Here is a 71,583-nt window from a genome sequence, read left to right on the forward strand (position 1 = left end):
CATATGAAGATGGTCGGAGCTACGTGCGTACAATCGGCGACCACAACTGCACATGGCCTCTGCATTGTTCTTCTTTGTCGCACATTTCTAAATCCAGAATGAACCGATCGCATAGGCGCATAGGCTAGCTAGGCCTTGAGACTTGCTACTAGATGCTGACACTCCCCTCCCGCGTTGCCTATATCTACTGTACGCCGAGCCCTTCACTTCAACAGCTCCGCCACATCCAACCACGCAAACGGCCGGACTCGAGCTGGTCAAGGAGGCGGCGGCGCGGAACCCTAGTGATAATTCGTAGAACACGCAGATATGAGGAGATCCCAGTTAGGCGTTGCTCTGGAGAGGACCGAGGCTGGCCGCAGCGGCGGCGGCGGCGGTTTTCCCTGGGCGTTTGCTGCTTCGTTGTTCGGCTTCCTCTCCTTCAACTCCGGCGTCGCTCTGTACCAGTCTAAGGGCGACGCGGCGATGGTAGCCTTCATCGCCACCTCCTACGTCCACCTCGTCGTTCTCTTCGGCTGTCTCTGGCTGTATAAGAGAACGGCCGCCGGCTCGACGTGGAGGAACAGGCTGAAAGCGTCGGTGTGGACGCTCACCACGCTACTCACCTTCTCCTTCACCTACATCGCCATGGGCACGGCTCACCTCACGCTCCACGTCGCGCTGCTCGTCTGGGTCATCGCCGCCGCCACCGGGATCGCTGCCTTCTACACCTTCTTCGAGCAGGGAAGGTAACTAGTCGTAATGCCGCATTTGCTTCTCTTTCGTACATGCATGGATTGATCACTTCGAAGCAGTACTGGACTGCTCGCCGACGGAGCTCGGCGTCCAAACTCCAAACACCCCCGTGCGACCGGCCAGTTCCTTCTGGACGAAGCTACACTTATTAACCCAATTGTCTGTGGCAAACTAGCAATAATAGAAGATAAATAGATACCCTAAAGTAAAGTATGCACACTTTCTTCACAAAAGGCATCACATCTAGGGGCTAGTTCCCGTACTATCTAATACTTCCTCCATCGGGAAATACTTGTAAGAGAAATGGATGTAGGGACAGGTGTAACAGCTCCCGGGTGCCCCTACACCCTCATGAATAGTACATTCAGAAAAAAAATTGATTTTTTAATCTAAAACTTTCAGGGATCAAAGATGATCAATGATGTTGCAAAGTTTCAGTCTTAAATAACATTAGAGGAGCCCTCACCTAAAAAAACAAAATCACTGCTGAAAAGTGCACATAAACTTTGAACAGTGATTTTGTTTTTTTAGGTTTGCAAGATCATCGAAAGTTTGATCACGTTTGATATCCCAAAGTTTCTGATTTGTTTATTTGCTTTCACTTTGTTTTGGATTTACTGTTCATAAAGGGTGTAGGTGCATCCGGGTATTGAAAGTCTTATCTCAATGGATGTATCTAGACATATTTTAGTTCTAGATACATCTATTTTTATTAATTTCTCTAACAAATATTTTCGGACGAAGAGAGTATCTATGTTGTTAGTACTAATTACTGGTATCTCAGTACTGTGCTAAGGCGGTACTTCTTTTTGTCTGCTACCCTTTTCTTTCACAGGTTGAACAACCCACCGGACGTGCTGCCGCCTGTATAGCTGACAAGACCCGGATCAATACGTACGTATCTGGAGTATGCGATTGCAATGCATGGAGCCACTGGCGTACAGTAATTGTCTTGCTGATTAATCCCGACCAAGAAATTGGAGTCTGGACTCCAGAGTGGAGTTTACGACGTCTTCATACTCACCCTGATGTAAATTAATTTACCTTGAAACACAAGTCAGTCTGGCCATGTCGACACATCACACATAGATAGATGGTTGATCTCCGTAAGATCGGCCCTTTGTCTCTGTTTACGCGTGCACGAAGTAGAGTGCATTGCCCATTTGGACTGTATGTAATTATGTATTGAATAGTCGTCATGTAACGCAAAAAAGAAGAAGAGAAAGATACACTTTCCCTGTGAGATTCCCGTGCACCTACCTACAGTACTATACTTCTCTGCTGTTTGGGTGGTTTTCTTGTTGCATGCGGCCCTAATCATTCGATGAATCTACTCGGAACTTGACCGTCCGCTATGGCTAGCTTGCTACTCCAGTAGTACTTTGGACGGAGGTCTGATCATTCTCTTCGTCCACAGTAAAGGGGGGATAATCATTACATGGCAATGTGTGGGTCCTATCCTAAGCAAACACATCCGATAAAGGAAGAACTTTTAGTAGTACCCAGAGAGACACGGAAAGATACATTTTCGCTTTCAAGAGAGAGAGAGAGAGAGAGATCCTTTCAAAACAAAGTTAAAAGAGAAAAAGCAGAGAAAATTTTGTGATCTACAGTCTGATTTGGCAAATTGCACTCCTCAAACACCCGAGGACGCACGCGGGCGCGTCCACAGATAATGACCTGTCACGCCTCAAATATTTAAATCTACAACCAGATATCTCAAATTACAAACCGCAATTCCATATTATTACATGCAACGTAAATCGTTCTTTAAGCGGAGATCGTACGGCTTTGCTGTGCCCATGCAGCGGCCGGCTGTGCTCTCCAGAGAATTGGTCCAATCACCGGCAAGGTAGAGTAGGGCATGAGACACAAACTGGCTCACGGGACTCAGGTGCAACCATCTGCCATGCCCTACTCTTCCTCGTCAGAGCTCGAAACCCGGATGGTGCTGGTGGACCTCAGGTCGATGATGGATCCGTCCTGGGACGAGCCGGCAACATCCACCACGACGCGGTCGCGTCGCCCGGACTGGTGCACCATACAGGGCCCCGAAGAATGCGACTCCGCCTCGCTGACGTCCCCAGCCGCAAGGGCTGCCTCCGCCTCCTGCACCCGCTGCCTCACACAGCGGTCACGCCGCACCATATTTGCGTCGGACGACGCCCATGGTATGGCCATGGCCTCGGCACGCCAACGGAGAGGTTACGCGTCTGCCACCGTGTTCGGACGCCAGTACCGCATAGCCTCCCGCGAGCCAGCGATGGCACACCTAGCGCTGGGTCCATGCACCATTTGTGAGGACGCAATGGATTTCAGATGGAAGGAGTCCAAGCGCTGCCTCGCATAGGAGCTCCTCCCGGGAGCGGCGGAGCACAAGCCGGGCGACTATCTCCTCCTTGGGGCCGCGTGGGATGAGCTCGGGGGTCGACGGATCTGGAGGTGTAGGACTCGGATCCGCTGCCCGTCATGCCAGATTAGAAGGCCGGAGATCGCCGGATGGCAGCTTGGGCGGCGATGGGGAGTGGAGCGAAGTGGCTAGGGTTTGATCCGGCGATCAGATGAGGAGGAATGTATATGGTGTCGTGTGGGCCAAGCATGACATGGCGGACCCGCCTGGACGCATCCATGCATGCGCCTCTATATCCGCCATAGATTTGGCTGGATATAAGTGGTGCCAGTCAGCCGAGCTTTTGAGGCCCGTTTGAGACACTCATCTGAGTCGCATTTTCGTGATCGGTCAGTGACCGGGCCATCCGTCCGGACGTTTAAGACGAGTTTGGGGCGCCCGACTGTAGATGCTCTAACGTCATCTAGTATGTCGTCCTAGACTTCATGTCGAAGTTGCACACACACACACACACAAAAAGACACTAGTGAGCCAGGCATTGTTGCGCACCCTGCAGGGATTCAAACTTGCGGTTCTTTTTTGAACATCAGTACAGACGCGAACGCTCATATACACGCGCATACACTCATCCTGTGAACGCACACACACACACCTTATCCTTATGAGCATCTTCGAGAGACTGAACCGGCATATCATCTTGAGATTTATGAAGTCATCGTAGACGCCTCTTCATCGACAGGACTTGAACCCTAATGGGTTAAGGATACCAATGTCTCTTTAATAATCCAACCATAGATTGGTTCACATAAACTTACGGTTCTGTTATGTGCAAACAACCCAGGAAGCTTCGTACACGAGGCAAAGGCGCGACAAAATTAAAAGCTCACTCCTGTAGCATGCATGCACATGCGCTTCCGTTCGGCCCATCGATTTGATTATCATATCTCCTGCCAAATAATTTGTTTACTTTCCTCACTTAACATTCTTTAGTGCGTTGCGGCAAGAGAAGGTACGGACGGACTAATCATTCTGCTTACAAGCCTGACTGTCAGTTTCGGCGAAGAAACGCGGCCTTTTAGCGCTCACACCCTCAAGCAGAACAGAAGCACTTGACCAAAGTACCGTCCTTTTTCCGGCACATGCATGCAAACTACCCAAAGAGAGGCAGGGAGGCGAGCGGCTGGAGGAGGAAGAAGAAAGCATGGTGGGTTCGAAAAAGCTAGACACAAGACATTTCCATGAAGCGTACCAATAGTCCCGATCAGGAGGATACTATCAGTCGAAAATGAACCGCCAATGGCATATACTCCTCGACTTTGGCATACTCGGCACATTAGTCCAGGGCTTCTTTCCCAAGTTCTCACAGAGCAAGATTTGGGAGGCGCATGTGGAGCCAAAGTGCAAGTTCTTCTCCTGGTTGATCCTCCATGGGAGAATCCTTACCGCCGACATGCTCGCTACTAGGGGCGGACCATATGACCCTCGACGCCGACATGCCTCGTGGCATCGAAAACCGTGAACCACCTCTGCAAGGACTGTCCTTCTCTATCACAGTGCTGGTCTCGGAGAAGTGGGACACGTTCATCACTCCGTTACCTAAGGACACGCGAGGCCACTGTAGTTGACACTTCCTCTACACAATATGAAACATTTGGAAGGAACACAACCGGCGTGTTTTCAACAGGACCCGCCTAACCTATTTAGAGGTGACAGCACTCACCTGCGAAGAGATCAAGCAGAGGGACCTGGCCTATGGGCTCAGGTTGCAGTAGGTATTGGCTAAGCTGCTTCTTATTTTCATTCCGCTTGTGGGTTTCACAAGTTTCCTTAAAAAAATTGGCACCTCTGTCCATAAACATTCATTTTCATAGTGCTCCTGATGATTCCTCGTAAAAATAAGGTTAATGCACCCCTGTTTATACCTAGCCTACAGAAGGTCGCTCACTCCTGATTACCAGATTGTCAGCCCAGTGTGAATCAGGGTCTCACACACCCGTCAAACATGGGCCATGCATGAGAGTGCTGATTAGCACGCTGGCTTTAGTTACCTCCTGGTAACCTAAGGCAAAGATCGAGGACAAAGAGGGCACCCCTCTAGACCAGCAGCTATCTCATCTTTGTTGGCAAGCAGCTTCAGGATGGTAACACCTTGGCTGACTAAAAAATACATAAAGAGTCTACCCTTCATCTTGTCCTCCATCAATATGGTGGCAAGCAGATATTCGTCAAGACATCGTCAAGTTACAGATCTTTGTGAACACCCACTGAGAAGACCATCACCTTTGAGGAGTCTTTCTGACCCAATTGACAATGTCAAAGCCAAGATTACAAAGGAAGGAATCTACCTTCAAAAGAGCGGCTAAGTGCTGGTTGCCGGGAGCCCTTCCCGACAACTGACATACACAGTCGTGTGCGGCGCGCAGACCACGACCGTGAGTGGACAACTGCTACCTTGCTCCTATTGTCCTGGGAACGGCCTTCTCTAAGTCGCCGCCCCGGCAAAGCGGCAACCCTTCTAGGTGCAGGTGTACAGCAGTGCGCGGTAGCTACTTCTGCCACCACCTATTTGCGGCATGGAACAGCTACGCTTGACACGTCCTATAGCGGCGCGGAACATCGGGTCTCAAGGTGGAGACGCCACGTGGCAGTTAGATGGAGAGTGATACGTGACACCCCTACCGTGCTTCGGCTTTTTATTGACGTACATAGCTAGGATCATTGCGAGGTCCTCCTCTTCTTGAATATCAAATTCTTCGTCGGAAGAATTGTAAGATGAACTCATCTATAATATTGAATTTAAACTAGTTTATAAAACTACAAACATTATGCACCAAATTCATCTACAAAATATAAAGTTGAAGCAATACATACCTTGCAAGCGTTTTGTCAAACACCTTGTAGGCACCAAGCTGCAATGGGATGCCGGGCGTTGTTCGTCGGAGGAATGATGCGCTCGAGGGATGGCGGTGGAGCGCGGGGATAGGCGGGGGAAGCGCCGACAGGTCGCTGAAGCTAATGGGGAAGGTGCGGGCGGCGGCGCCAGCGCCTGGAGGTCTCAGATTTGACGGTTGGTGAACTCGCGCGCGAGTCGTCGCTGTCCAGCGCACGGGAGTGGGCGCATGAACTAAGCGGCGCGCGACGCCGTTTTCCTCCGCGCGCTGAACCCATTATATGCATGCGCGATTATTGCCGGCTGCTAGAGCGTCCGTGTCAGCTCTGCGCGTGCGAAAAAACAGTTTTTTCAGCGTGCAGCTAAGATAGCACGCCTGTTCAAGATGGTCAGGAGTAGATCTTGTGTGTTCAGCACCTGGGAAATAGAAAAGGATGTCTCTCACTCACGGCGTCGTGCTCGCACATCCACACAGATGGAATTCACAAACATTGGAGATCGAAGCCATGGCCTAGCCATAGAGAATGTCTGCCCCCGGACCGTGGTAGCCTCGTGGAAGGGAATATACGTGACATGACTAGTGCGCGTGGACATGCGCTTGAGAAATATGGGGTGGCTGCCTGCCTGCGTGGGTTTCATGCAGTCATCGGCTATAAAGAAATGTACACCCTATATAGAGCCCTCAAAAGGACAGGGGTGTAACGAAACAACGTTAATTTGAAAGTTAATCTAATGGAACGAACGCTCACACCATGATCAGCCCGTTCAGGTACTAAATATATAATGCTTCTGGAGGTCCTGTTCACTGGATGTCTGGAACCAACCACTCATGTTTGTTTAGCACTCTACTAGGTGAGTAGGTGTAACGAAACTAGCTAGCCGGTTCATTTCTGGTCTTCGGACCAGGCTATTCCAGGTTCCATCCCATCTTGGATCGTACTGCGCCGACGAATTGAAGACGAGAACGTTCGGCAATTTGCATGCAATTCGTTTAGGACATGACTAACTTCTAGACAACCGGAAGACAGTAATAGATCTGAACGATTGTTTTTTCCTTTTCCAACTAATCACTCACCTAATTCTACTTTTTATACTAGCTAATCGTGGTTACTCAAAAAAATTACTAGCTAATCGTGTTTACTACCGAGGAATTGTATGTAGGCGTGCTCACTTGGGTCCATGCATGCATACAAACTAGAAGACAAAAAAGATGATGCCAGCAAAAGATTCTTTCTATTTCAAACTTTAAAATGTTTTGTAGCTCAAACCATCGCTCCGATTCAAATTCCGTCTTCACATAAAAAATTCGTCTCGATGAGATCTTCGAAACTAGATCCCATGTTGGTATGTTTTGACGATATTTTTTTCAGGTCAAAAGTTATCACGTCTGGGCAACGTAAACTATCACGTCTACAATACGTAAATTATCATGATGTTTGCACTGAAGTTATCAAGGTATATTACAACTTTTGTTTGTCCGGGTCAAAATTTGTCATGGTATTTGCAATTAAATTATCGCGTTTGTAATACTATAGTCTAGCATCGGTGTCATCTATTATAAAACGGATTTTTACGGGTCGTGCTAGGCCATGCCCGTTTAGGCGTGCGTCGGGCCGTGCAGTACCAGAGACAGCTTGTTGGCCACGTATGATAAGATTTATTGTGCGTAAAGTACCAAGTTAATTACACAGAAATTATCGAGTGTATGATTTACAACTTTTTTGCCCTGCCCAAGGTTATTATGATGTTTGTACGTAAGTTATCAGGTATGCGGTCGAATATTATCATGTTATTTACACAAAATTATTTGGTTTACATTAAAAAAACCTTAGTCAAAAGTTATTGTGGTGCTTGTACGCGAGTTATCACCTCAATTGTGCGTATATTACCATGTTATTTACAGAAGTTATCGGGATATGTTTTTTAACAACTTTTTTTCGGGGTTACAAAAATTAGCGCGGTGTTTCTACGTTAGTTATCTACTCTGTGATGCGTATATTACCATGAGAAATTACCGGGAGTCTTTTTTTTTGTCCCACACCATATTAAAAAAATCTCCTGGTCAAAGTTACCGGGGTGTTGTCCATAAGTCATCATCTCTGAGATGTACATATTATCATTCTACTTGTGCAGAAATTACGGGGTATGCTTTCCAAGAAGTTTTATTTCGAAGTCGAAAAGTTACCACATTGACTAAATGTTAGTTATCAACTCTGGTGGTGTATGTTATCATGATATTTACACGTAAGTTACAAACAACCTTTTTCCTCGGGAAAAAATTTACCGCAATATTTGTACGTAAGTTATCACGTGTATGATGCGTAAATTACCATGCTATTTACATAGAATTCAGGAGTGTGTTTGCCAACAATTTTTTTCTCCTGTTCAAAAAAGTTATCGCGATGTTTGTACATAAGTTATCATATTTGCGGTGGATAAATTATCATGCTATTGACAAAGATGTTACCAGAGTTTGTTTTCAACAACTTTTTCCCATTGGTCAAAAGTTACCATGATGTTTGTAAGTAAGTTATATGGTCTGCAATGCGATGATCACATAGAAGTTAGCATGATGAGGCCATCGAGTGAGACAACACATCTCATCCTCTCTTTCACGATTCTGGCGCGAAAGAGGGTAAAAGATTCGAAATCCTGATTCACTCAACTTCGCTTAGATCTCATATGTGTTGGAGCGTTGAGCGGTCAATTTTTTTCTCTAAAATTTTTGATCGGTTTTGTTGTTTGTCAGTTTGGCATTTCAATAGTAGTTCAAACCAACAGATCAAATACAGGTTGTCTTGAACATAAACACCAGAAAGATGGTGGATTTATTGGTTGGCTAGCTACAGCTTAAACCAAACAACCAGAGTTCGAATCCTTCGGCATACATGTATTACGCATGCATAAAATTAGAAGGCGGAGACGTATTTAAAGGAGATCAGGATAATTAAGCCAATTCACTAATTAGCGCAAAGATGATCAATGCAATCCAACAATTGCGGGGGTGAGAAATGGAAGAAAAGGGAAGCCAATCTTCACGGCGCGGGCGCGACGCCAGGTTCGCTCGCGTAAAAAGCGCGTCGCGTCGTTAGACCGTCCGATTCAGAATGATCGTCATCCGAATAGTGCGGATCTGTTGTAAACCAACAGTCGGCAGGATTTTAACTTTGTCGATTCGTTTAATCACAGCACAAAGTCGTATGTTCAGTTGCAAAACGGCGTCCACATGCTACAGTATGGGTGTTTGAGACGTGAGAGGAAACAAGGACGAAGCTTCCTGCTCGACAGCGATCAAGGAGAGACAAAACTCTCTCGCTGGGGCCTAGCTGCCTGAAAAAAAGCGCGACCATCGTGCACCAGAGGGCCTTCCCTTACTTTTCATGCCGAAACCATAAACTAAGGGCATCCCTAACCTTGATCCATAAATTTGCTTCCGCATCCGTCTGCAAATAGGGATGTAAGAACCGGCCATCCAACGCTACTCGCATACATTTGAAACTGCATTTCAACAGATCAAACGAAATTCATCGAAACCCGGCAGAATTCATCAAAGGTCAGATATAAAACAACACAAATCATCCATACATAGATGCAAATAAGTCTAGTACAACAATAGTTTAAATTGAACGAGATTAACCGGATGTTCAATAAGTATTTCATGAACGGATCATGTCGTTTCACACATACTACTTGTTCAGCTTCATCCAACAATGTACGTACGTAAATGACTGTTACTCTATCCCGTGGTACATCACGGTAGCACGTACGGGCTACACATTGTGTAGAGCAACATTGAGTGAATGAATGATTCAATCGAAAAGTTGAGCAAGAAGAAGCAAAATTTACGATCTCCTCCGCTACCGCGCGCAATATCCGCTTTGCCTCTAGCATACTAATTGCGCCACAAAACTTGATGACGGTAGCCTCGATGGTGTACCATCGATACGATAATGACTTCATATTGCGTTGTTGAATGATGTGCATGTCATAGGAAGTAATGTGCTTTTGCGCGTGAAACGCTGCCAGAAGGGCCCCCTTCTGTGTCTGCCTACAGAATCCGCAGATACTGTCAATCATGCATTGCACAACAACTCACCCTACAAAATCCGCGAGTAAAGTCATGTTAGCTGGTGCGGGTATGATTCTCAGGGACCTTGCGGGCAACTTAATCTACTCATCTTGCAGGGAGCTTCTCATGCCGCGACGCATTGGAAGCAGAAATCAGTGCATGTATGGGGAGGGTCTCTCTCTTGCTATACAACGTACCGATCTGCCAATTCATATTGAGATGAATTCACTAATGGAGGTGATGTTGGTGAAATCAAGCATCAAAGGTCTCTTCGTATGACAACAATATCCAACGTTCCTCGTGATCAGAATCGGGTCAGCGATTACTTGGCAAAATTTGCAAGAATTGATGGCAGAACAGTAGTCTTGTTGGGATTTGGTACCCCCGAAGTAGTTGATTTATGTAGGACCGATTGTAATCTGGACGTTTCTTAACAAATGCAATTTTATTACCCACAAAAAAAGTTAGAACTCCTTTTGCTTCTCCTGGTGAACTTTTCACTTCGTGCACCTATTACCACCTCCTTCCTCACCTCTAGGCTTCTCATGCCACGACGCGTTGGAAGCAGAAATCTGTGCATGTACGGAGGGACTCTCTCTTGCTATCCAACGTATTGATCTGCCAATTCATATTGAGATGGATTCACTAATGGAGGTGAAGTTGGTGAAATCAAGCATCAAATGTCTCTTCGTATGACAACAATATCCCATGTTCCTCTCAGTCATAATCGGGTCAGCGATATCTTGGCAAAATTTGCAAAAATTGACGGCAGAACAGTAGTCTGGTTGGGATCTGGTACCCCCGAAGTAGTTGATTTATGTAGGACTGATTGTCATATGGACGTTCCTTAACAAATGCAAGTTTATTACCCCTCAAAAAAAGTTAGATCTCCTTTTGCTTCTCCTGGTGAACTTTTCACTTCGTGCACCTCTTAGCACCTCCTTCGTCACCTCTAAGCTTCTACCCATCCATCACAGAGTTCAGCAGACGCACTAGAGTTTCTTTGGCCCTAGACCCTACACCGAGAGTTTCTTTTGACACTAGATTTATGCTCGATCCATTCTGGGCTCAGTCCTGTGTGATAAAAAGAGGCCAGAAGCTCAGTCCTAGGTAATAAAAAGAGGCCAGAAGCTCAGTCCTAGGTAATAAAAAGAGGCCAGAACTCTAGACCTCGAGGTTTGACACGCTTTTACTGATGATTTAGTCCAAATTAACATGGCGGAGGTTGGCACCTACACTTCTACGGCAACCTGCTAGTTCTGTGCAGGTCAGACTGCTCACAAGTCGACTAGAACATGTTTACATTCTACTTCAACATGACTTTCCTTTTTATACACCAGAGGCAAGAATCGTAAAAACAATCATTTACAGGTCGGTCAAAAAAAATGCACAGTAATAATAATAACTTATAAATCAACCAAACATGTCATTTGCACATTAAAATTTTACAAGTGCAGCTGGTGTATATTTTCAGTGCAATGGACCAAATAATGTTTTAGAAACAAAATGGAAGTATCAAAACATATTTAGAAGTTAAAAACTTATGTAGCACATTGAAGTAGACACATTGAAATATTGATATTCAAAACACTATTTGGCGCTTAAGGTGCCAGTTTTAGTTGTTTTCATAGATAGCGCACACCCCAATGAACACCTTCCTTTCTAACAGGTCGGTGCATCTGAGGTATATCATGTTTACTATTTGCCAAAACAAGAAGCTACCAAACCATTTTTTCACTCTTCAAGAAGCTTCCAACTGGTTTTGTGAAGCTTCTAGAAGCCTCCAACCGGGTTTTACCTTCTCCTTTTTTCTGTATTAGATATTCCTATTTTTATTCCGGGTATCCTATATATATATCTGTACGCTCGCCAACAGGAAATAGTAAAAAAAAAAGGATAGCATACGTGAGGATCTTTTTCCTAACTAAAGATAGGAGCATTTAATTTCCAACAAATGCATTCATGGGTTGGCTTGATTTTAGCGGGAGGAGGCTAGCTTCCATGTACGTGATGGTGGAGGGGTAGAAGAGGGATTATATAAGATTACAGCAAATACACCTTACATCGTGGAAAATTTGTAAAAAAAATGCACCTTAGATAAAGGAATGGAGGGAGCACTTAAATAGTAGATCCCCACCATCTCTAATTCTCTTAACATGCAAGCATTTCATCTCATCAAGTGTGTCATGCCTAGGGATGGCACCCGCAGGGTTTGGGTACGGGTGGAGCCACCCCATACCCTTACCCGTCACATTTAAGCTTACCCACCACCCGTACCCATACCCGCCAATGGGTATAACTTTGTCCCATACCCGTCACCCGACAGGGTAAATGGGTACCCGCGGGTCAAAACACCCATGTTTGATAACATCAATTTGAGCAACATATAATCATAAACAACAACATATAATCATAATTTATAACAGTTTTGCTAAAACACATCTAGATGTGCCATAAGTATTGCACATCTAAGTCCTATATCATTAATCTTACGTTGAGATTTGTGTGGATATTTTCTTTTTCTTTTTTCTTTTCCTCTTTGTGCTTGATTCACTCACTTAGATGTGCAATAACTAGAGCATATCTAAATGTGCCCTAGACACACCCAATTTATAAAGGACAACACATCATAACATCAATGCATACTTATAAACAACACATCATAAACATCAACACATTCTATAAACATCAACATTTTCTTGTACACACCAAAACATCAACACATAGTCATAAATAGTAGCACATAGTCATACATTTAAAGTTCACAAACTCAAAACAAAGGGTAGAGATAATTTGTCCGTACTTATTAGATTTTATCAGGGTACATAGGTATGCATGTATGGGTTATATGATCCCATACTCGTACCCGCTCTACCCGATGGGATTGAGGTTTCCTCATTTATATACCCATGGGCAAGTTTTTGTCCCATACCCTTGCCCTAATAGGGTTTTTACCCGCAGGGTACATGGATAATGGGTACCCATTGCCATCCCTAGTCATGCCGGCATCCACTAACAATATTTTTCAGTTATGCGAACCACATAATGTCTTTATCACCGATAACTCTTTTTTTCCCAACATGCAAGCAATCCAACTCATCAAATGTGCCATGTAAATATCCACTAACTATATTTTACATCGATGTAAAAACCACATCAACATGTCCATTTTATTGTTGATAGACATATGTAGTACATTTTTTTCGAAATGAAGGCAAAAGAATTGCCTCATCGATTAATTAAGAAGAAGAGAATTGTCCGGTTAATGTACGGAAAACCGGGCTAAAACCGATACAATCAGACCATAATTGGGTTACTCACCAATCATGACCCCACGAGCACACATGCAACCCGCCAAACCCTCCTAACACACAATAACTCCTCATGCTTGTACACCACAATTTTGAACCCGACAAAAACATCCCAACAAAAGATAGTGAACCACGCCAAAACCACAATGACGACCCGAAACATGAGGATGAGCCGAGGGACCGGGAATCATCCATTAAGCAGTTGCGGGCATCTTACCTATGGCGCCACTCTTTTTGCCTTTGCACCTTAGTGACTTCTCCTTCACTATACCAGTCCGAGGGCAATCACTCACCTTGTATTTGCCCTTGAATGTCGTTCCCGTCAGGAGGCAAGCAATCGCCCTTCCAGTTCCAGGGCTAATAGCCTCCACGCTAGCGAGCAAGTCACAAAGCTCTTTTGCAAAGAGAGCATTGGAATTATCCGTCGGTGGGGGTGGAATGGGTGCAGAAGCCACATGTGAGCGCGCAGGCGAGTTCACCTCACTCGACTCACATGTCAAGGTTGAATCATGTCCCTCACACGTGGTTGCCTGCGTGTCCACCATCATATGCTCCATTGATAGAGGTGAATCAGAGCTCGCACATAACACTTGAAGCTCGGGCATCACCTGCAACACCGGAGGCACAACCACGGGAATGGTCCCGCCCTCAGCGGTAGACATCACAATGGGCAAGGCAGACGGCGATGATGAGTTGTCCATAGCTCTAGGGGAGAAACAACCATAGAGCTCCTCAACCCTGTTCTCCATTGAGCCGCCAACATCAACCTCACTACAAGGATGTGACGTAGGAGCGGATTGCAACACAGCCGGCACAAGAGAGAGCTTTCCCAGAGCAGCCTCTGCTCGCTCCAGAAAGCTCCCAACGCGCACCAGGAGCTTAGCCTGGGCTGCTAGAGTGGACTGGAGAAGTACTTCAGATTGGGTTGCCGACTCAGCGTGAGCGGAAACGACCGATGCCCAGGACCTTCGGTGAAGCACCTTGGAGGGGAGCTGGGATACCATCGGACCATCACAAGGAGTTGGAGCTCGGTAATGCTCGGTGTCGAGGCGAGACCGTGGCGGCATGGCAAGGCATGCAAGTGAGCTGAATGGACGCCAAGCATGGCGACACCCACGCGCCAGTGGCCGTTCTCCAAAGCAGCGGGAGCACCTCAAGGGATCTCTGAAATCAGCCACTCGATGACCAGGAGAAAGACATCTGCAACACCTACCAAAGAGCCAAGCCAGAATGGGACGAGGGGGCAATGCCGGAGCTGGCGACTCCAGACAGCGCCGACCACGCCGAGGCAGCACATCTTGCCATCCTCCACTCGCCTCTCTCTCGTGCATCACACACTGATCAGTACGCTGAGCTGCCGGGACATAGCTTTTGGCAGCCGGTGGCGTCAATGGGGCCAACTCCTCCTCTTCCTCATTGTCAACATCCTTGTCACCAAGGGAAGCCGAGGACACATGCCGCCCCATGTCTAAGTCAGCCGGGGACGCATCAACGGGTGCTGTCGGGGATGAGTCAATGATGAGCGCTGCTGGAGATAACGGTGGTAGGACGGAGGCCGCACCGGCTGTAGCGGGAGCGGAGGGCTCTGTCGAAGCCGAAGATGTCGTCGCCTCCTCCCCGAGGAGCGTACGGGCCACCCTTTGCCCTTGGACGGCTGGTTCGGCGCGGCGGGAGGCGAGGGCAGCCGCGACGAGAGTTGACGCGGGAGCTGGAGCGGGAGGCGGCGGACAGCCCACGCTCAGCACGGCAGGAGTGGCCGCCGCCATCGCGACCGATGCGGATGCGGGCCGAGGTCGTGGGTCGGGGCGGCGAGAGGCGAGGGCGGTCGCGGGAACTGAAGCAGCCGGCGGCGAGGAGCCGGCGCTCGGCACGGCCGGAGTGGCCGCCGCCGTCGCGGCCGACGTAGGCGCGGGTCGAGGTCGTGGATGAGCACCCATGGCGTCACCCCGCGGGGAGAAGCACGTAGGCTGCAAGAGGGCGTCGAGAGGATGCCGGATCTGGACCGGGCAGTTGCAGGGGAGGCCGGAGAAGGGAGATCAGGGCGGCGGCGCCGCCGGCGCAGGCGGGCTCGCGAGAGCCATGTCCGCTCTGCAGCTCTATCTTGATGCGCATTTCTTCTGTAATTTATGTAGTACATTGGATGCTATTTAATTTCTTCCTTTCTACAGGCCATTGGCGAGCATTAGTTTAATTGTTACAACTGCAACTAATATGGTCAATGGTTGATGCATACCTTTTGTCCATACACAATGCAAGTAGGAAATATTTATAGGTTTAAAGACAGTAGCATTTGATTTACATCATTTCCTTCATATATAATGCATTTAAATTTATCTTTGAATTCCTGCTGCAATGCACTGAAAAATCACTAGTTTATCACAATATGTAGGCATGCCACCTCATCAACAATTATGAATTGGATAAGACCCGCCTCAACATTCAATCATAAATGGGAAAAGCCCCACCAAAACATTCAACTATGCATGGGGAAATATTTTTTATTTAATTATTCTACTTACATTCAATAAATATAGTTACAACTATACATAATCAAATGTGATAAGTCACATGTATTTTTAATTCGGGTTTTTTTAGGGGAAAGACAGTAGGAGAGGCTCCTACTGTTGTTGTATATATTTCTACCTTTTTGTAAAGGTTATATGTGAGTTACAGTAATGTTACAAGATTGTTCTACCATACCCCCACCCCAGGGAGGGGGGGGGGGCGTGGAGGAACAGAAAGTGGTTACTGTCTACAAGGTACAAGGAGGGAGTTAGGCTAGTGAGTTACAAAAAGCAGTTACAAATGACCTCTGCGCCTCCTTTACCCTGTGTTGGAGGAGGCCAAAATCTCCCTTGAAACGTGTCAACCAGGAACCAGTACTAGGGTTGATCCCTCTGAAGTGTTTGTTATTGCGTTCTTTCCACAAACTCCACGCTCCTGTAAGAAAATTTTCCATGAAGAGAGGTCTATGCTCAGACTCATCGGTTTGTGTGATCAGATCAAGTCTGGAGTCAAACTCCGGCCAAGCAATGTCAATCTTCTCCCAACAAGCCTTACTGAAGGGGCAGGCAAAGATCATATGGTCCACGGTTTCTTCAATATGTTGTCCACAAAGAAGGCGGTCGAAGACTTCACCAATGCTGTAATGACGACGTTTCAGCATGTTCCTTGTGTTCAGGCGATCAAGAAGAAGCAGCCAGCCGAAAACTTTGATTTTCATGGTGCTTTTCGATTGCCACAGCAGCCTGGAGGTTGGGTGCTTTGGGGCAAGTCTGAAACAGAACTTGTAGTAATCAGCAGCTTTGAACTCTGTTTGCCCCCAGGTATAGTGCCATACGTCAGTGGTAGTCGTGGATGGGTGCATGTGGGTGCACAAGGACTACATGTCCCGAACTTCCAACAAGGCTTCGGGAGAAAGTGGCAGGTGGAAAAGTTCATGCAATGACGTGCTGTCCAAGAGATCCTTGACGGATGCATCTTCATGCAAGGCAAAGGAAAAGGCCCGAGGGTGCGACACGTCTAAGGTGTTGCCTAGCCAGAGATCTTTCCATATGAGAGCAGTTGTCCCGTCAACCACCTGGACACAAGAGACCCTGCGATATTGAGGTGTGAGTTTAAGCACGTCGCGCCACCAAAACGAGCCCACTGATTCCGAGGCATGCGGGGTTTTGTCTGTGTAGTAGGTGTCCCAGAGAAGATGCACCCATGGGACATCTTTCTTGTTATAGAACTTTTGCAAGAATTTCATTAGTAGAGCTTCGTTCTGTAGTTTCAGATTAATCACACCCAAGCCTCCATTTCTTTTTGGTTTGCAGACCATGCTCCAAGTGGCCAGTGAGTTACATTTGTTCCCGTGTTCAGTCTTCTTATTCCAGAGGCAGCGGCGACGGATCCTATCCAACATCTCAAGTATTTGAGGGTGTAGTTTCAGCGTGCACATGGCATAGATAAGTAAGGATGTTACGGTCGCATTAAGCCAGGAAAGCTTCCTCCCATATGACATCATGGAGATCGTGGCAGTGAGGCGTTGTTCGGCACTGCAAACAAGAGGCATGGGGTCTTGTACCGTAGGTTTCTGAGGTACCCACGGGGAGCCCGAGATATGTAAAAGGCATGGTGCCAACCGAACAGCCAAAGATGTTAGCTACTCAGCAGTTGAGGCATCATCAAGATTTATAGGGATAAGAGTGGACTTTTTAATTCGGGTTATCATGTTATCCGCCAAAATTTTAATCAACCAATTCCCGCAGCAATTCGCGAAGAATCCTCTAGTTATACTTGGTTTTTAATCAAGGTTTTCCCTTTTTTATTCTATTCCATTTTTTAAACAATTAGATTCCATGAACTTTTTTCAGACTCGTGAACATTTCCAAATTCATGATTTTTTAACTCATAAAAGAATTTTAAATCCTTGATTTTTTTGAATCCCTAAACTTTTTCAAATTTGTGAAATTTTAAATATTTATGACATTTGAAAAAAATTAAACTTTTTCGAATTCATGAACATTTTTCAGATGGGTGAACATTACCCATGAACGTTTTTCAAATTCATGAATTTTTTTATTCTTTGAACATTATCCATTTAAAAAGTCCGCACTAGATTTTATTCTTGAACAACAGAGCAGCATTAGAAAAAAAAAGGGTGTGATAAGAAAGCTAACTAAGGGCGATCGAACAACTCTACTTTATCGGGCCAGCCAATGCGTGCTTTAAGCGCTGAAGATGAGAGCATCAGGAAAGCCTCCTCGCGCGATTTTTTCGTGCCGATGTCGAAAAAACGGTCCAGTCGTGCTCACAGAAGCCCAATTTTCGCCGACTGGGCCGAAAACAGCGCTAGGGCGAGCTGTTTTGGCCCGAAAAAGCCGCGGGCCAGCCGCGTCAGCGACACGGCGCCTCTTCTCCCCCCAATGGCCTCGGTTCCCGCGAGGAATCAATGGCAAGGCTGCCGCCTGTCAGCCTTGTCATTGATTCCTCACGGGCGGCGCGTCACGGGACGGCGCGCCGACACCTCCCCTCCCTCGCACGCGTTCACACGGGCGCGGCGCGGCTATATAGCCGGTGGCCTCACTCGCCTGTGCCCACACCAGCCCCGCCCCTCCCTCTACCTCTCCCGAGCGCCGCCGCCCAGCCCCTCCATCTCCCTCTCTACCTCTCCCGAGCCCGTCGCCATGGCAGACCGCTTCCCCGGAGACGAGGCGGCGGCCAACGGCTTCGACCGCCGTTCGCTGCGCGAACAGGAGTCCTGGCTCCTGTTCCAGGCGAACATCCCGGCGCCGCCGGACATGCGCGCCGGGCCGACCGGGTGGAGACTCAGCGACGGGGGAGTGTCCGTTCCCCCGTTGCCCGACGCCGTGGCCAATCCTAAATACTTCGCCGAGGAGGTCGAGGTCGTACGCGCCTCCCTCACCGACGCCCAGCTCTCCCTCCTCCAGTACGCTGCCGACAACCACGCGGCTTGGGCGGCGTACTTCGAGCGCCGCCAGCAGCAGCGGTTGGCGTCCACCAACGACGCGCCGGTGGTCGGCGGCCAGAAGAACAGCGAGGGGCGCCACCTGTGGTGGGGCGTCCCCGGCAGCACACTCGAGGGCGTGCTGACGTACCTCGGAGGGCGGCAACGACCCGCCGTTGGCGTACCCGGTGAGGGTGGCCGCCCCGGCGCACCACCGACGTGCCGGGCCATGGGCGCCAAGAAGGTTCGGGTCCTCCTCCTCTTCTTCCTCCTCGCGATCTTCCTCGCACTCCTCCGGTACTCCGGCCCTGCTCGGCGTGAAGGTCGAGCCCGCGGCGGAGACGCCGCTCGGCTGGCGCACTCGCAGCGTCGGCATCGTCATCAACGAGGGCGGCCGGCGCGCCTCCTCGTCGGCTCCTCCTCCGCGCTTCGTCAAGCCAAAGACGGAGCTGGGGCTCGCGTCGGTGAAGACAGAGCCGGGGCTCGCGCCGGTGAAGAAGGAGCCGACCGCGCCGGTGAAGACGGAGCTCGACAATAACGCGGGACTGGAATGGGCGCGCAGGGACTCCATAGCGATGGAGAAGGAGCGCCTGGAGAAGGCAAAGGAGTGCCGGTGCGCCGCCCTGCGCCGCTTCGCGGAGCGCAGACGCGGCCGCGACGAAGGCGGAGTCGTCGTCATCTGCGACAGCGACAACGACGACGCGCCGCCGCCACCAGCCCGCGTTGGCGACGCCGGTCAGGGGTCCACCGGGGACGGCCGCGTCAAGGAGGAGAAGTCCGACGATGGCGACGACGATGGCAGCGACGACAGCGACTACTCGGCGTTCAGCCAGTTTCTTTTTTAGATTAGTTATCTATTTTGCTATGTAATGAAAATCCGCGAATATGTCTAATATATGCCCAAGTTTGCCGAAATTTATCGTGTTTAGCCGAACTTCGCCGAATTGTGCCGAAATTTGCTATACAAATTTTATTTTTAAACGCGCGTGGGGGCGGCCCTGGGGCCGGCGGCTGGGGTCCAACTCGCTCCCAGGCCCAATTTTTGCGCCGGCTCACCCCCAGGCGGCGATTTTAGGCGCCCCCTGAGGGGCCAACGGCTGGAGATGCTCTGAGCTTTCATCTTTCTGCTCTTCCTTGATGCTAAAAAAAAATCTTTCTGCTCTTCCTTGAGTGTGCTCGGCCTGAGGCAAACGGCCAAGTATATAGAAATAAATGTATAAACTCAGACTCTCAAAACCTATTGTCTTTTTTATAACTTTTATTTTTTAATCGAGAAAACTATTTTCCTGCCGACTATAATTTTGCAACAGATCTGAACCATCTGATCTTCGTCCGATCCCGATCTCGCGGCCCTAATTTCGCTGGTATTAAAATCGCAACTGATTGAATCTCGCGGCTTCAATTTCAGTCTAATCCAGATCTCGCGGCGCTAATTTCCTGCCATTAAAATTGCAGGCTTCAATTTCACTCGCATTAAATCATGATTGATTACGACCTGCCGGCACTAATTTTGTTGCATTAAAATCGCAACATTGTCACCAAAAAGAGAGCTGCTGGTAGGATTCGTTCCTTTGACCTGGGAGGATGCATGTTTTAAGATTGGGCGACGCTAGGCGCCGCGCACCGGCCCAACAGTTGGGCCGGTCCAGCCCTGGCCGCCCGATGCAGCGATTAGACCGTCAGATATGTCCCTCGCTTTTTCCTCCTCCTGAGTCAATTTTTTAAAAGAGAAATTGCAACGACCCGAGCACCGCCGACACCACGCCATATCGTCGCGAGAAAATAGCCGAGCTTGAAGCACCACCGCAGCGTTCGTCGTCGGCCGTCTGCGCTTGCCCCAGATTCGTGCTCGCCATGGATGCAGCTCTGCCGCCCGCGCTCATCAGAGAGCTGCGCTCATCATGGATGCAGCTCCGCCGCCCGGCGCTTGCCATGGATGCAGCTTCGTCGCCCACGCTCGTCATGGATGGATCCCGCCCTCGCCGCCCGCGCACACCATGGATGCAGCAAAAATGGAGACAATCCGCCTCGTTGGTGATTGTCTGTTCCAGCAAATAGAATTGCCCGTTGTAGCATTTTTCATTGTTTGTCGTAGCAAAATGGAGACACGGTTGCAGCAAAAAAGAAACGTCGCCGTTTGCGCTGGTTGTAGCTTGCCGTTGCAGGTAGGGATATTTGCATAAATGAACAGATGTAACAAAACTCATTGGCGGACGTAGCAAATACCTACGACGGGTGCAACAAAAAAGTCATTGTTGCCGTCACGGGTCGCAACTCGGCCGTGCTGGATGCAGCAAAACATTATGCCGGTAGTATCAAAAAGCGAGGCTAGTTGTAGCAAAACCACGACGCCGGCTATATGTTGTAGCAAAACGTGACCCTAGTTGTAGCAAAATGATATGCCGGTTGTAGCAAAATCTATGCCAGTTGAAGCATGTAGCAAAACTGCTACGTTTTGTCATCTTCTTCCACCTCCAGCCGTCGCTGGTTGAAGCTTTTTCAAATTACAGTTGAAGCCTTCGTATGAACGATTGTAGCTTTTTTCTGTGCGTGGTATCCGGTTGAAGCTTAATATACCGCGGGTTGAAGCTTTTGAATCAAACGGTTGTAGCCTTTTCCGTTGCTGGTTGTAGCACGCGCCAATGGCCATAGTAGCACGGGCAGGGAGTTGGGGACCTAGGAGTGCGCCATGAGGACGAGGGGGTAGGTGGCGCATGGCCATGGCGTGGAGGGACGCTGTGAGGAAGAAGAATAAAGGCTGGCCATGGCGAGAAGGATGTGCAGGCGGAGGCGCGCGAGCTCGAAGAAAAAAATATACGAGAAAAGGGGATAAGAGCGAGCGGCCTGAAAGAGAAGAAGGGATAACGTAAGAGGACTAGTCAACTCGGGTCCACCACGCCACGTGGTTGCTCGCGAATGGGTCGCGCGTGCGCGCGTGGATTGGACCGGCCGAAGCTTCCGCGGGTCCGCCGGTGTGAAACGTTTACCTTTAAGATTCCACTGAGTAACCATTTGGGCCGACTCCATGTTTTGATTAGGTATGGGCTAGGTTATTTTTGTACTTATGTAATGATCAAGGAAAATTTCTACTTTCTCCGAGCCATGCCATTTACAAGTGGGGATTTTTATGAGGTATTTTTTTCACTCATGGTGGAGATTTCTATGAGGTAATTTTACACCCACAAAAAAATCAATGGTAATTTTTAACCAGGGAAAAGTTTCTGAAACACACCCGGTAACTTTTCACCCTGGGATGAAAATTATTTGAAAACATATCTTGACAATTTCTATAAAATATTATGATAACATACGCATAATAGAGCTGATAGCTCACATACAAATATCATGATAACCTTTTGAAAAGGAAAAAAGTTGTTAAAAACATATCGTGATAACTTGTGTGTATGTAGCATGCATGGTAATATATAAATAACAGACCTGATAACTCACATACAAACACCTTGATAATTTTTAACGAAAAAAAACCTGTTGGACAACAAACCACGATAGCTTGTGTGTAAGTAGCATGATAATACATACACAAGAGAGCTGATAACTTACATACAAACAACACGATAACATCAACTAATTTCCAAACGTTCAGTATGAAACCCCTAAATCCTCCAAAACCCTAAACCCCTCCTTAAAAAACAAAAACAAAAAACCAATGTCTAGCAGCTGCTGACGCGTGGCTGCCTTTTAGTCCCGGACGATGTTATTAACTATCACACACCGTATATTTGATAAGTTATGTGCCTCGGTCCTGATAACTTTGGCCGGGGGGGGGGGGGGGGGTGATGAATTATCCCCTGGTAACTGTTGTGTGAATAACATGATAACTCACACACCGCATATCTGATAAATTATGTGCCTCGGTCCTGATAACTTTGGCGATGGGGGGGGGGGGTGATGAAGTATTCCCCAGTAACTGATGTGTGATTGGCATGATAACTCACACACCGCGGATCTAATAACTTATGTGCCTCGATCCTCATAACTTTGGCGAGGGGGCAAAATTGTTGAAACATACCCTCGATAATTTCGATGTAAATCGCATGGTAATTTAATTGACGTAGTCATAACAAACTACATACAAATACCACGGTTACTTTGACTCGGGAGATTTTTATTTTTTATTTTTATGTAATTAGGAGATGATGAGGATTCGTAAGAAACAATCTTAGATCAAGAAAAACAATGTTAAATCAATTCTGAAAACAATGCTTCAGCTTGTACTTGATTTGGGAGGACTTGAGTAGATTGGGAGTGTCCACCGGCCGTCCTCTCCTGGACCAAAATTTTGAAGATTGCCAAGATGCACCATCTCACAACATAGTTACTATCTGTAATAGTAACCAATAAGGTTATTTTGTAGTTATCGGACTAGATGTATTATAGTTACCAACCTGGTTACTATGCAATTATCGGGCTATATGTAATATAGTTATCAACATGGTTAATTTTTGTAGTTAACGGGCTACATGTGGGATAATACACCCTTCAATAACTTATGCATAAATAGCATGATAATTTACACATCATAAACCTGATAACTCATGCACAAACACAATGATAACTTTGACCCAGTAGAAAAAGTTGAAGACATCCCTTACAGCTTCTGCTAAATAGCATGATAATTTACACACCATAAACCTGATAACTCATATATGCACAAACACGGTGGTAACTTTGACCCAGTAGAAAAAGTTGAAGACATCACCTACAGCTTCTACGTGAATAACATGATAATTTACACACCATAAACTTGATAACTCATGCACAAACACGGTGATAATTTTGACCCAGGATAAAAATTATCAAGTTGTCAGGTGTGTGTTGCACATAATTACCAGGTCTATGGTGCAAAAATTATCATGTTATTACGCATAAATTACCGAGGTATGTCAACAACTTTTTTTAGGTTAAAGTTGCCATAATGTACTTTAGAAAAAAAAGTTACCACTACGTTGTATATACTAACAAAGCAGCTGACTATCTAGAAAAACAAAACAAAAGGGAAGAAGAAATTGGTAAAAAAGAAAAGAAAGAAAATGGTTTCTCATGGTCGCGTCGCGTACATGTATAAATATTATCCAACCTCATTGTAGCTAGAATTTAAGCTAGGTCAGCTGGTTACGAACAACTATGGAGAACCATAGGTAGTTGGTTCAAGTCCCACCTCATATGTCCTTTTTTTACTTTTTTTTTTACCACGCCAGAAAAAAAAACGGGAGAAGGGGAGGGGAACGAAGCGGGAGAAGTGGATCGAAGGAGATTGACTTGATCGTGCGGATATGTTCCTTAAAGTCCGACTGGTAGGATGTTAGTCGTGTCTTTTTTTAATATATAAAATCCACCTTTTGCATCAACATATTTCCAAATTGTCTTGTTTTAGTGCTGCATAACTGAACAACATCTCAAATCCATACATTCAAAGTTTCAGATTTAACTTTAAACAAAGAATAAATTTGAATCACAACGTTGTGGACATAAAAAAATTTAACATCAAATTACTGGTGGTGTGTCAGCCCATTTAGTACTTTCGGATTGGTTTTGCACCACTCTATCGATTTCCGCATGCACAACTACCTGCCGTACTGCCCACTGGATGCGCTGGCCTAAGCGGTTTCAAGTTGTTTATTTTTATTTCTTAAGGGGAATATCTTGTTATACATATTATATCAAATGAGTTAATTATTTTTGAAATATATCTATATCTATGTATATGTATTAGGAGAATAATAAACACTTGTTTACATAAAATTTCTATCGCATACTTTAAGAATATTCATTGTGTATTAAAATATTGCTAATTTATTTCAAAGATGCACATTACTATTAAATTATGTGTGCATCATGCACATGTGGATAGGCTAGACAGAGATCACCAGATCGACTATCGAGCACCCGTGATAGGAGTGGGCGGCCAGGTCGTGACGCAGCAGCTGAAGCATAGTTTGTTGGCCTTGGCAGGTTTATGTCGGTTGTACTGTATTGTTTTAGTAAATGGAGATAAGCGCTCATGCCTTGGGGATGTAGCCATGTTGACGAATCTCTATAAAATATCTTGGTGTCATGTTCATGCTTGGGTGGTTGTTTGTTCTTGACAAATCGACGTGTACCTCAAATTATTCTAACGAATGCGAAAGGTTCACAAAACATCACCTTTGCTATATAGTGATGGACTATGTTCTACGTACCCCGAGTCTCGGACACGGGTATGTATAGGCAACGGACTTCCGGATTGACTCTGACAGTTGAGAGAATATTATTTCAAGTATATATCATACTGTATATAGTACAGTAATATATACAGCCATATAAAGGCGCCATACCTTTATTTGGTTCGCATAACAGTCAGATCAGAACACCACAGCTTTCAAGAGTATCCATCGACTAGCTGACTGGCTAGCCGACAGTGGTGATGCCTGCGACGCGGCGGTCTTCCCCCTCGACGTAGTAGAAGACGCAGACACGGTCTTCCCCCATTCAGCAGCAACTCGATGTACAGCTCCGGCCTGTCGAGCTTGATCTGCATCATCGCCGGGCCCACACGCACGCCGAGCAGATCCGCCACGATGTGTTTCCAGGATTGCTCATCTTCAGGCACCGGCGCACCGCTGCATCTGCTCAGCACAGCCTATGTATCCGGTACGTCTTGGACTGAATATATAGGCTGGGCCGAGTGGCGGTGCTCTTCACTTCAGCTCAAGGATGGATACATACTAATAAATTGGCTGGCTGGCATACTAGTGATTATCCGCCCATCTGTTGGACTATACGATATATAGTACTCCCTCCATTTAAAAATACTTGTCATTAAAATGGATAAAAAATAATATATCTAAAACTAAAATATGTCTAGATACATTGATGACAAGTATTTCCGGATAAAGGAAGTATGATGCATCAGGCTTTGATGTTACCAGAGTTTCTTGTCTAGTTATTAATCTGCTTATTGAGCTGGCAAAATGGTGCCAGCCTAGTTAACTGATACCCTCTCTGTTCCCAAATCTAAGTCTTTTTAGAGATTTCAACAAGTGAATATATACCGAGCAAAATGAATGAATCTACACTTTAAAATATGTCTACATACATTCGTATGTTGTTGTTCATTTGAAATGTCTAAAAACACTTATATTTAGGAACATAGGGAGTATATCTCATGTACCGACGTATACATCGGGCACCACACATACGTATACAGAAATGTTCTACCAGCTGAAGTTTTTTTTTTTGACCAAGTAATTATATGAAGTTTTCTTTACCAAGTCAAACTTATTTAAATTTGATGAAGTCTAAAGAAATGTTCTAATATCTATAACATCAAAATATTTTAAGTTCTTTTACCAAGTCAAACTTATTTAAATTTGACAAGTCTACATAAATGTTCTAATGAAACCAATTTGGCTTTGTAGCTAGTTGTTGATATATCATGTGACAACACTACAATGAAAAGGTTATGCCAAACCGCTCGCATCCTCTAGATGAGATTCAGTTGTCACCTAGCCTGCAGTCATCGGCCGTCATTGCTATCTTCCCGGCAATCACCCCTTCAACGCCATCGTCACTATTGGTCATGCTAAATCGGTCAAATCGCCAAAAATCTTTGGATCCAACTACCTTTAGACCGATCTCGCATCAACCCCAATGTCGTCCTCCTTTCACACAGTGTCGGGTGATGCGGCTGGAGGTGCATGGCGAGCGCAATGTCTCCATTGCTAGAGCCATCATCTGCGACACTAGAACGGCGGATCCATCCTCGTATCCAGCATGTCATCGTCTTTGCATGTCACAACCATCTCTATGTACACCGTCGAGGTCGTGGGAGCACAAGCGGGGATGGGATCTTGAATCCAAGATGCAAACGGGCTTCGGATCTAGCATCCATGTTCACAGTACCAGCCTCGCCCGCGTCCCGATTTTATAAGGGGCGAGGGCTAGCAAGGTGGTAGCGTGGTATCCAACGAATCCGAGCTTCATCAGCCACATGCTTCAACAATTACGAGCAATCGCATCAATGCTCCCACGACGGAGCACCAATTGAATCCAATGGAATCGAAATGCAAAATTTGAAATATGTTTGAAAGTTATATGATATTTGAACGATCAAATGGCTAACTAAGGAATGTAGTCCTAATTGAAATATGTGTGGATTTCCCACATGTAATTGTGGTGGAATTATTTCTGAAATGTAGTATGTGCAATGACTATGAAATATTGAGAATAGGTTTGCACTTTTTTGTGTTTGATATTGCAGTGAAATGGTTCTGAAATACTTCTTTGTGCAATTGAAGTGTATTTTTACTTGTTCTGTTCTGAAATTTGACTAGAATGCATTTGTAATTTTTCTGAATTGCATTTGAAACTAGTGTGAAATGCACTCTTAATTGCTCTAAAATGGTTGTGAAATTTCACAAATGTCTAAAATTATTGTGTGCAATTTCTATGTAGCTTGGTTTTATTTCTAATGGTTGTGAAATTTCACAGATTGGTTAAATTGCACAGAAATGACAAAAAAAATCAGAAATAGCTGTGTGAAATGTCTCAAATATTCAATGAACATGACTAAAATGTTCGGAATAGCACTGAAACTGTTTTGACATGGTCCCATTTTTTGGAATACATTTTAAATAATTAGATGAAATGTCATTAGTATTTCTGAGATATAGTGCGTGGAATGTATTTGTGATGCTTCTGAAACTGTTTGTTGAAATGCAATTAAACCATGACCGAATTGGTTTGAAATTTGTCTACCATATTTATATCAGGACATTTATTAATATATATATATATATATATATATATATATATATATATATATAACTAAAAGAAAAATTTGAAATAAGTTTGAAATTTAGAATCTTCAAAGAGTGCTTAATTATGGGGCCAACAAAAAATTAATTATATGAAGAAAATGCAGAGTAGAATATAGAGAAATGCGATAGTGTGAAAAGATGTAGTGCCAATCTTTTAGTTTTTAAATCATTGATCAAGAGCAAGGTTTTCAATTTCAGTTTTAGAGAAATTTCAACAGCAACCGAAATCGCCAAAATTCAGTGAATTTTAGTAATTTTGGTTTGCATTTCGGCCAAAAGGCCGAAATATTCACTTGAATTAAGTCTGTATTTAAAATTTTGGAATATATTTGAAATCCTATGTTCTACCAGAATTGCTGAACTATTTTGGCCAAAAGGTAAATATTCTAGAGTCCACTGAACTATTGAATTTCATTGAAATCTCACTGAAAGTGGAAACCATTATTTGAGAGCATGCTCTAATCTGAAAAGATCTAGTCTACATGCATGTAATAATGTCCAACGCAAAACTGAAGACATCGGTGTCTCACCAAGGTGCAGAAAGGCGTGGAAGGTTTCGCCCTGCCAACTGCAATGCTGTCTTTGGGGATTGACTCTTTGCACACGCCAGTCTATTTCTGAATGAGGCAGACCGCTTGCAGCAGCATCCCAGACGGAGGCGAGGAAGCAGGTTGAAGGGTGCAAGTGCGGGCGTTGCCAATGTCAGAACAGTTTATCGAGGGCGGAGGGGGGCTTAGAGGGATGGCAATGGTAGCCTGCGGCAAGGGGAGGGTAGGGCGACGGTCCCGCGACCGCCAACCGCGTGGGTGGCGGGGTCCCCGAGGTTAGGCTAGGTTGGAGGGCGACCCATTGATTCTTGGCTCTTGGATGATGATCCGCCACCTTACATTTTAGACTGACGACTATTTTTTTCGGGTACCTGATGAATAGACAGTCCCATATTATTTGAAGTTTCATGTATAAAACCCATACATGAAGACGGTACATTTATTTGGTTTGTGTGTGACCTATATATGGAGGAAGCACATTTATTTTATTTACATAACTATAGGATCAGATCAGATGATCACCACCACATATTTCAGAGTATAGACCGACTAGCTGGCTAGCCGACGTAGGGGATGACCACGACGCGATGGATGAGCTCCTCCTGGTTGAACAAGATGAGGACGTGGTCCGCCTGGGTAGGTGCCCACCAGCAGCGTCTCGATGGTCAGCTCCGGCCTATCGCTCTTGATGTGCTCCATCGCCGGCTCCACAGCACAGTGGAGCAGCTCCAACAACTCAGATCACACCCCTCTGCTAATCACATGTTCGTCCACAAGACCACAGGCTTACCTGTTTCATTTTGAGAACTACCGGTGCAAGTTGCCTGGTTTCATGGATACGGTCAAGGAGGCGTGGATGCAAGAGGTACAGGGGAGTGCCCCCATGATAATCTTCAACATTAAGCTGCATCGCACTGCAAAAGCCCTACACAGTTGGGGCCAGAGGAGCATGAGCCATCTTAGCCTCCAGTTTCAGGTGGCCAGCAAAGTGATCTTACGCCTTGATAGCGCACAAGAACGAAAACCTCTTTCCAGCGATGAAAATAAGTTGCGTGCTTTCCTGAGAGGTAAGTGCCTGGCGTTTGCGTCCCTCGAGCGGGTCCGGCTGCGGCAGAGAGCCAGGGTCCGGGATCTTCGGGAAGGGGACGCTAACTCCAAGTATTTTCATATTAAGGCCAATGGGCGTCACCGGAAACACCTCATACCGTACCTCAAGCATGGGGATAGAACGGCCACGGCCATGGAAGACAAATTGAGCATGGTCAGAGACTGCTTTAGCAGTCTGATGGGTTCCCCGGATCAGAACAGTACAAGAGCCTGCTTGCGCCTGGAAGAACTGGGCTTGAGAATGCTGACACCCGAGCTGGCCCAGGGACTTGAATCAGAGTTCACGGTCGACGAGGTGAAACGTGTAGTCATGGACATGCCTCCTGACAGGGTACCAGGGCCGGGCGGCTTTTCAGGATTGTTCTTCAAATCGTGCTGGGACATTATAGCCAATGATCTGATGGCGGTGATGAAGGCTCTGCATGACGGCCATTTCTATTCCTTTGGAGGACTCAACACCTCGATCCTCACTCTCCTGCCCAAGAAAGCTAACTCGCTGGAGATTTGTGACTTTAGACCCACCAATCTGATTCATGGGACAGCCAAGATCTTTGCTAAGGTTCTTGCTACCTGTCTGGCTCCGCTTCTGCCAAGTCTGATTTCGAAGGCCCAAAGTGCATTTGTGACCAGCCGCAATATCCATGAGAACTTCAAGTTTGTGAGGAACAAAGCGAGGTTTCTGCACCGACGGCGCTGCTCTTCGGTGAAAATTGACATATCCAAGGCCTTCGATACACTATCCTGGGAATTTCTGCTGGAGGTCCTGACTGCTAGGGGATTCGGTAGGAAATGTCGCTCCTGGATATGCGGGCTGCTATCCACAGCATCCACCTCCGTTCTCATCAACGGCGAGCTCTGTACACCCTTCGCCCTAGGCCAGGGTGTCCGCCAGGGCGACCGCATTTCTCCGGCTTTATTCATTCTGGCCATGGACTCCATTCACGGCATGCTGGAATGGGCAAGATAGCGCCATCTTCTCTCCGATCTCGGCTGCGACAGGGGGTGCCACGCGCATCTATCTTTGCCGATGATGCGGTTTTGTTCTTCAAGCCAGAGCGTAATGATCTACTGCTCATATCAACTTTTACTGCAACTTTTCGGAGAGGCATCTGGCCTACGGATCAATATGCACAAGAACACCATCACTAGCATACAATGTGATGAGGTGCAGGCTGCAGAGGTAGCAGGACACTTCCAGTGCAGGCAACAAGCTTTTCCCATCCTGTATCTCGGTATACCTCTATCAATATACAGGCTGAAGCGGCAGGACTTACTTCCCTTGATTGATAAACTGTCAAACAAGATGAAGGGTTGGAAACCAAAGATGCTGGCAGTGGCAGGCTGGCTCACACTCACTACATCGGTCCTCATGGCACTTCCCATGCACCTCATGGCAGTGCTCTCATTGCCGGTGTGGGCGATCAAGACTATCAATCGCCGTTGCCGAGGGTTTATGTGGAAGGGGGAGGATGAGATATGTGGAGGCCACCGCCTTATGCCTTGGACCAGGGTGTGTATGACGCGGGAGTTCAGAGGATTGGGTTCATAAACCTTAAATGGTTTGGTTTTGCTCTACGCTGTAGATGGCCTTGGCTAGGATGGAGCGTGGAGGAGAGGCCGTGGCATGGATTTCCTGATACCACAGAGAAGGAGGTTCAAACAATCTTCAACGCAGCCTGCCGCATCATGCTTGGGTTGGGCGAGGAAGCCAGGTTCTGGACAGAGAAGTGGTTGGACAACGGCTATTCAATTGTTGAAACTTCACCACAACTCTTCTCCTATGTCAAGGACCGGGGGCGGTCAGTAAAGGAGGCGCTGACCGGTCAGGCCTGGGTACGAGACATTGCGGGCGGGCTCTCTCTCCCTTCCATCGCCCAGTACCTCATGGTCCAGGATCTCACGCATGCTACTACCTTACATCCGGAGGTGAGGAACACGCCGCGGTGGCTCCTGATGGATAACCAGTAGTTTTCTGTCCGAAGTGCCTACCGCATGTTCTTCCTGGGTAACGTCCGCTTTGCCTGCTACAAGCCCATTTTGAAGTCCAAGGCCCCTCCACGTGGCAAATTTTTCATGTGGCTTGCGGTGCACCGTCAATGCCTTACGGCGGACAACCTGGAGAAAAGAAACTAGCCATCCAACGGGACCCGCCCCTTGTGTCTTTTGGCGCCGAAGATTGCATCCACTTGTTTCTCCACTACTGCTTCAGGCAACAAGTGTGGGCGCGCTTCAGATCCTGGACCGGAGCTGATTTTCTTGTTCCCGATAACACCTTTGCCTCCACACAGGATTGGTGGTTGCAGGCTAGGGTTGCTATACCCAAGCACACACGTAGGAATTTTGACACGGTGGTTATCTTGCTGCACTGGAGGATATGGAAAGAGAGAAATTCCAGGATTTTTGATCATGTGGCGTGCTCGCCGATCAGCGTCTTGGAGCGGATACAGGAAGATGTGGCCATGTGGAGGGCCGCCGAATGCATCGTAGATCTGCCAACTTAGCTATAGCCGGGGTGTTTCTATTTTAGGAGAACAATCCTCCGCCGGGTTGTAATGAGAACTCTGAGTTCAGTCTAAACTTCCTAGACTGTCCATGCTGTAATGTGTAATTCTCTCCACTTTCTAATAAAGATTGGCCAATGACCCTTCGATTCAGATACCGCGAGCTGTATGGGTTTAGCGCAGGCGATGTATCCTCTCTGACTCTATGGTACGTCTTGAACTGAATATATAGGCTGGCCGAGCTGCATGCGGTGCTAGCTCTTCACTTCAGCTTAAACAAATGTACATAGATTGGCTGGCTGGCATGTTAGTGATTGCCGCCCATAGGTTGAATTTACTGACATATATAGTACGATGCATCGGGCGTGCTTGCTAGATGTTATCAGAGTTTCTTGTTTAGTTTCCGCATAGATAATCTACTAACCAAGCTGGCAAACTATGCCAGACTAGCTAACTGATATATCCCATGCACATATATGTCATTCGCTACTGGAAAAAATGTGGTTACCGAGTTCCTTTATGTTTGCCGAGTACTGTAACACGGGATCACAGAAAACGCTATGTAAGCCGAGTACGACTCTCGGTAATCAATAGGACACGACACACGTCAGTTGTTACTGTTAGAAGGGGAGTGAGAAGGATTGGTGGAATAGTTCGTGTATTGCTTGAGCCTCATGGGCATATATATAGGAGTACATGATCTACTTGGAGTACAAGGCAAGCCAGAATATTTCCTAGTCTAACCTATGTTTCCTAATACAATCACGTTACTCAACATCCCCCCGCAGTCACAACGGTAGCGATGCAAACGGTGAGACTGGAGAAGAATCCGAAGGCAAGTCGATGGACACCCCCCACAGTCGTAACGGTCGATGCATCGCGGAGTCGTGGCTGGAGTGGAAACCAACGAGGTTGCTCAAGCAGGCGGTAGCCCTTTGTGCCGTTTGTCGATGTAACCGAGAGCGTGGGTGGTGGAGCCGTGGTCGAGGTAGCCGTGCGAAGAATGCGGTGGTCGATGTCGAGTCAGGGTAGCCGGTGTCGAGGAAGTCGCCGTGGAGCCGCGGGCGCAAGGGGGCGCCGAGTTAGCATGGGCGCAGTGGTGTCGAAGTAGTGGTGCGTCAGGAAGTAGATGATGTTGACGACGCGTCGCGGCAGGTTTGCCAAGCCCGGGGACACATCGTGGACGAAGGCACGCACCGGTGTTGCCAGCACCGGGCATGCGTAGACGGACGAAGACTAAGTTGACGAAGCGCCGCGCCAGGCTTGCCAGGCCCGGGGACACGTCGTGGACGAAGGCACGCGACGGTGTTGCCAGCACCGGGCATGCGTAGACTGGGACCTGCACAAACTGTACGCCATGTCGAAGAAGTCGGAGAGGCCAGCAGAGAAGGACTCGACGACGGTTGCGGCGCCAATCGGCGCGGGGCCAATGTCGCACGCGGTTGTCGGAGTAGATGAAGCGGTCGGGGTAGAGGACGGCGACGCTGGCGACGGGCTGGTGCTGGATGAAGACGAACGGGGTGGACGGGTGGCGGCGGCGGCTACGGTGGTAGTAGCGGCGGCGGCCGAAGAAGAGCGGCGGCGACGGCCTGGTTATGAGTGCGGCGGCGATGCTCGAAGTAGGCGAAGAACCCTGACAGCGTGACGAAGACCGGCGCGGACGGTGGCGTTCTCACGCCAAAGGAGGTGCTGCGGTGCATGCCACAGGAAGTAGACGCGCGGGGACGGCAGTGGACCGCGGGCCGCGGCGCTACGGCCCGACGGGGCGACGCGACGGCGGCGGGCAGGTCGGGGTGACGACGGAAGACCTCGGGACGGTCGCAGGGACCGCGGGCCGCGGTGCTACAGCCCGAAGGGGCGGCACAGCGGCGGAGCGCGGGGTGGTGCAACCGCGTGGACGGCCTCGAGACGGCGGCGTGGACCGCGTGCCACGCTCGCTACGGCCCGACGGGGCGACGCAGCGGCGGCGCGAGGGTCGGTGCAGCCACGGGGACGGCCTGGAGTGGACGGCCTCGGGGCGGCGGTAGACCGCGGGCCGCAGCACTACGGCCCGAAGGGGCGATGCAGCGGTGACGCGGGTCGGTGCAGCCGGGAGAAGAACCACGGGGCGGCGGCGCTGCGGCCCGACGGGGCGACGCAGCGGCAGCCCGTTGCTCGATCGACGGAGGGGCGCGCTGAATCGGAGACGATCTTCACGGGACCTGCGAAGGCGCGCGTAACGGACGGGCCAGGTCGGTCGCGCGGCGTAGATGAGGCGGATCGCGGCGACGAGCGGGTGATCAAGCCGATCGCGCGCGAGGTCGGGGACGCCGCTCGGTGGAGGCGTGGTGGCGTCGGAGTCCGAGATGAAGCCGGCGGCGGCGGGCGGCAGGGCGGCTATGATTGGCCGCCGCATGGCGCGAGGCCGCCGAGTCGGGGTGATGCAGAAGTCCCGGTCGGAGCAGGGCGGTGACGGCCGACGTAGATCGACGGGCGGGCCGGCGCGCGGACGACGGCCTTGAGGGCTGCCTGTCACGCGAGGCCGCCGGGTCGGTGAAGTAGCCGGCCGGGTGCGCCGATGTCGGAGTAGAGGCGCGAGGTGTCGACGGCGGCGGTGGGCGACGCAAACCGATCAAGAAAAGATCGGAAAACCAAAAAGTAGACGCCGATCAAAACGACCGGCGAGAGAGAAAACCCGGATCAAAGGATCGGGAAAAAGACTCTCTAGGGCAGCCGGCCAACACGGCCGGCGGACGAACCCTAGGTACGGGCGGCGCGGCCCCCGGCGGCGGTCATGGAGGCCGACCGCCCCGGGGGCGGCGCGCAGGTGCGGAAGCGGCGGCGGCTAGGTTTAGGATCGACTTGCGATAGATACCATGTTAGATGGGAGAAAGGATTGGTGGAATAGTTCGTTGTATTGCTTGAGCCTCATGGGCATATATATAGGAATACATGATCTACTTGGAGTACAAGGCAAGCCAGAATATTTCCTAGTCTAACCTATGTTTCCTAATACAATCACGTTACTCAACAGTTACTGTGTGTCCTGCAAAAAGTACTCGGCAAACAAACAAAAACTCCACTTATGGTACATATGACGAGAGCCGCGCTTATGGCACCCGGCAAAGAGGTGCCATGTGGCAGGGCCGTTCGTAGTTGATGGCTCCATAACGATGGGCAACATTTGGATTTCTTGTTTGAGATACGAATAATTTGTATTTGTGTGCGCTACTCATTGCTTGGTTGCAGAGAGAGCCTTGGCTCAGTGGTTGGGTCTGTGGTTGTGCAACCCAACGACCCGAGTTCAATTCCCGGAATTGACAGGTGATGCACAGGGGTTTTTCCCCGTTTATTGAGGATCAAGCTTGATGTGTGGTGGAACCAATCATCAAGAAATATCTTGATACTCATTTAAAAAAAAAATCTGAGGACCATGTTTATCTTGGTACTCATACTAAAATGGCCGTATGCATCCTTAGTTGGTGCAGAGGCCGGGAAGTGAAAATCTCCCCATTTTTATAAGGCCGCCCAGCCCTCCTCCACCCCCACCTCTCCTCGCCGCCGCCAACCCTAGCCGTGCCCAGCCCTCCTCCACCCCCACCTCTCCTCGCCGCCGCCAGAGGCGGTCTCCGGGCAAGTCCGGGGCGCCGCCAAGGAAGATGGCGGCGGGGCAAGTTGCTGCTCTGCTTCCGCGGGGGCATTCGGATCTGGGGCGGCGGCCCCTCTGGTGAGACACCACCGGCTTAGCGGCGGGCGGTGGTGCGGGCGTTTGGTTCCGGCGTTCTTGGCCGCGCGGGCGGCGGAATCTCGGAGGACGAGGGCGACGGCGCCAGATCTGGCGCCCCTCCTCCCTGTACGGCGTGTTCTCCCCCATCCGGCCCGCTCGTGTTCCATGGGACGCCGGCGCTGGTGGTGCTAGTGGTGGGGAATCCAGTCCGGGCGAAAGCCATGGCCGACCATGCTCGGCTGCGTCGACGGCGACGCCTGAGGGCGCCGTGTCCCTCCTTGGAGGCGTCTGACAGGTCTGATCCCCCCACTCCCCCTTCCCCTAGTTCTCCCGGGCGAAAGCTCCAACTTTGTTGGGCGGCGGCGGCGCCATCGGCGTCGTATCCTTCTTGAAGGCGCCGTTTAGGGAGCTTGGTGGTCGGTGGGCGCTGTTGGGGTGCGGGGGGTGGCGGCGGTGGTACCCTCCTCGTCCTAGCTCTTGCTTTCCATCGCCATTGTATCTTTCCGCTCTGCAAGGTGGTGGCGCTGTCTAGAGGACGGCGACGTTGGTGGAGCGGTGCTTCATCTTTCACATTGATGATGGCGGATCTCGGCGGCATGGTGCTGTGGAGACTCGGCGTCTGATGCGCGGAGATGGACTCGTGCAGGAGGAGGAAGCTGTCTGGCGTCATGGGGACGTCGATGGCAGACTGGCCAGACAAGGTAGAAGCCTCAATTTGATCTGAAGACGGACCTGTGGAAGATGGCGGCGACGACACACGAGTGCGTCTGACCGGATTGCGCCCCAGACCCAGTATGTGGCTCGGCTGGGGTTACCGAATGAGTTTCGGCTTCCGGCTTTTGATGTTAGGCTTAGGTGAGTGGTTTGGGTAGTGGCCCAGCTAGCACCCCCTCATCATATTGGATAGGAGTAGCGGCACATGTTGCCAAGATGGTGGATTCATACACATTGTTGTAATACTTTGTATGGTTATCGAGAATAATCAATAAAGTGGCCGTATGCATCTCCCAGATGCAGAGGCCGGGAGTCATCCTCCTTTTCTAAAAAAAACTCATTGCTTGGCTGCTATGATCGACGTGCATATGTTTATATGTATTTGATGTTTCTAAAGTAAGGGTTATGGATGCAAACGAGGTCGCCGGTCGGGTGCTGTCCACGGGCTTGGCGATATTTCAGCAGACGTGCTTTTGTTTGATTATTACTATTTTTATCATATCAAGCAAGGATGAGCGACGGGTGAGGTATTGAGACGTGATATCGTTTTTGTAGCTGAGAAATGACCATGCATGTTTTTATTGCCAACTGAAGACCCAAAATCCTGGTGAAGCGTTCGTTCTTTACACTTTTGTATATGTTGGTTAGCTAGACTTTGCTCTGTCGAACTTTCCAAAAACACACTTTGGTCTGTCCTTTTCAGGGTTTTACTATAGTGTGGGCACTTCTCTATTGCCGGCTGAAGCCCCAAGCGGCCACCTTTTCTCTTCAGGCACGCCATAGGCAGTAGCATTGTCACGCTCCTTCCCGCCAGGCCACCAGGTGGGTCGGATCTTCTCTAGCTAGCTAGGAGCCAGGCTACGGGAGAGCAAAGCTTGTTGTTTGTTTGAAATTTGTGAAGCAACAGGGACAAGTGATGCATCAAGATCAAGGTGGCTAAACGAACGAGCGTGTTACGAACGGTGGTAATGGAAATGGGAGACGTCGGCGAAAAAGAAAATCTCACACGGAATGATAAGGGCCATTGGAAGTGGATGCCAGAAGATGGGCTCCCTAATTAAGTAGTAGCAGCTAATAATCTGATCGTGGAGTAGCTAGTACGAACCCAAGTTATCTTCTACATAGTGAAAAAGTTAGAGCAGTACTGTAGAGCGCTCTAGCTAGGTGTACTTTGGATTAATTTGGTGTGTTATCGTGATGGTGTGTGGATTAATTTGGCACCAAGGAAACAGCGGGGTGTCACCACGCGCCGTGTCCATTGACCGCCCAATCTTCGGATACGACAAGAGAATCCAGGGGAAGATATTTGCTGACCGGCAGGCACGACTCGACCATATGGAACAGTTGATAGTCTCGCCGTCATAGATCACTCGTCGTCGAATTTGAGCATGCCGGCCTGCATCTTCTTGAACCACGGCCTTTTCCTTGAGGACACGTGTTGAATCCACCTTCAAGATCTTCATCTCAGTCATCATGCTCGCGAGAGCCACTTCTTTCGCCTTGGTCTTGTCGTTAGCGGCTTCGATCTCTAGCATCTTGGATTGCTTCTCCGCCTCGAGCTAGAACATCGTCTTGGCTTCTGCTGCGCGGCGGCGTCGACGGCGGCCTGCGCAGCGGCCTCATCCCTCGCGCCCGCGTCGTGCCTCCGGTCCTTCCTCTTGGCTGATTCCCTTGCCCGTTGTGCGGGCGTCAGCGGCTTCTTTGGCTTGGCCGCGGCGACGGTCTTGCGTGGGGCACGAGGCTTCTCTTTCCCGGAGGGGGCGCCGGTGCCGGACGAGGCGAGGGAGGCAAGGCCGGCAGTAGTGTCGAGGTCGATGGCGTCGTCCATGGCGGGCGTGGGGCGGGAGGGTTTTGAGGAAAATAGAGGAAATTGTGGTGGCTGCCATTGACCTGCAGGCCTGAGGAAAGGAGTAGGCGCGCGCGTCCGTCACGTGTCCGCGCCGACGCAAATACAGCTTAAAATTGGGCCAGGAATGGATCACCATGCGAACGTTAAACGGACGTGTGTTTATTTGGATCAACGCGTTGAACTGCTTTTTCTGTCCGCGTAGACCCAAATGTCTGAGGATTAATTTGGCGCCAAGGAAAGCAGCGCCGTGTCCACTCATCGGGGGATCGACCAATCTGCGTATACGACTAGAGAATCCAAGGCAAGATATTTGCTGGCCCCACAAGCTGACCGGCACGCACGATTCAACGGCACGAAATGGCCACCGAGAATCAAATTAGAGTGGGACCCGATCCTCGTCACATCTTTCCACTGCCCTGCAGGCGTCAGCAGCACTAGGGATAGGTAGATCGCCTTATCAGGCGATCATATAGCTTATCTCAGCACGTGACGCCTGCAGTGAAACTTACGTGTGAAATTGGAATCTCCTCTTCATCGTCTTGGAATGTAGTGAAACAGATTAATTTTTACTGGAACATGGACGGTGCTACAACCCTATGTAACTCCTGGAGATGGAGCGCCTCCAAAAGCACACCGGAAAGTTCTGGAAATCGTAGGGTAGTGCATGCATGTGCGAACTAGAGTGGGCACTTTTATCACTTATATATGTTTGTAGCGCCAGGCCCAGGCGCTAAGCGATTCCGCGGGGAATATACTTATTTTGTCACGCCTTGTGTGATTCAAAAGAGGAAAGGACTGCAGAGACATAAGAGACCACACGCTCGTTTCTGAACCACACAATTCATTATTTCGTTGCCGGTTACATTGTCCACTACACACATACACACACAGATGCTCCTCCCCTAAGCACGCACCCCTAGAAGGGACAGGGACAATGGTTCTACGAAGGACTCATGCATGCTTTCAAGGTAAATATATTTACAAGACGAGGGCGACCCGACAGTATTTGAACTCCACCGTAAGCTCACAACTTGGCAAACTCCATGCGTTTGAATGCATCACAAAAGCATATCCCCGTAGTGATTCAGAGCTTGGGCTACACCGGTGGCGGCAGCATGGGTTCACCCGGAGCTGGGTTGATTCTGCAGACAAAAAGAGAAAATGCATTTTATTTGCAGTACACAAACATATACAGTACTATATGCATATGGGACATGAAGACATGCATGCTACTCTTTTCATGGCTACAGAAGTGACGCCTATGAAGGCCATGTCACCGTCCATGAGTGAGGACTAACGTCACATGGTGCATGGTGGCTTGGAGGAGCACAAGAGCGCGCCGTGGGGTGGCGGACATGGGGCGTACGACGGCGGGGCACAGCGGCATGGACGAGGACGGCGAGCGGCACTGTGCGGTCGATCGAAGTGGACACGCTGCGCCGCACGGCCGGCACGTCGAATGTTTGACGCCGAGCGCGGGCGGCTACGGCGGCGATGCAGTACTATTCCATCGACATGCATGGTGCATGGAAGACAAGTAAAGACGCCACGGCATACCTGCCCTGCTCAAAGAAGGCGGAGAAGGCACCGATCCCCGTCGCCGCGGCGATGAACCACACGAGCAGCGCGACGTGGAGGGTGAGGCCGGCCGTGCCCATGACCATGTAGGCGAAGGAGAAGGTGAGCAGCGTGGTGAGAGTCCACACCGACGCCTTGAGCCGGTTCCGCCACGCTGACCCGGCCGCCGCTCTGTCGTAAAGCCAGAGGCAGCAGAAGAGCAGCACCAGGTCGAGTTAGGAGGTGGCGACGAAGGCCACAATGGCCGCATCGCCCATGGAGGGGTACACCGCCATGACGGAGTTGAAGGTGAGTAAGGCCAACAGCAGAGCAACGTATACCCAGGAGAAGCCGAGTTAGAGTGGTGTTCGTGTGAGATGAGGACCGAGGAGAAGGGGCCGTGTGGCTTAGAGCATCCCACATTTGATCTTTCGACCATGCCTGAGCAGGGTACCGGACAACAGCAAATCGAGATTGGAGCACATCAAATGCCCGCTCGATATCCTTCCTGCAAGCCTCATAAGCCTTGGTAAAGTGGGACTTCTTGCCTCCTAGCACAACGTTTGAGATAGTCTTCACAAATGTAGACCATCTCGGATAGATGCCATCAGCTAGGTAGCACCCCTTGTTGTAGTGCCACCCATTGACCTCGAAGTTCATCGAAGGAGAATGACCTTCAACAAGCTTGGCAAAGACAGGGAAGCACTGCAGCATGTTGATGTCATTGTGAGTTCCTGGCATACCAAAGAAGGAGTGCCAAATCCAGAGGTCCTGTGTGGCCACCGCCTCAAGTACCACACTACAACCGCCATTGGCGCCTTTTGTACATCCCCTGCCAAGCAAATGGGCAGTTCTTCCATTTCCAATGCATGCAGTCGATGCTTCCAAGCATCACATGAAATCCTCTTGCTGCATTCTGTGCTAGGATCCGAGCAGTGTCTTCCGCATTGGGTGTTCGCAAGTATTGCGGTTCAAACACTACCACCACTGCCCTGCAAAACTTGTAGAAACACTCAATGTTCGTGGACTCGGCCATGCGCCCATAGTCGTCGAGTGAATCACCGGGAGCTCTGTATGCAAGCATCCTCATCACTGTCGTGCACTTCTGGATTGAGGTGAATCCAATTTTTCAGGTGCAATCCTTCTTGCACTTAAAGTAGCTGTCGAACTCCCAGATGAAATTCACAATCCAGAGGAAAAGCTTTCGGCTCATCCGATAACGGCGCCGAAATACTTTGTCGCCGTGCAGTGGAGCGTCGGCGAAGTAGTCAGAGTAGAGCATGCAGTAGCCTTCAGACGATGCCGGTTCTTTGCTTTCATCCGCCCCGGCGCCGAGCCACCTCGCCGCGGATTTTCATTGCTCGCGAGCAGGCCGGCAAGGGCGGCAAGGACCATGAGATGTTCCTCTTCCTGGACGTCGGCATCGGCTTCCTCCTCGAGCAGCGTGGCGAGCGCCTCCTCGTCGTCCGAGTCCATTCGCCGAGCAGGCAAATCGCCGAACACCTTGCGGGCATGGTGGGCACACACCGCCGATACACCGGCCCTGTGCGGCCGAAACGCCGGAAAAATCACCCGGACGATGGTGAAGCCTTCTCTCTTTACCGGCAGGGAATGGCCTATCTAGCGGTGGTGGGCGATGGGTGGCGCTGATATCGGCAGGGTGGTGGCTGAACGCATGGGGGTGGGAGGTGAATCTGGACGGTTGTCTTGACTTTTCACCTGACCGTGTGGCCCAGACGCGTTTTTTCCTTCCGCCAAAGCCTCCGAGCGCCGCCCAGTGCGCCGGGTTCGGCCTGCAATCGCCGAGCCCAAAAACAAATCGACCCGACGGATTTCGGCATCTTGAGAACGCAACTGGAACATTTTATTGGCGCCAGCGCGTAAAAAGGCGCCTGGGGGTGTGTTGGGGGCGCTGCTAGAGTTGCTCTCTTATATAGGTGCGTAGAGGTTAAGGTTGGGCCGTCATATTGCTGTGGAATTTGCATTTCCTTTCTTCTTACATGAAGCGAATTAGCTCATTTGTTTTTGGAAAGCAAAGCAGGTTGCCGCGAGGAAAGTGCGACCAACGCCACACCCGTCTGCGTCTCTCACTATCTTTTCTTCCACCTTTTCCCGCCCTACTTTTTCTCCCACCTTTTCCCGCCCCCTCTCCATCGCTGCGCGCCAGCCTCGGAGGCTGGATGGTTTCTTCGCCAACGATCGTCGTACACGCACACTGAGCGGGCGAGAGCACGATCATGGTGCGCAGTCTTGAAACCATACAAAAATAGTGTGGCCAACACCTAGGACGAAGTGGCCTGCATGTGCATCAGGTCCGAGCTGGCTCAGGTTCAGGTGCTAACGACTCGTTAAAGGATAGCCGGTACGCCGCCCAGCAAGATTGACTGACGCTGTGGTGTGGCACGTCCGCCGGACATTCTTCCTCTTCCCTCGCTACACTATCGAAAATAGCACGGGCAAATGAGTCATGTAGAGCCGTACTGCACTTCCCAACGACGAGCTTCCGTCGCATAGCTCTTGCTGTTCCGCTGTGGTTACTGTTAAGTTTTCGTATTTTTGCGGATGTTTGCCGAGAACGTCGTCTATATATATTTGTATGTCGTCGAAAAGTTACGGACATGCAAATATTTGCATGCTTGCGAGAACTTATACGTTGCCGGGAAAGAGAAGCTAGGTTATATTCCAGTTTAGAGAGAATCCGCTGCTACCGGCCAATACGAGAGCGCATTTTCGTGTGGCGGTGAAAAACCAGCGAGATGATCCATACCAGCAGCTAGCAAACTCAATAAATATATTCACTCAGTGATGTCCCCAAGATAGGCACTCCCACAAAGACAATACCAATCATGATCTTACATCTCTCTTCTGCAGTACTATTTTTACTTTATTTTACTTGCGTCAGTACTACATAGGATATCCGGTGGAAACCGATGTGGCCATCTCGGTACCCAGCACCGACGGAAACCACGATAATATACTCTCCCGGCCCTTCTTTATCGCAACAAAGCACCGCCCATGCACGGCATCACTTAGTTTTAGTTAGCACTCCTACTTAATTTACAACACGAATTGTATATTTGAAGATTACCACATGATGCAGCAGAGGCATTTGCAGCTGGGGCAAAAAGAACAACGATGCTAAGATCCTGGCGATCTCGATGGGAGGTACCTTATTTTTTCTTAGCCATTTGGCCTCTAAATACGAGTACAATAATCACTGTGCTACTCGTGGACTTTGCAATCATAGCTATACAGTTGAGGTCCAGGCATGCATACTCCTACTCCACCTTCGACCAACAATTGTAGATACCACTAACTGCTGTTAAATCTACAAAAAGAAGATCAATGAAAAAGATTCTTTTGGTATAAAAAACCACCTACCGAGCGCAATTCACAGAAAGGACCACTTACGAGTGGTATTGCCAAAACTACCGTAACATAAAGTCCGGCAACCGACACATGGCACCTGCCGTAACAAGCACATGCGGCAGGACCTACCGCCACACCCAAAGGTGGCAGCCCGTGTGTAACAGGAAACTAGGCGAGGCCAACGCTTGGAAAGGAACGGCGTGGGGCTGGTTGGCCCTGCTGCTACAGGGGGTGGCTGCAGCCCCCTTTCCTGCTACTCGCGACGCGACAACACCTGTAGCTCTCAGTTTTTTTTTAAAGATCCAACTTGGCTGGCATTGATTGATTTAGAAGGGAGCATATGGAATACAAGGTTTGATCAAGCGATCAGAGGGAAAAGAAGGAAAGAGATACAATTAGAGGACAGACCTTTGGCCTGCAGCTCCCAGTAAAGAAAACCGTAAGCTATTATCTCACACCCAGATCCCCAAAGGGGGGCTCGATTGACTTTGCTCCGGCAAGCCGCCAGTGGTCCATCATGCGTCGAATGGCGTCGATGACGTCCTTTACCACCGCTATCTTCGACCTGAAGGTGCAATTATTTCTTTCCATCCAATTGTTGGTGGGCTTTATCGTTTTGTGACAATAGTCTCTCCCCGCATCGTTTTATGTAGGGTGCCTCTCCCGTACCAGAACACTCGCCAGCATTCTCTCGTTTCGCTCTATCTACTATGTTATTCTCTGTGTGTTAGCATATGTGAAAGTGTGAAATAGTCTTTTTGACTACGGTTTTGATCAATTTGAATGCCGATTGAGAAGATGTTGCAGTTGAGGAAAAGATAGATCATGGTAAGATCTATCAATTTTGGTTGGTTTCGTTCGCATGCATGCTTTTGTTTTGTTTGAATACCTTCTGAGTATGTATTCTCTGTTGTTTTACCATATGTGAAAGTGTGAAACGTAGCCACTTTGACCGTGATTTTGATCAATTGGAAGGATGACTCAGAAGATGTTGTAGTTGAAGAAAAGATAGATCAAGGTAAGATCTATGCATTTTGGTTGGTTTCGTTTGCAATCATGCTATTTTTGCTCTGTTTGATTAGCTCCTCAGTTTTTCTCTCTACTGGTTTAGGCATTATTTGATCACTTTGTGTAGTCATTTGGAGCTTCTGCGTAGGATTTGCGGTGCGAAGTGAACCAGGAAGTCGAAGATCAAGTGGGTACATGCATGTATGCATGGACATTTTCTTGTTAGGATTTTCGTTTTGACCAAAAGATCGTCGCTACCGCGCGGTCACCCTTCTTGCGGGCGAGGCTAACTAGCTGAGTATTCACGTGATAATGATAAATAATACTAGAGAGGTAGTGGCTCCAAAAATATACTACTCCAAAGAGCTCTTTTGAGAACCGTAAAAAATCTTACTCTAAAAGCACAGTCCAGGCACAAACCACGACTTTAAAAAGGTACCAATAGATTGAACTAATCTGCTGTGAGAACAGCAAATACAACAAGGTAATGATGCAGATCAGAGATCAGAATCTTGTTTTTCAAGTGCTCAATTCATTTATTTCCCTGGTGGTCACATCTCACATGACCACAATACTATCTAGACGCACGCCTAGAACGGACAAATACAGCGGCTGATGATTCCACGAAGATCACGTTATCTCTTTATTCTTGAGACGCACCGGCTCATGATTCTGAAGAAAACTATGTACAAGACAACCACCCAGCAATGTATGAACTCCATCGTAACCTGACAACTTCGCAAAATCCATGCGTCTGAATGAATCAGAAAAGCATATCCCCTTATAGTAATTCCTAGCTTGGGCTACACCGGTGGCAGCAGCATGGGTTCACCCGGTGGTGCTGGGTTGATTCTGCAGCCAAAAGAAGAAAAAAAAAGGCAGTTTTAGCCACAGTTACCTACGAATGAAAAGAACTCGTACCATGCAGGACAGGAGCACCGTGTGTGGCGGACGAGCAGCGTCAGGCATCATGGCGGTGCTGAAGAACGTGTAACATGGCCATGCATGAAGGACGAGGGGCCTGCGAGGACTCCACAGCATGGAAGACAAGTCAGGATGGCACTTCATACCTGCCCTGCTCAAAGAAGGCCGAGAAGGCACCGATCCCGGTGGCCGCCGCGATGAACCAAACGAGCAGCGCCACGGGGAGGGTGAGCCCGGCCGCGCCCATGACCATGTAGGAGAAGGCGAAGGTGAGCATGGTGGTGAGAATCCACACGGATGCCTTGAGCCGGTTCCTCCGGGTGGAGCCGAGGGTGGCCCTCTTGTAGAGCCAGAGGCTGAAGAAGAGTAGAAGCAGGTCCGCGTAGGAGGTGGCGACGAAGGCGACCATCGCCGCGTCGCCCCGGGAGTGGTACACCGCCATGACGGAGTTGAAGGTGAGCAAGACGAACATCACGGGGACGAACACCCAGGAGAAGCCGCCACCGCCATTGGTGCCGGCCGCATCACGTGGCTGCTGCATATTTTGGCTTCCTTGGAAGACAGTACTACTACTATTTCCTGGCCTGTGCTTAGCTTTAGCAGAGGCGAGGGAGATGTAGATGTTTTGGTGCGAGAAGAGAAGGGGCTCCATCGGCAGCTATATATAGGCACGGCCATATATCGCAGCAACCGTCAATCTCCCGTCAGCTTTGGTCCACGCCTTTCCGTACCAAATGCAAGCGGACAGGGACAGCTTAACACCCGTGTGCGTCACTGCCCCACGCCTTTCCGTACCAAATGCAACGGTTTCTTCCCCAAAATTCGTCCTACACGTAGGCGACGCACTGAGCAACGAGAGGTCCGCTGCCGACGATCGTCCAAATAAGAGACGGACTTGTTTTTCTTTGGAGGGCAGTTAAGACGAAATGCAGTAGAGCAAAAGGAAAAACAGTACTACGTAATTCTATAGGGCGAACGTTTGTCAGGTTTTCTTCCAGCACGACACCATATGCATCGTCAAATTTGCGCTGTACTAGTGGATGCATACTTCTTTTTATTTACTATTAATCCGTGATGAATGGATTCTGACGAAGCGCAAATCGCCGCGCAGAACCTGCAGATAACACCAGCCGCACACAAAATCTGGTGAGTCACTCAACACTGGCATGCTCAGACCCGACGGTTGAGCGATCGACGTCTCTTTTCCCCTCGGACCGATCGTGCGTGACATCAACCGGAACTAACCACCTTCTCCTTTTGTTTTTCACTCACTGACAAGACAAAGTATAAGGCGAGCAGCAGCTAGGAAAGCGAGTCGGCGGTGGGATTAGCTGGAACCGCCTTTCTAATGGAGCAGTACGAACTCAAAATAGTACTCTACTCCACCAAACTTTAGTGGGGATTATTAGTTATCTTCTCCGGGGGAAGCAAATGTAATGGAGTGTGAATCCTTTGGATGACGCAAACCCTGTCGGTGCCGCAAACTTTAGTGGGGATTATTACTAATACATTCAATAAACAGATTAGTGTATTCCCTTCAAAAGAATTCTATGAAGGCATCCTAGAAGACGGGGAAGGGCTCAACAAAAAACGTCCATGGCATTCCTACAGCTGCTTCGGACCATTTTGCTTCTTTGATGTTGATGGGGTTGAATCTCAGCTGTCTGGAAGTGGTTCGACGGTGAACGAGGATGAAGTGGAATTCATAACCCTCCTATATCACCAATTGGCCATGCGCTATCCAGAACTCAAATCTAGTTCTCAAGTAGCTGTTATATCACCATACAGGGGTCAGGTGAAACTCCTGAAGGACCATTTCCGGTCGACCTTTGGCGACCAATCAAAGGAAGTTATAGATGTAAACAGCGTTGATGGATTCCAGGTAACTAGTTTATTAACATGCATTGCAGATTTGCTCTATGTAACGTAGTGGGTTGCAGTGATTGTAATATGGCATCTTGTTGCTCACATGTAGGGCCGTGAAAAGGAACTTGTCATTTTCTCATGTGTTCGATGCAATAAGGAGCAAAATATTGGGTTTGTTTCTGATTTTCGGCGAATGAATGTTGCCATCACCAGAGCTAGATCTGCTGTACTAGTAAGTGATCTTTATCCAAACATCAATGTTGTCTTTTTTTATGATGCACATTGCATACACACTGGTAGAAAGAAACGAGTTTTAATTGTATTGGATTTACAACCCTACATGTTTGTTCATGGATTAAGCGGTGTGACAGTATGGAGGTTATAGTGCCTGAGTTCCTTTTTTAGAAGAACAAGCTGTGCGATGTATAACTCGATTTGATGTATTCTACCCATTCTACATCTCACTAGGAATCAGGAGTTGGCTTATTTGTGTAAACTATCATTCGTTGTTGGTAATACCCAAATAACAAATTAGCGTGTAATGCAGGTAATAGGTTCCGCTTCAACATTGAAGAAAGATAAACACTGGACCAACCTTGTTGAGAGTGCCAAAGAGCGAAACCGTTATTTCAAGGTGAGATGGCTACTGTCTTTCTTTTGAAGCTTGTGTAGAAAAACAACATTTGGTGAATGTAACTAACCATGATCATCTTGCAGGTGCCAAAGCCATTCACTGCGTTCTTCACCGAGGATAGTTTCAAATCCATGAAGGTGGAAAGACCTGTTCCAGACGCGAGGATATCACAGGCAGTAGAAGCCATCAATGAAGTGGTTGCAAGGCCAGAAGTGATGGACGCAGACGATGCTGGGGACCATCAAGCGGATGGAGATGATTATGACGCCATGGAGGCTGACGATGGAGGAGGTGGTGATGATTAATTGTTGCCTGCAATGTATTGCTGGAGGGGGAGCTTTATCAGAGGCCAGGTACATAACATAGAAGAGCAAAAAGCTTTGCAAGTTAGAAATTCTGCTATCCTTAGCAAATTTTAGGGGGAAGAGGCTGGTGCATGCCTGCCTTGCCCGACGAATCATCTACACGGACTCCATTCATACATTATGGAACAAAAAAAGTTTACCGCAGAACTGCAGCAGCTCTGGCTTCTGCTGTGTCTATATGCTTATATGTCGTATGTGTGTATGTTGTTCACTTAATTGTGTAGTACATGTGCTGGAATTTGGCGAAGAACACCAGCCGGTGTCTCCCTGGTTACATTTCTCTCTTCGCCAGAGGCTGGCACATGTCGTGGACCTTGCTGTAGCTCTTATGGCTTAGGTGCTGCAATGTTCCCATCTCACAAAACTCAAATTTAAAAGGTTTTAAAAATTCCAAAAAAGATGTGGTAGTTCACAAGATCCATGTCTACAATCCTTGAAAATTTCAGATCCAAATTTGAAATACACATAACCTTTGCTATTGTATGAGTCACCTCGCATTATATTGTACAACCATGAAAGTGTATCTATTGCTCTGGCGGGAACCATGAGACTAAGAATGTGCAGTGGTGTGCTTGATTCTGTTCAAAATGGCTGAAGTAAAATAGTCTTGTAATTAACCAAATCATGTGCAAGGCATCCATTGAAAGGGTATAGCATTTGATCAATCAGTATAGGAAAACAATCTCAGACATTCATAGGGAAATCTATTCAGACAATGCTCCCAAGTGAAAAGGTAGTTGAATCATACTTGTCTTCTGTTGCACCTGGCATCAAGAAACAGATTTAAGGAATTGAAGTGATTGATATAACCCCAGTGCATGTAGCTCCCGCTTGCGCAGGGTCTGGGGAAGGATCTGACCACTTTGGGTCTATTGTACGCAGCCTTTCCCTACATTTCTGCAAGAGGCTGTTTCCAAGACTTGAACCCGTGACCTCATGGTCACAAGGCAGCAGCTTTTTCGAAGTGATTGATATAACCAATTAAAATTTAAATTTATTTGCTTATAGAAGACTATATAATTTGTTTACTTGTATTGGTTGGGGTGCACCTAGCCTGAGCAGTAGTGCAATGTCCAGACAACACATGAGGGTATCAATGGCAAGCCATTATTATAGACCCTCCCCCATAAAAAATAAATTTAATATCATTGTGGCACATGGCCCATATATCAGATGTTAGACTAATAAGAATAGATATTACACTTGATCTTAGCCAAAAGGCCGAGAAAAGTATGCTTCTGAAGGTTGCCCTCTGAAGGTTGCCCTCCGCTCAACTGACCGTGTTGCTTGCACAGGCGAGGTGGTACTAATCAAACAGCAGCGCATTAGATACCTGCCTCTGCGCTTCCACGTTAATTTTACCATAGCAGCCCAGATGCCTTGAAGGCCTAATAGCTCGGCTTAATTCGTACTCATGGCTGCCGGTAAACCACTTATTATTTGCAGATGATAGCCTGCTGTTTTTTAAAGCAAATGGCGAACGAGTTGTCGAGGTGAACCATGTTTTGAATATTTATTGCCAAGCAACAGGACATAGAATCAATAATGCCAAGTCGTCAATATATTTCAGCAAGGTTGTACCTGAGACTGTTAGGGTCAAAATTAGTAATAATACCAAAGGAGGACGAGGAGGCTTCACATATGCAACGACGATATACACATTGAGAAAAAAAAGGACAAACATTGTCTTTGCTTCTCAATGCATATACTGAATTTGGATCTGAAGGTTTTAGGCTTTGTAGACACATATTTTGTGAACATCTATGATGTTTCTCAGAATTTTTTGAAACATTTAAATTTGAATTTTTTGAATTGGTATCATGGGAGGTGGGAGCATCTAAGAGCATCTATAGCTGAATACATCAAATCCAACCTCTCAAACATCCGCGGACATGAGACGGCTGAGCGCTTGCTCCGTAGTCTAGGCCCGCTCCAGGGAGAGTGCCAGGAGCATGCACATGGCACTGCTGATGGCCATGCCTCAGACGTGCTTGAGCTCCCAGTGGCCGCCGCCGATGACGGGTATGAACCCCGAACGTGCTTGAGCTCGTGTACTCCCATGCAGCTCACCTCGCTTCTGAGCTTGCTTGGACAGCGCTGACCATGAATTCATGCTCAACACCGGCATTATCAGAATAACGACCGCTGCCGACGGCCCCCATCGGCATAGATCGTGGTATGCCGACGGCCGAGAAAATGCCGTAGGCGTACTAAAGCCGTCGGCAAACCTCCATATATGCCGACGGGGGCCGTCGGCGCAGGAAGGCCGTCGGCATATCTTCCACTATGCCGACGGGGGCCGTCGGCATAGAGCCGTTGTCGGCACACAGGTGGGTCCGCCGACCCAGGTCCAGACGGGGGGTTGACGCCGTCATCACTATGCCGACGGTCTCGACGGAGGCCGTCGGCATAGCTTGTAAACCTTTTTTTATCCAGCAAAAAACACGTGGGCTCTCTATGCCGACGGGGATACCGTCGGCGTATATATTATATGTTTTTATTTCTGATTTTTCATTTTTATTAAACCTTAGATTTGATTAATTTAAATCTAATTTATATAAACTTAAACAGACACAAATTATATATGGATGTGGGGCAGAATTTTCCATAGATTATCAATATCCAGTTTGTTTTTACTTTTGAGTATGTTAAAATGTAACATCATGTAATTTTGCATATAGGTCCTTACACTTGGTAAAAATCATAAGTAATTGATACTTCACTAGATTTGGACAACTTTTAAATGATTTTCTTATCATAATCTCGCACCGGGTCCTGATGCATGTGTGAATGTGTTGTGGCATGCGTAGTCTCCGGAGTGTGACATTGCTTTCAACACTTTGAAAGAGAAATTGGTCACTGCTCCAGTTCTGACTCCGCCTGATGAATCCAAACCGCACGAGGTCTTTTGCGATGCCTTTCTCCAAGGTCTCGGCGCATTGTTGATGCAAGAGAAGAAAGTTGTGGCTTATACCTCTCGCCAGTTGAAGCCCAATGAGAAGAACTACCCCACTCATGACCTCGAGTTGGCGGCAGTTGTGCATGCTCTTTTGACTTGGAGACATCTCTTATTGGGAAGAAAAGTGGACATCTTTACTGACCACAAGAGTCTCAAGTACATCTTCACTCAGCCTAATCTCAACCTCAGGCAGACTCGATGGGTCGAAATGATTCAAGAGTATAATCCAAGTATCGAGTATACTCCAGGTAAGGCCAATGTGATTGCTGACGTGTTGAGCAGGAAGGCTTATTGTAACAGTCTGATTCTCAAGTCTTATCAACCCGAGCTTTGTGAAGCTTTCCGCAAACTCAATCTGCAAGTTGTTCCTCAAGGTTTCCTCGTCAACCTTCAAGTCTCTCCTACCTTGGAAGACCAGATTCGCCAAGCCCAGCTTCTTGATGCTATGGTGAAAAAGGTGAAGATTGGGATTGCCAAGAGTCAACCCAAGTACAAGTGCTACCGCCTTGATGACAAGGATACTCTCTTCTTCGAGGATCGTATTATTGTGCCCAAAGGTGATCTTCGTAAGGTTATCATGAATGAGGCTCACAATTCTCTCCTCTCCATCCACCCTGGGAGCACGAAGATGTATCAGGACCTCAAGCAGGCTTATTGGTGGACTCGAATGAAGCGCGAGATTGCTCAGTTCGTGAATGAATGTGATGTCTGCAGAAGAGTGAAGGCAGAACACCAAAGGCCAGCGGGTCTCCTCCAACCTCTTGCCATTCCAGAATGGAAGTTTGACCACATCGAGATGGACTTCGTGACTGGGTTTCCAAAGTCCAAGCGTGGCAATGATGCTATATTCGTTGTCATTGACAAACTCACTAAAGTGGCTCACTTTCTGCCTATCAAAGAGTCAATCACGGCAGCTCAATTGGTGGAGCTTTATACCTCTCGGATTGTCTCTCTGCACGGTATTCCACAAGTGATCTCTTCAGACCGTGGCAGCATCTTTACCTCCAAGTTTTGGGATTCTTTTCAGAAGGCCATGGGCACCAACATCCGCTTCAGTACAGCTTTCCATCCTCAAACTAGCGGTCAAGTCGAGCGTGTCAACCAGATTCTGGAAGATATGCTCAGGGCTTGTGTGATCTCCTTCGGCATGAAGTGGGAGGATTGTCTTCCATATGCTAAATTCTCCTACAACAACAGTTTTCAAGCAAGTTCGGGCAAGGCCCCATTTGAAATTCTGTATGGCAGGAAGTGCCGTACCCCTCTCAACTGGTCTGAAACCGGTGAACGTCGGCTTCTCGGCAATGACTTAATCATAGAGGCAGAGGAAATGTGTAAAGTCATTCGAGATAACCTCAAAGTAGCACAATCACGCCAGAAGAGCTACTATGATAGTAAGCACCATGATTTGGCTTTCGAGATCGGAGATCATGTTTACCTCCGCGTCTCTCCAATGAAAGGTACTCGTCGCTTCGGTATCAAAGAGAAGCTTGCCCCTAGATATGTGGGACCTTTCAAGATCGTCAGCAAGAGAGGTGATCTCGCCTATCAACTCGAGCTTCCTTCAAACTTTGCAAATGTGCATGACGTGTTCCATGTCTCTCAGCTCCGCAAGTGCTTCAAGACTCCTAATCGCACCGTCAACTTCGAAGACAATGAGCTCCAAGAAGATCTCTCTTATCGTGAGCACCCCGTTGCTATTCTTGAAGATACTGAACGCAAGACTCGCAACAAGTCAATCAAATTCCTCAAAGTCAAGTGGTCACACCATTCCGACCGTGAAGCTACCTAGGAACGCGAGGATCACCTCTGTTCTGAGTACCCGGCGTTCTTTCAGTCCTAGATCTCGGGACGAGATCCTTTCGTAGTGGTGGAGTGTTATAACACCCTGGATGTGATTTACCTAATATGTAATCCAACTCTTGCCGTTTCCGACGTTAAGTTATTTTATTTCCTCGGGTTTGGGTTTTTGTCTCCGTGTGTTGTTGTCGTTGTCATGCATCTCATATCATGTCATCATGTGCATTGCATTTTCATACATTTTCGTCTCATGCATTCGAGCATTTTCCCCGTTGTCCGTTTTGCATTCCGGCGCTCCGTTCTCCTCCGGTGGTCATTTCTATCTTTCTATTGTGTGTGGGGATTAAACATTTCCGGCTTGGACCGAGACTTGCCAAGCGGCCTTGGTTTACTACCGGTAGACCGCCTGTCAAGTTTCGTACCATTTGGACTTTGTTTGATGCTCCAACGGTTAACCGAGGGACCAAGAAGGCCTCGTGTGTGTTGCAGCCCAACACCCCTCCAATTTGGCCCAAAACCCACCAAAACCCTCTCCATCATCTAGAGCGTTCGATCACGATCGCGTGGCCGAAAACCGCACCTCATTTGGACTCTCCTAGCTCCTCCTATGCCTTTAAATAGGTCCTCCCCCAAAATCCTCGCGCAAACCCTAGCCCCCTCTCTCCCCTCACCCGCCGGACATCTTCCCACCGACGGACGTGTCCGCCCGCTGTGTCCGCCGCCACATGGCAGCCGCCCATACGCCGCGCCTCGCGCCCACATCGCCACTGCGCGCCGCCGCGCCGGCCCGCCCGGGCCCAGGCGGGGCCCTCCCGGTCCCGGCAGCACCGCACGCGCCCCGCACCTCGTCTTCTCCGCGGCCGAGTCGCCTCGCCGGCCGGCGCCGCTGCCCGCCATTGCCGTCCGCCGCCGGAGCCCCAAGTCTGGCGTCCCTCGCCGCTAAGCGCGCCGGCGAGCGCCGCCGCGTCTGCCTCCTCGATGTCCGCGCCGGATCCGGCGACTCCGACCCCTCCGGCGAGCTTCCTCCCTCCGGTGAACAGTGATCTCGGCGATCCTCGTTTTGCGTGCTCCGGCGAGATCCGATCTGGATCTGGAAACCCTAGGGGTTGACACTTGTTTTTCTCCCAAGTCTTCAGTTTATTTAGCTATGTTCATCATGCCGTAACTTTGCATCCGTAGCTCCGTTTTGGGCATATAGCATATCAAAATGTTCGCCTTAGAGAGCATATCATTTCATCTCATTGCATCATTTTCTTTTGAGTTTATCTTGATGCCCGAAATTCTGTTGGAAGAATGCTATTTGAGATAATTGTCAGATCTACTGCTCCAATTAGATATTTGTCATTTTTGCCATGATTATTGTGTGCATGATATGCCCCTGAGCTCTACATATGTTTTGTTATATGCTTTTCCATCTATCCAGAGGTGCAACCCATGTATTTTTGTGATGTGTGTGGTGACTAGCACAAGCTTGCAAAGTGGTGCATTCGTTAATGCTGATTTCAGGGACTTAGCAATTCCTCTAAGTCCTTGATCTGTTTATTTCAATATGCCATATGTTCATGTTGTTTCCTAGTGATCCGTGCCTCTTTTGAGGATGATCAGTAAGGATGATTTGTTAATCTTACAATGCTCTATCCATCAATGTCTTTGTTTGCAATTATGGAGCAACCTAGCTTGAGTCAATCGAGCTCTACTTTTGTTATTTTGTGAATCTGGGCAGATTGTCTACTTGTTAGCGATTTTGCCGAGGATGTTGTAGTTGATCCGTGCATGCTATGTTATTGTTATTGTCATGTATAGCTTGTATAATGTGTATTATTGATGGGTGTATGCTTAGATTGTCATGACATGCTCTGTAGTGAGTGCATCGAGCTCGTAAACATGCCTACTTGATATCTGATTTGGATGCTCTAGTTTTTCTCTAAGTCTGTGATCTGATTATGTTTTTGCCATGTTCACATGCTTGCAATTGTATTTTCTGATCCTTTTGGCTCAAGGTCACTAAGGGACTTTTGTTAAGATCTTTGAGTAGCTCCATGCCATGCTTTAAATTGCCATGTTCAGGTCCTGTAGCATATAGTTTGCATGCTCCAAAGTGTGCTACCTGATCTGAAATTCCAGACAAGTGTTAATTTCACTAAGTCTGAAATCTGTCTGCCAAATGCATTTTTGCCATGCTTGTTTGAACCTGTTAATGGATGAATTGGCCGTAGCTCAGTGTTTGTCTTTTGTTAAGCATCATGAATGGATTCCTGCCATGTATTTTGATGCCATGTTTGGGTGCTGTAGCATGTTCATCTTGTTGCATTTAGATGGCTACTTGCTGTAAATCGCATACCGTGGTCATATGTGAAGTGCTTGCCATTTCCAAACCGTAACTCCGATTCCGGTGATCTTTATATCGTTTTCAAGCGATTTCGTCTCACCTTTCCAGTGGAACACTTGGATTTCCAAGTTGATACCAGGTTCATTCATTCCTTGTCAAATCTTGCATATGCATCACATATCGCATCCCGCATAGCATATCATCTTTGCATCATATTGTTTGAGCTTTGCACGTGGTTGATTGTGTCCTTGTTGCTTGTTTGTCTCGTTTGGGTAGAGCCGGGAGACGAGTTCGCTAACGAGGAGCCCGTTGAGTTTGCTTTCGAGGATCCAGTCAACTCTGACAACTTTGCAGGCAAGATGATCATACCCTCGAAATCACTACTATCTTTGCTTTGCTAGATGCTCGCTCTTTTGCTATGCCTATGCTACGATGCCTACCACTTGCTTATCATGCCTCCTAAATTGCCATGTCAAACCTCTAACCCAGCAGGTCCTAGCAAACCGTTGATTGGCTATGTTACCGTTTTGCTCAGCCTCTCTTATAGCGTTGCTAGTTGCAGGTGAAGATCGGAGACCGTTCCTTGTTGGAACATTATTTACTTTTTGGGATATCATTATATTGCCTTGTTATATTAATGCACCTATATACTTGGTAAAGGGTGGAAGGCTCGGCCTCTCGCCTAGTGTTTTGTTCCACTCTTGCCGCCCTAGTTTCCGTCATATCGGTGTTATGTTCTCGGATTTTGCGTTCCTTACGCGGTTGGGTTATAATGGGAACCCCTTGATAGTTCGCCTTGTTTAAAGCTTTTCCAGCAATGCCCAACCTTGGTTTTACCATTTGCAACCTAGCCCCTTTTTCCCTTGGGTTTTCGGAGCCCGAGGGTCATCTTATTTAAACCCCCCCCCCCGGGCCAGTGCTCCTCTGAGTGTTGGTCCAAACTAGAGTCCTGTGCAGCGCCCCCTCGGGGAAACTCGAGGTTTGGTTTTAGTTGTATGGAGTGCTCATCCGAGTGTGCCCTGAGAACGAGATATATGCAGCTCCTATCGGGATTTATCGGCACATTCGGGCGGTGTTGGTGGATTTGTTTTAACTTGTCGAAGTGTCTTGTAGAACCGGGATACCGAGTCTGATCGGAATGTCTCGGGAGAAGGTCTATTCCTTCGTTGACCATGAGAGCTTGTCATGGGCTAAGTTGGGACTCCCCTGCAGGGATTTGAACTTTCGAAAGCCGTGCCCGCGGTTATGGGCAGATGGGAATTTGTTAATGTCCGGTTGTAGATAACTTGAACCTTAACTTAATTAAAATAAATCAAAAGTGTGAGTTACCGTGATGGTGTCTTCTCGGCGGAGTCCGGGAAGTGAACACGGTGTTGGAGTAATGCTTGCCGCAGGTTGCTCTCTAGTTACTCGTTCGTGCTTTGCCTTTCTCTTCTCGCTCTCTTTTGCGAACAGGTTAGCCACCATATATGCTAGTCACTTGCTGCAGCTCCACATATTACCTTGTCTTACCTATGAGCTTAAATAGTCTTGATCGCGAGGGTGCGAGATTGCTGAGCCCCTGTGGCTCACAGATTACTTCCAAACCAAATGCAGAGCCTGATGACTCCGTTCCAGATGACGCGTTTGAGCTCAAGTGGGAGTTCGACGAGGACTCACGCCGTTACTACGTGTCTTTCCCTGATGATCAGTAGTGGTGCCCAGTTGTGGCGATCGGGACCGTGTCGCATGTTGCGTTGTTCTTTTATTTTGGCGCCATAGTCGGGCCATGAGTGTTTGAATGATGTAATGCTATTTATGTACTTTGTTTGACGTGGCGAGTGTAAGCCAACTATGTATCTCCCCTTTTATTATCTATATATTACATGTGATGTTGTGAAGATTGCCTAACCTGCGACATTGCTTTCAATGCGGTTATGCCTCTAAGTCGTGCCTCGACACGTAGGAGCTACAGCCGCATCGAGGGCGTTACAAGTTGGTAATCAGAGCCTTCCCCGACCTTAGGATCCCCCACTGATTGATCGTTTTTAGCAGCCGTTGTTGAGTCTAGAGAAAATGTTTTGAGTCATTTAGGAATTATATATCGGAGAGTTTAGGAATTCTTTTTACTCCCCAGTCTCCTCATCGCTTTGGTAAGGCATCCTGACGTAGAGTTTTGACTCTTCTCTTCTCAAATTTCACAAAAAAAATTAGGATCACGCGGGTATCTTGGAATCGTTCCGATCGTTTTGTGACGAGAACATTGTTCTTGGTGCCTCCTGTCTTTAGGGGTTGTGGCAGTGTCCCGGGGAGTTGAGCTCCGAGGTGTTGTTGTCACAATTTTATCATTGCAGTTTTGGAATACCTGAGTTTAGTACGTCGACATCGAACATCTCTTTTATGCAGTTCGTTGGTGAGATAACCTCGACGCCACCCAGTACTGGGGCGGGAGTTCGGGAGTATTGCCATAACTTGTATAATGGATGCTTTTCAAAGGTTGAGGTAGATGGTTTCCGAAGTTTTTCTCGGTTATGTGTTGAAGGATGGATACAGCTGGATGTAGGATTTGCTATATTTGGGTGAGATATTATGCTTCCCCTGTATCCCCAACACCTGATTGCATAACCGGAAAGGTTCGGGAGTTTCATAGGTGGGAATTCGTGTAGCTCTAGTTCTTCTTCCACGGATATTTGGTTTGAGATTGGGATTTCTTACCGAGTATTCGTTCTTGATCCGTACCTTGTTGATTTATTCCTCTATCTAAATTCTAAGTGGCTTCTCAATTATGGATATGTGACCATTTCAAGTGGAATGCATTCGTTCTTATGTTCGGATGTGAAGACTTTATGTTGCAATTTCAACCCGTTTGATTCAGCTTCATTTTATCTGTCAATGTGCTAACGGTTGTCACCCTCTTCAGGATGGCTCCCGCTAAGAGCAGCAATCAAAATCAGAATCAGAATCAGGATCCGCCACCACCTCCACCTCCTCCGGAGGCATGGCAAGCTGTGATGGACGCAACCAATGCAAACACGCAGTTGATCATACAAATTCTTCAAGAGCGCAATGAAGCGAACCAAGGCAACAATCAAAATCACTTTGCTACACTCAACCAGTTCCTTGCTAACGGGCCAAAGACTTTCAGCAATTGTGTTGAGGCAACTGATGCTGACGATTGGCTCGTGGATCTGTGCAAGCATTTCGAGTGCAGTAGCGTCAGGCCTGAGGACTTTGTCAAGTTTGCTTCCTTCCAACTCAAAGACCTGAAGGAAATATGCCCTAGAGGCAATAATAAAGTTATTATTTATTTCCTTACAATCATGATAAATGTTTATTATTCATGCTAGAAGTGTATTTACCGGAAACATAATACATGTGTGAATACATAGACAAACAAAGTGTCACTAGTATGCCTCTACTTAACTAGCTCGTTAATCAAAGATGGTTATGTTTCCTAACCATGAACAATGAGTTGTTATTTGATTAACGAGGTCACATCATTAGCAGAATGATCTGATTGACATGACCCATTCCATTAGCTTAGCACCCGATCGTTTAGTATGTTGCTATTGCTTTCTTCATGACTTATACATGTTCCTATGACTATGAGATTATGCAACTCCCGTTTACCGGAGGAACACTTTGGGTACTACCAAACGTCACAACGTAACTGGGTGATTATAAAGGAGTACTACAGGTGTCTCCAATGGTCGATGTTGGGTTGGCGTATTTCGAGATTAGGATTTGTCACTCCGATTGTCGGAGAGGTATCTCTGGGCCCTCTCGGTAATACACATCAAATAAGCCTTGCAAGCATTACAACTAATATGTTAGTTGTGAGATGATGTATTACGGAACGAGTAAAGAGACTTGCCGGTAACGAGATTGAACTAGGTATTGGATACCGACGATCGAATCTCGGGCAAGTAACATACCGATGACAAAGGGAACAACGTATGTTGTTATGCGGTCTGACCGATAAAGATCTTCGTAGAATATGTAGGAGCCAATATGGGCATCCAGGTCCCGCTATTGGTTATTGACCAGAGACGTGTCTCGGTCATGTCTGCATTGTTCTCGAACCCGTAGGGTCCGCACGCTTAAGGTTACGATGACAGTTATATTATGAGTTTATGCATTTTGATGTACTGAAGGTTGTTCGGAGTCCCGGATGTGATCACGGACATGACGAGGAGTCTTGAAATGGTCGAGACGTAAAGATTGATATATTGGAAGCCTATATTTGGATATCGGAAGTGTTCCGGGTGAAATCGGGATTTTACCGGAATACCGGGAGGGTTACCGGAACCCCCCGGGAGCTATTTGGGCCATAGTGGGCCTTAGTGGAAAAGAGAAGGGGCTGCCCTAGATGGGCTGCGCGCCCCCCCCTTCCCCTAGTCCTATTAGGACTAGGAGAGGTGGCCGGCCCCCTCCTCCTCTTTTCCCCTCCGAGGAATCCTAGTTGGACTAGGATTGGAGGGGGAATCCTACTCCCAGAGGGAGTAGGACTCTCCTGCGCCTCCCCCCTTGGCCGGCCAGCCTCCCCTCCTCTCCTCCTTTATATACGGAGGCAGGGGCACCTCTAAACACACAAGTTGACACAAGTTGATCCACGTGATCTATTCCTTAGCCGTGTGCGGTGCCCCCTGCCACCATATTCCTCGATAATACTGTAGCGGAGTTTAGGCGAAGCCCTGCTGCTGTAGTTCATCAAGATCGTCACCACGCCGTCGTGCTGACGAAACTCTTCCCCGACACTTTGCTGGATCGGAGTCCGGGGATCGTCATCGAGCTGAACGTGTGCTCGAACTCGGAGGTGCCGTAGTTTCGGTGCTTGATCGGTTGGATCGAGAAGACGTACGACTACTTCCTCTACGTCGTGTCATCGCTTCCGCAGTCGGTCTGCGTTGGGTACGTAGACAATACTCTCCCCTCGTTGCTATGCATCACATGATCTTGCGTGTGCGTAGGAAATTTTTTGAAATTACTACGAAACCCAACAGTGGTATCAGAGCCTAGGTTATTTATGTTGATGTAATATGCACGAGTAGAACACGAGTGAGTTGTGGACGATACAAGTCATACTGCCTACCAGCATGTCATACTTTGGTTCGGCGGTATTGTTGGACGAGACGACCCGGACCAACCTTACGCGTACGCTTACGCGAGACCGGTTCCCTCGACGTGCTTTGCACAGAGATGGCTTGCGGGCGACTGTCTCTCCAACTTTAGTTGAACCAAGTATGGCTACGCCCGGTCCTTGCGAAGGTTAAAACGGAGTCTATTTGACAAACTATCGTTGTGGTTTTGATGCGTAGGTGAGATTGGTTCTTACTTAAGCCCGTAGCAGCCACGTAAAACATGCAACAACAAAGTAGAGGACGTCTAACTTGTTTTTGCAGGGCATGTTGTGATGTGATATGGTCAAGGCATGATGCTGAATTTTATTGTATGAGATGATCATGTTTTGTAACCGAGTTATCGGCAACTGGCAGGAGCCATATGGTTGTCGCTTTATTGTATGCAATGCAATCGCGATGTAATGCTTTACTTTATTACTAAACGGTAGTGATAGTCGTGGAAGCATAAGATTGGCGAGACGACAACGATGCTACGATGGAGATCAAGGTGTCGCGCCGGTGTCGATGGTGATCATGACGGTGCTTCGGAGATGGAGATCACAAGCACAAGATGATGATGGCCATATCATATCACTTATATTGATTGCATGTGATGTTTATCTTTTTATGCATCTTATCTTGCTTTGATTGACGGTAGCATTATAAGATGATCTCTCACTAAATTATCAAGAAGTGTTCTCCCTGAGTATGCACCGTTGCCAAAGTTCGTCGTGCCCAGACACCACGTGATGATCGGGTGTGATAAGCTCTACGTCCATCTACAACGGGTGCAAGCCAGTTTTTGCACACGCAGAATACTCAGGTTAAACTTGACGAGCCTAGCATATGCAGATATGGCCTCGGAACACGGAGACCGAAAGGTCGAGCGTGAATCATATAGTAGATATGATCAACATAACGATGTTCACCATTGAAAACTACTCCATCTCACGTGATGATCGGTCATGGTTTAGTTGATTTGGATCACGTAATCACTTAGAGGATTAGAGGGATGTCTATCTAAGTGGGAGTTCTTAAATAATATGATTAATTGAACTTAAATTTATCATGAACTTAGTACCTGATAGTATCTTGCTTGTTTATGTTGATTGTAGATAGATGGCTCGTGCTGTTGTTCCGTTGAATTTTAATGCGTTCCTTGAGAAAGCAAAGTTGAAAGATGATGGTAGCAATTACACGGACTGGGTCCGTAACTTGAGGATTATCCTCATTGCTGCACAGAAAAATTACGTCCTGGAAGCACCGCTGGGTGCCAGGCCTGCTGCTGGAGCAACACCAGATGTTATGAACGTCTGGCAGAGCAAAGCTGATGACTACTCGATAGTTCAGTGTGCCATGCTTTACGGCTTAGAATCGGGACTTCAACGACGTTTTGAACGTCATGGAGCATATGAGATGTTCCAGGAGTTGAAGTTAATATTTCAAGCAAATGCCCGAATTGAGAGATATGAAGTCTCCAATAAGTTCTATAGCTGCAAGATGGAGGAGAATAGTTCTGTCAGTGAGCATATACTCAAAATGTCTGGGTATAATAATCACTTGATTCAATTGGGAGTTAATCTTCCGGATGATTGCGTCATTGACAGAATTCTCCAATCACTGCCACCAAGCTACAAGAGCTTCGTGATGAACTATAATATGCAAGGGATGAACAAGACTATTCCCGAGCTCTTCGCAATGCTGAAAGCTGCGGAGGTAGAAATCAAAAAGGAGCATCAAGTGTTGATGGTTAACAAAACCACTAGTTTCAAGAAAAAGGGCAAAGGAAAGAAGAAAGGGAACTTCAAGAAGAACAGCAAGCCAGTTGCTGCTCAAGAGAAGAAACCCAAGTCTGGACCTAAGCCTGAAACTGAGTGCTTCTACTGCAAGCAGACTGGTCACTGGAAGCGGAACTGTCCCAAGTATTTGGCGGATAAGAAGGATGGCAAGGTGAACAAAGGTATATGTGATATACATGTTATTGATGTGTACCTTACTAGAGCTCGCAGTAGCACCTGGGTATTTGATACTGGTTCTGTTGCTAATATTTGCAACTCGAAACAGGGACTACGGAATAAGCGGGCACTGGCAAAGGACGAGGTGACGATGCGCGTGGGAAACGGTTCCAAAGTCGATGTGATCGCAGTCGGCACGCTACCTCTACATCTACCTTCGGGATTAATATTAGACCTAAGTAATTGTTATTTGGTGCCAGCGTTGAGCATGAACATTATATCTGGATCTTGTTTAATGCGAGACGGTTATTCATTTAAATCAGAGAATAATGGTTGTTCTATTTATATGAGTAATATCTTTTATGGTCATGCACCCTTGAAGAGTGGTCTATTCTTATTGAATCTCGATAGTAGTAATACACATATTCATAATGTTGAAGCCAAAAGATGCAGAGTTGATAATGAAAGTGCAACTTATTTGTGGCACTGTCGTTTAGGTCATATCGGTATAAAGCGCATGAAGAAACTCCATGCTGATGGACTTTTGGAACCACTTGATTATGAATCACTTGGTACTTGCGAACCGTGCCTCATGGGCAAGATGACTAAAACACCGTTCTCCGGTACTATGGAGAGAGCAACAGATTTGTTGGAAATCATACATACCGATGTATGTGGCCCGATGAATATTGAGGCTCGTGGCGGATATCGTTATTTTCTCACCTTCACAGATGATTTAAGCAGATATGGGTATATCTACTTAATAAAACATAAGTCTGAAACATTTGAAAAGTTCAAAGAATTTCAGAGTGAAGTTGAAAATCATCGTAACAAGAAAATAAAGTTTCTACGATCTGATCGTGGAGGAGAATATTTGAGTTACGAGTTTGGTGTACATTTGAAAAACTGTGGAATAGTTTCGCAACTCACGCCACCCGGAACACCACAGCGTAATGGTGTGTCCGAACGTCGTAATCGTACTTTACTAGATATGGTGCGATCTATGATGTCTCTTACTGATTTACCGCTATCATTTTGGGGATATGCTTTAGAGACGGCCGCATTCACGTTAAATAGGGCACCATCAAAATCCGTTGAGACGACGCCTTATGAACTGTGGTTTGGCAAGAAACCAAAGTTGTCGTTTCTTAAAGTTTGGGGCTGCGATGCTTATGTGAAAAAGCTTCAACCTGATAAGCTCGAACCCAAATCGGAGAAATGTGTCTTCATAGGATACCCAAAGGAAACTGTTGGGTACACCTTCTATCACAGATCCGAAGGCAAGACATTCGTTGCTAAGAATGGATCATTTCTAGAGAAGGAGTTTCTCTCGAAAGAAGTGAGTGGGAGGAAAGTAGAACTTGACGAGGTAACTGTACCTGCTCCTTTACTGGAAAGTAGTTCATCACAGAAAACTGTTTCAGTGACACCTACACCAGTTAGTGAGGAAGCCAATGATAATGATCATGAAACTTCAGATCAAGATACTACTGAACCTCGTAGATCAACCAGAGTAAGATCCGCACCAGAGTGGTACGGTAATCCTGTTCTGGAGGTCATGCTACTAGATCATGATGAACCTACGAACTATGAAGAAGCGATGGTGAGCCCAGATTCCGCAAAGTGGCTTGAAGCCATGAAATCTGAGATGGGATCCATGTATGAGAACAAAGTATGGACTTTGGTTGACTTGCCCGATGATCGGCAAGCAATTGAGAATAAATGGATCTTTAAGAAGAAGACTGACGCTGATGGTAATGTTACTGTCTACAAAGCTCGACTTGTCGCAAAAGGTTTTCGGCAAGTTCAAGGGATTGACTACGATGAGACCTTCTCACCCGTAGCGATGCTTAAGTCCGTCCGAATCATGTTAGCAATTGCCGCATTTTATGATTATGAAATTTGGCAGATGGATGTCAAAACTGCATTCCTGAATGGATTTCTGGAAGAAGAGTTGTATATGATGCAACCAGAAGGTTTTGTCGATCCAAAGGGAGCTAACAAAGTGTGCAAGCTCCAGCGATCCATTTATGGACTGGTGCAAGCCTCTCGGAGTTGGAATAAACGTTTTGATAGTGTGATCAAAGCATTTGGTTTTATACAGACTTTCGGAGAAGCCTGTATTTACAAGAAAGTGAGTGGGAGCTCTGTAGCATTTCTGATATTATATGTGGATGACATATTACTAATTGGAAATGATATAGAATTTCTGGATAGCATAAAGGGATACTTGAATAAAAGTTTTTCAATGAAAGACCTCGGTGAAGCTGCTTACATATTAGGCATTAAGATCTATAGAGATAGATCAAGACGCTTAATTGGACTTTCACAAAGCACATACCTTGACAAAATTTTGAAGAAATTCAAAATGGATCAAGCAAAGAAAGGATTCTTGCCTGTATTACAAGGTGTGAAATTGAGTAAGACTCAATGCCCGACCACTGCAGAAGATAGAGAGAATATGAAAGATGTTCCCTATGCATCAGCCATAGGCTCTATCATGTATGCAATGCTGTGTACCAGACCTGATGTGTGCCTTGCTATAAGTTTAGCAGGGAGGTACCAAAGTAATCCAGGAGTGGATCACTGGACAGCGGTCAAGAACATCCTGAAATACCTGAAAAGGACTAAGGATATGTTTCTCGTATATGGAGGTGACAAAGAGCTCACCGTAAAAGGTTACGTTGATGCAAGCTTTGACACTGATCCGGACGATTCTAAATCGCAAACCGGATACGTGTTTACATTAAACGGTGGAGCTGTCAGTTGGTGCAGTTCTAAACAAAGCGTTGTAGCGGGATCTACATGTGAAGCGGAATACATAGCTGCTTCGGAAGCAGCAAATGAAGGAGTCTGGATGAAGGAGTTCATATCCGATCTAGGTGTCATACCTAGTGCATCGGGTCCAATGAAAATCTTTTGTGACAATACTGGTGCAATTGCCTTGGCAAAGGAATCCAGATTTCACAAAAGGACCAAACACATCAAGAGACGCTTCAACTCCATCCGGGATCTAGTCCAGGTGGGAGACATAGAGATTTGCAAGATACATACGGATCTGAATGTTGCAGACCCATTGACTAAACCTCTTCCACGAGCAAAACATGATCAGCACCAAGGCTCCATGGGTGTTAGAATCATTACAGTGTAATCTAGATTATTGACTCTAGTGCAAGTGGGAGACTGAAGGAAATATGCCCTAGAGGCAATAATAAAGTTATTATTTATTTCCTTATAATCATGATAAATGTTTATTATTCATGCTAGAAGTGTATTTACCGGAAACATAATACATGTGTGAATACATAGACAAACAAAGTGTCACTAGTATGCCTCTACTTAACTAGCTCGTTAATCAAAGATGGTTATGTTTCCTAACCATGAACAATGAGTTGTTATTTGATTAACGAGGTCACATCATTAGCAGAATGATCTGATTGACATGACCCATTCCATTAGCTTAGCACCCGATCGTTTAGTATGTTGCTATTGCTTTCTTCATGACTTATACATGTTCCTATGACTATGAGATTATGCAACTCCCGTTTACCGGAGGAACACTTTGGGTACTACCAAACGTCACAACGTAACTGGGTGATTATAAAGGAGTACTACAGGTGTCTCCAATGGTCGATGTTGGGTTGGCGTATTTCGAGATTAGGATTTGTCACTCCGATTGTCGGAGAGGTATCTCTGGGCCCTCTCGGTAATACACATCACATAAGCCTTGCAAGCATTACAACTAATATGTTAGTTGTGAGATGATGTATTACGGAACGAGTAAAGAGACTTGCCGGTAACGAGATTGAACTAGGTATTGGATACCGACGATCGAATCTCGGGCAAGTAACATACCGATGACAAAGGGAACAACGTATGTTGTTATGCGGTCTGACCGATAAAGATCTTCGTAGAATATGTAGGAGCCAATATGGGCATCCAGGTCCCGCTATTGGTTATTGACCAGAGACGTGTCTCGGTCATGTCTACATTGTTCTCGAACCCGTAGGGTCCGCACGCTTAAGGTTACGATGACAGTTATATTATGAGTTTATGCATTTTGATGTACCGAAGGTTGTTCGGAGTCCCGGATGTGATCACGGACATGACGAGGAGTCTTGAAATGGTCGAGACATAAAGATTGATATATTGGAAGCCTATATTTGGATATCGGAAGTGTTCCGGGTGAAATCGGGATTTTACCGGAATACCGGGAGGGTTACCGGAACCCCCCGGGAGCTATTTGGGCCATAGTGGGCCTTAGTGGAAAAGAGAAGGGGCTGCCCTAGATGGGCTGCGCGCCCCCCTTCCCCTAGTCCTATTTGGACTAGGAGAGGTGGCCGGCCCCCTCCTCCTCTTTTCCCCTCCGAGGAATCCTAGTTGGACTAGGATTGGAGGGGGAATCCTACTCCCAGAGGGAGTAGGACTCTCCTGCGCCTCCCCCCCTTGGCCGGCCAGCCTCCCCTCCTCTCCTCCTTTATATACGGAGGCAGGGGCACCTCTAAACACACAAGTTGACACAAGTTGATCCACGTGATCTATTCCTTAGCCGTGTGCGGTGCCCCCTGCCACCATATTCCTCGATAATACTGTAGCGGAGTTTAGGCGAAGCCCTGCTGCTGTAGTTCATCAAGATCGTCACCACGCCGTCGTGCTGACGAAACTCTTCCCCGACACTTTGCTGGATCGGAGTCCGGGGATCGTCATCGAGCTGAACGTGTGCTCGAACTCGGAGGTGCCGTAGTTTCGGTGCTTGATCGGTTGGATCGAGAAGACGTACGACTACTTCCGCAGTCGGTCTGCGTTGGGTACGTAGACAATACTCTCCCCTCGTTGCTATGCATCACATGATCTTGCGTGTGCGTAGGAATTTTTTTGAAATTACTACGAAACCCAACAAGACCAAGCTGCAGAGTGGTTCCAGCAGTACAAGGATTCCAGAGGAGGCCGTGTGATTACCTGGGATGAATTCCGTCAAGATTTCAAAGCTCACCGTATCCCTCAGAGCGTGGTTGAAAGCAAGTGTGAGGAATTCCGCAACCTGAAGCAAGGCTCTTTGTCTGTCTATGACTACAACAAGTTGTTTCAGAAGCTCGCCCGCTTTGCTAAGCAGGACGTCCCTGACGAGAAGAGCATGATATACCAGTTAAGGGGTGGTCTCAGAGAAGAAATCCAGCTAGCTCTTGTTCTCTTTGAGCCCTTGAGGTACGATGAGTTCTACAACATGTCATTGAAGCAAGAGGCTGCTCAACTAAGGTGTGATGCTTCCAAGAAGCGAGTCAGAGATGCTACTCCTTCTTCCTCAACTCAAGTGGCCAAGCAGCAGAAGTATTGGCTTCCTCCTCCTCCGTTCCGTCAGCCGTATCAACAGAAGAGCAAAGGTGGCAGTGGATCTTCCCACCCACCCAACCCTAGCTTTCAGAACAAGACTTCGTCTCAAGCTCCAAGATCGAGTGCTCCGTATCACCGTCCGCTTTCAGAGGTCACATGCAACAAGTGCCAACAGAAGGGTCACTATGCCAACAAGTGCTTCAATCAGAGGCGTCTTCCTCCTCCTCCTCCTGTGAGATCGGCAAGTACAGCTGTGGTCAAGCATAACCCCAAGTACGCCAAGGTTAATATGGTGAATGTAGCTCAGGCAGAGGACTCGTCAGATGTCATCATGGGTAACCTTCCTGTTAACGATGTTCCTGCAAAAGTTCTTTTTGACACTGGTGCATCACATTGTTTCATTTCCAAACCTTTTGCATCTAAGTATGAGTGCGATTATCAGTATCTGCAAAGTTCCCTGCAAATTGTGTCACCGGGCAAGCAGATGACAGCTAATATCTGCGTTCCAGATGTTACTATCACATTGGGCGACTACAAATTTCTAGCTTCTCCTATTGTTCTGGGCAACTCGGATATTGATCTTATTCTTGGAATGGATTGGCTTTCTAAGCACAAGGCGCATCTTGATTGTGCTGCCAGGCAGATTCAATTGACTCATTCGTCTGAGTATGTAATTGTCTTTGCCGCTCGTGATGATACCATCCGTATGTTTTATCTCAATGAAAAGGGTGAACTGGATGCTATCTCGCAAATTCCAGTCGTTTGCGAATATCAAGACGTCTTTCCAGAAGAGCTTCCAGGAATGCCTCCGCACCGGCCAGTCGAATTCATCATCGATCTTGAGCCTGGCACGGAACCAGTGTGCAAGCGTCCTTACAAGCTCGGACCTGAAGAGTTGAAGGAGCTGAAGAAGCAACTCGATATTCAAGAGCGAATGGGTCTCATCCAACCTAGTTCTTCTCCGTGGGGTTGTGGTGTTCTTTTTGTGAAGAAGAAGGACGGAACGGACCGACTTTGTGTTGATTACCGTCCATTGAACAAGAAGACTATCAAGAACAAATACCCACTTCCCAACATCAACGAGCTATTCGAAAAACTCAAAGGTGCCCAAGTATTCTCCAAGCTTGATCTCCGCATGGGTTATCATTAGATTCGAATCCGTGAGCAAGATATTCCCAAGACGGCTTTCAGGACAAGCTATGGTTCATATGAATACACTGTCATGTCTTTTGGCCTCGTCAACGCTCCTCCGACTTTCTCTCGCATGATGAACTTCATCTTCAACGCCTACACCAATGACTTTGTTTTGGTCTATCTCGACGACATTCTGGTCTTTTCGAAGAACAAGGAAGATCATGCCAAGCACTTGCGTTTGGTGCTCGATAAGCTTAGAGAACACCAGTTCTACGCCAAGTTCTCAAAGTGCGAATTTTGGCTCGATGAGGTTCTTTATCTTGGGCATATCATCTCTGCCAAGGGCATTGCAGTGAATCCTGAGAAGGTGTCTGCAATTGTGAATTGGGAACCACCTCAGAACGTGAAGCAACTCCGTAGCTTCCTTGGTCTCGCAAGCTATTGTCAAAGATTCGTTGAAAACTTTTCAAAGATCGCGAAGCCTCTCTCAAATCTTCTCCAGAAGCACATCAAGTATGTTTGGTCTCCGAAGTGTGACATTGCTTTCAACACTTTGAAAGAGCAATTGGTCACTGCTCCAGTTCTGACTCCGCCTAATGAATCCAAACCGCATGAGGTCTTTTGCGATGCCTCTCTCCAAGGTCTCGGTGCAGTGTTGATGCAAGAGAATAAAGTTGTGGCTTACACCTCTCGCCAGTTGAAGCCCAATGAGAAGAACTACCCCACTCATGACCTCGAGTTGGCGGCAGTTGTGCATGCTCTTTTGACTTGGAGAAATCTCTTATTGGGAAGAAAAGTGGACATCCTCACTAACCACAAGAGTCTCAAGTACATCTTCACTCAGCCTAATCTCAACCTCAGGCAGACTCGATGGGTCGAAATGATTCAAGAGTATAATCCGAGTATTGAGTATACTCCAGGCAAGGCCAATGTGATTGCTGACGTGTTGAGCAGGAAGGCTTATTGTAACAGTCTGATTCTCAAGCCTTATCAACCGGAGCTTTGTGAAGCTTTCCGCAAACTCAATCTGCAAGTTGTTCCTCAAGGTTTCCTCGTCAACCTTCAAGTCTCTCCTACCTTGGAAGACCAGATTCGCCAAGCCTAGCTTCTTGATGCTATGGTGAAAAAGGTGAAGATTGGGATTGCCAAGAGTCAACCCAAGTACAAGTGCTACCGCCTTGATGACAAGGATACTCTCTTCTTCGAGGATCATATTGTTGGCCCAAAGGTGATCTTCGTAAGGTTATCATGAACGAGGCTCACAATTCTCTCCTCTCCATCCACCCTGGGAGCACGAAGATGTATCAGGACCTCAAGCAGGCTTATTGGTGGACTCGAATGAAGCGCGAGATTGCTCAGTTCGTGAATGAATGTGATGTCTGCAGAAGAGTAAAGGCAGAACACCAAAGGCCAGTGGGTCTCCTCCAACCTCTTGCCATTCCAGAATGGAAGTTTGACCACATTGAGATGGACTTCGTGACTGGGTTTCCAAAGTCCAAGCGTGGCAATGATGCTATATTCGTTGTCATCGACAAACTCACTAAAGTGGCTCACTTTCTTCCTATCAAAGAGTCAATCACGGCAGCTCAATTGGCGGAGCTTTGTACCTCTCGGATTGTCTCTCTGCACAGTATTCCACAAGTGATCTCTTCAGACCGTGGCAGCATCTTTACCTCCAAGTTTTGGGATTCTTTTCAGAAGGCCATGGGCACCAACATCCGCTTCAGTACAGCTTTCCATCCTCAAACTAGCGGTCAAGTCGAGCGTGTCAACCAGATTCTGGAAGATATGCTCAGGGCTTGTGTGATCTCCTTCGGCATGAAGTGGGAGGATTGTCTTCCATATGCTGAATTCTCCTACAATAACAGTTTTCAAGCAAGTTCGGGCAAGGCCCCATTTGAAATTCTGTATGGCAGGAAGTGCCGTACCCCTCTCAACTAGTCTAAAACCGGTGAACGTCAGCTTCTCGGCAATGACTTAATCACAGAGGCAGAGGAAATGTGTAAAGTCATTCGAGATAACCTCAAAGCAGCCCAATCATGCTAGAAGAGCTACTATGATAGTAAGCACCGTGATTTGGCTTTCGAGATCGGAGATCATGTTTACCTCCGCGTCTCTCCAATGAAAGGTGCTCGTCGCTTTGGTATCAAAGGGAAGCTTGCCCCTAGATACGTGGGACCTTTCAAGATCGTCAGCAAGAGAGGCGATCTCGCCTATCAACTCGAGCTTCCTTCAAACTTTGCAAATGTGCATGACGTGTTCCATGTCTCTCAGCTCCGCAAGTGCTTGAAGACTCCTGATCGCACCGTCAACTTCGAAGACATTGAGCTCCAAGAAGATCTCTCTTATCGTGAGCACCCCGTTGCTATTCTTGAAGAGACTGAACGCAAGACTCTCAACAAGTCAATCAAATTCCTCAAAGTCAAGTGGTCACACCATTCCGACCGTGAAGCTACCTGGGAACGCTAGGATCACCTCCGTTCTGAGTACCCGGCGTTCTTTCAGTCCTAGATCTCGGGATGAGATCCTTTCGTAGTGGTGCAGTGTTGTAACACCCCAGATGTGATTTACCTAATATGTAATCCAACTCTTGCTATTTCCGGCGTTAAGTCATTTAATTATTTCCTCGGGTTCGGGTTTTTGTCTCCGTGTGTTGTTGTCGTTGTCATGCATCTCATATCATGTCATCATGTGCATTGCATTTGCATACGTGTTCGTCTCATGCATTCGAGCATTTTCCCCGTTGTCTGTTTTGCATTCCGGCGCTCCGTTCTCCTCCGGTGGTCATTTCTATCTTTCTCTTGTGTGTGGGGATTAAACATTTCCGGCTTGGACCGAGACTTGCCAAGCGGCCTAGGTTTACTACCGGTAGACCGCCTATCAAGTTTTGTACCATTTGGACTTCGTTTGATGCTCCAACGGTTAACCGAGGGACCAAGAAGGTCTCGTGTGTGTTGCATCCCAACACCCCTCCAATTTGGCCCAAAACCCACCAAAACCCTCTCCATCATCTAGAGCGTTCGATCACGATCGCGTGGCCGAAAACCGCACCTCATTTGGACTCTCCTAGCTCCTCATATGCCTATAAATAGGTCCTCCCCCGAAATCCTCGCGCAAACCCTAGCCCCCTCTCTCCCCTCACCCGCCGGACATCTTCCCACCAACGGACGTGTCCGCCCGCCGTGTCCGCCGCCACATGGCAGCC

General features: G+C 47.7%; 1 protein-coding gene and 1 non-coding gene across 2 annotated transcripts; one reads left to right on the forward strand and one right to left on the reverse strand.

The window, feature by feature from the left end:
* Window positions 1-46,365: 46,365 nt before the first annotated feature.
* On the forward strand, window positions 46,366-47,828 carry LOC123129429 (probable helicase MAGATAMA 3). Its single transcript, XM_044549599.1, has 4 exons — window positions 46,366-46,791; window positions 46,885-47,007; window positions 47,323-47,409; window positions 47,493-47,828. The coding sequence occupies exons 1-4, from the start codon at window positions 46,366-46,368 to the stop codon at window positions 47,712-47,714; spliced, it is 858 nt and encodes a 285-aa protein (XP_044405534.1). The 3' UTR covers window positions 47,715-47,828.
* A 984-nt stretch (window positions 47,829-48,812) lies between these two features.
* Window positions 48,813-49,008, reverse strand: LOC123132682 (U2 spliceosomal RNA). The gene has a single exon (XR_006464969.1). It is a non-coding gene; the product is annotated as a U2 spliceosomal RNA (small nuclear RNA).
* Between the last annotated feature and the right edge of the window lie 22,575 nt (window positions 49,009-71,583).

This window comes from Triticum aestivum, chromosome 6A (genome assembly GCF_018294505.1).
Source record: "Triticum aestivum cultivar Chinese Spring chromosome 6A, IWGSC CS RefSeq v2.1, whole genome shotgun sequence".
NCBI lineage: Eukaryota > Viridiplantae > Streptophyta > Magnoliopsida > Poales > Poaceae > Triticum > Triticum aestivum.

Bases quoted from the DNA above. Each gene is read 5' to 3' on its own strand.
- LOC123129429 (XM_044549599.1), top strand. From the start codon at position 46,366: ATGACGCAAACCCTGTCGGTGCCGCAAACTTTAGTGGGGATTATTACT. The intron at 47,008-47,322 runs GTAAGTGATCTT...CGTGTAATGCAG, and splicing joins GAGCTAGATCTGCTGTACTA to GTAATAGGTTCCGCTTCAAC. The intron at 47,410-47,492 runs GTGAGATGGCTA...ATCATCTTGCAG, and splicing joins AGCGAAACCGTTATTTCAAG to GTGCCAAAGCCATTCACTGC.